Genomic DNA, 67,570 nt, shown 5'->3' on the forward strand with positions numbered 1-67,570 from the left:
AAGGGGGAGTTTCGTCCCACCCCCTGATGAGTTACGATCTTTATGTTATATCATAATCGAGTTCTATTGAAACAGTTCTAGTATAGTATAGTAACAAAAGTGTCAGAGTGTTGTTACTCCAGTCATAACTATGTATTCAACACTTAGTGTAATTGTGATTAATACAATCTTCTGTCCTGGACAAATTGCCCCCAGATGTAGATGTATCTTCATCGAACTGGGTTACCAAATGTTGCTGTGTTATTTGATTTTTTTCTTGTTACTATAGTCTAGAACTTTATATTCAATTGTGGAAACAATTGTCATATATCACTAAATCTGTCCATATTTCATATGTCATCTTCTAACATATCAAGTGTATGTAAAGATGATATTCCTCAATAGTAACTTGGAAGAGTCAAATTTCTTTATGGTCTTTAACTAGTTCCTAAAGGTATGATGAGAAAAATTGTAACAACACTTTAGTAAACAATATCTTGAAAAGTGAATTGTTGATATCTTTGTTTACTAAAAATTGTTTGAAGTTGATTGTGTGATTATATGTTTGTATATTGATGTGAAGGATTTATGTGATACAAACATAAATGTTATTAATGCTATAAAGTTATCACATTTTGAAGTAAAAATTTTATGTGATACTAATGTGATGTGCTTAAGTATTATTGAGAATATTTTGATTTATGTCAATCACACATTGAATACTGTTAAAAAATTTAATAATTTAATTGTGCTCTTGTAAGAACACCTTATGATGCTAGTATGAGCCTTAAGAAAAATAAATGAGATAGTGTTTCTCAATCTGAATATGCAAAGATTATAAAAAATATTATGTTTTTTTATAATATACACAAGAGTTGTTATTGCATATGTTGTGAGAAGATTGAGTATATATATATATACACATAATTCTGATTGAAATCAGTTTATTGCTCTTCGTCATTTATTAAGATATTTAAGGTTACAATAGATTTTGGTTTGCATTTTAATAAGTTGTCCACCATACTAGAGAGCTAGTGTATGCAAACCGAGTAAGCCTTACTAGTGGATATGTGTTCTTAATGAGAAATGTATCATTGTATGAGAACATTAGTATGAATGATATATAGAAGCCTAATGGGAGATGTACCATTGTGGGGGGCTTTTATACCGGTATATCTTTATTGAGATTCATATGTTGTCATAGGTGTATTGCCAAGAATAGCGTGTTATGGAAAAAGAACAAAGGCATATTCTCCTGAAACATGCAGCTGTGTAATGATAGTTAAATATAATGAAATAATTATCTTCTTGAAGCATGTGAGGTCTGAGATGAATTTTATAGATCATCTCTCCAAAGGCCTAACAAGGAGAGTAATTCTAGGCATTTCAACAAGTATAGGACTGAAGCATTTGATGATCCATAGCTCTTTATTTGGGTGGTCTATTGCGATAGACTTGATGGTTCATAGCCCTTTTCTAGGTCGTCTATTGCGATAGACTTGATGGTCATAGCCCATTTAGGTGGTCTACTGCAGTAGACTTGATGGTCATAGCCCATTTGGGTGGTCTACTGCGGTAGACTTGATGGTCCGTGGCCACGTGTGGATAATCCTTAAATTGATTTGATGGATAAAACTAAAACCTTTGGAATTTCCATAGCCCTTCTTTGGGTGGTCCTAGTATGGACTTAATGGATAAGTGTAAAATCTTCATAGCTCAGTTTTGAGTGGTTTGTCTTTGACAAAGTTGATGAAGTTGGTCTTGGTATGGACCAGATGTGAAGTCTTCATAACTCAGTTTTGAGTGGTCTATTGTGATAGACTTGATGAAGCAATAAACATGATTGTGAAGGTATGGTCGTCTTTATGGAAAAGTTTAAGGATTTTTTTCTATAGCTTTCACGTTGACCTGAGGTTCTATGTGCATGACCTTAAATAGCACAGTTTTGAGTGGTCTACTTTGTAAACTTTATTGCGAGGTCGATGGAAATTTAAGAAGTAAAACGTGTTGTGGGGGTCTCAATCTTAGCTATTGAAAGTTCAAAAGGCAACTTACTTTCTTTAACTAGATTGTTGCCCCACACTACAAGAAAATTGCTATTTAGTGACAAATTTTTAGTGACGTAACAAATTTTTGTCAGTAAAAGTCATTTATAGCGACACAAAAAAAATATGTCACAAAATATTATTATTAGCGACATATTTTAAATTTGCTTCACTAAAAGAATTAGCAACACAATAATAATGTCACTAAAAGTGTGATACATTTAGCAACAAAAATAAATGTTGCTAAAAGTCTAAAAAATTTCCCCCCTTCATCTCCCTCCTCTTTTTTTCATTAAACAATTTTAATTAAAAAAACCCTTCCCCCACCCATTCTCAACCCGAAAAGCTCCATCTCCACTCCTCTTCTCCACAATCGAACTAGAGATCTGCACGAACTAAGCGGCCGGCGACGAATCTACACGACAACGGCCGACCGACGACGACGATGCTTCTACAGCCACGCCACGACCACGAATCTGCACCAGAACGCGACGGCCAGAACGAACCAACGATGAACGTGACGAACGCGACGACCACGACGAATGAACCAGGCTGAACGAACGGTCGACGATGTAGCTGAACCAGGCCGAACGAACCACGGTACCGAATTTGCACGAACCACCCGACAGCCAGCTGCACGAATCACTCCGACGACCAGATTCCAGTAAGATTCTTCACTTTTAAAATTTCTAGGGCAGTATATTTGGATTTTGATTTGTTGAATATTTATTCTCTTAATTAGTTTTAATATTGAGTTTTATCCTTGTAGTGTTTGCATAGTCTTGATTAATGTTTAGACTTAAGTAATGTCATGTTGAATATATTTGATTTGTTAATTAGATTTAAGTAATGTCTCGTTGAATATTTGTTTTGTTATTGTGTTTTCACTTCTAGGAATGAAGTTGTGAGTTTAGATTGTTGTTGCTATTAATTTTTATTGACTTGATACGAAGATCTTGATTTTAGGTTTTGGGAGTTGTTTTGATTGCTCTTTCTCTTTGTAAGTGTAATTATTGTTCTTTCGAATGTGTGATTGTATACTTTATTATGAAGCAATTTACATATGACTCTAATTCTAACACATGGATTTCTAACTTAGGTACTTTAAGTGTTGTACTTATTATGGATCGAAGTTGGATAAATTTAAAAGATCGAGCTTCTAGTGAATATTTTGATGGTGTTGCAAACTTAATCAAAATTGCAACTAATCATTTAGACGAAGAGGAAAGAACAAGATGTCCTTGTTCAAATTGTTTGAATGTCAATTGGAATAGATTAGACGTTAGAGAACGTCATTTGTATAAATATGGTATGTCCCCGACTTATAAGCGATGGATATTTCACGGAGATACTGTTGATCTTTCTCCATTTTTAAGGTATAATTCGAGGTTTCTAGGTGCAACGTTTTCCGATGTAAGTGAATGTGGAGAAGAGAATGCAAATCTTAGAGAAAACATTGGAGTTAGAGATACTATGGATGATGAGATGGTGGAGATGATTCATGATCTACATGGGCCAATGTTTGAAGAATGTAGAAGAGAATCAAACGAGCAAGATGAGTCCGATAAAATAAGTGGAATGTTTCCTGAAATAAAAGAGGAGTTATATCCGGGATGTCTAAAGTTCACTTCATTTAATTTTTTAGTGAAACTTATGCACATTAAGGTACTTAATCGTTGGAGTGACAAATCCTTTGATATGTTGCTTGAACTATTAAATGAAGCCTTTCTGAATGGTGTGAAGCTACATGTCTCCTACTATGAAGCTAAGAAGAGACTACGTGACCTAGGGATGGGATATGAATCAATTCATGTGTGCAAATTTGATTGTGCTTTATTTTGGAAAGATTATACATCACTTGACAAATGTCCGCATTGTGGAGAGTCTAGATATAGGTTGAATGATAGAAAGGGGAAACAAATTCCACATAAGGTGCTAAGATATTTTCCACTAAAGGCAAGGTTGCAAAGATTATTTCTTTCAAAACATACCGCAAAGGATATGAGGTGGCACAAAGATAAGAGGTGTGAAACTGAAGGTATACTTCGATATCCTGCTGATGCTGAGGGTTGAAAACATTTTGATGAACAATATCCTTGTTTTGCTTCAGACGCTCGAAATGTCAGATTAGCACTTTCTTCAGATGGGTTTAATCCATTTGGAAACATGAGCACATCATACAGCATGTGGCCAGTAATACTCATTCCATACAACTTGCCTCCTTGGAAGTGTATGAAAGCACCATTCACTTTTCTATCTTTACTCATCCCTGGTCCAAGATCTTCTGGCAAAGAAATTGATATTTACTTACAACTATTGATAGATGAGTTAAATGAGTTGTGGGTGGATGGTATTCAAACATACGATAGTTTCAGTGCTTCTTTCTTCCAACTCCGAGCTGCACTGTTGTGGACAATAAATGATTTTCCAGCTTATGGTGATTTATCTGGTTGGAGGACAAAAGGTTATAAAGCATGCCCGGTTTGCAATGTTGATACAAGCTTAATGAGACTAAAGAGCAAAATTTGTTATATGGGACATCGTAGATATCTACCTCTAACACATGCATGGCGTAAAAGTAGGCAACATGATGGAAAACAAGAATTACGAGCAAGTCCAAATATTTTATCTGGACAAGATATTATAAATCAATTGAATTCTATAAGTTTTCCACTGTTGAGCAAGAATCCTACAAGACGTGACATCAAACGAAAAAGGACAAATTGTGAGCACAATTGGACTAAAAAAAGCATTTTTTTCAATCTTCCTTATTGGCAAAACCATAAACTACGTCATAAACTAGATGTGATGCATATTGAGAAAAATATTTGTGATAACTTGGTAGGTACAATATTGAACATTGATGGAAAGACTAAAGACACCATTAAAGCTCGTGAGGATCTAGCTAACTTGAAAATAAGAAAGGAGCTTCACATACAAGAGATTGGAAATAAACGTGTAAAGCCTCATGCTTCCTACACGTTAACTGCTGCTGAAAAAGTTGACTTTTGTACGTTCTTGAAGTCTGTGAAGTTTCCAGATGGTTTTGCATCCAACTTATCTCGTTGTGTTAATTTGAAGGAAGGCAAAATATATGGTTTAAAGAGCCATGATTGTCATGTTTTATTACAAAGACTTCTCCCAATCGACATTCGACCATATCTACGTAAGGACATTTCTACTACTATATCAGAGTTGTCAAATTTCTTCCATGCTCTATGTAAAAAAACTTTGAGCATCTCAGAACTAGAAAAAATGCAAGATGATATAGTACTCATCTTATGTAAGTTGGAAAAGATCTTCCCACCAGCTTTTTTTGACGTGATGGTCCATTTAGCTGTCCATTTGCCGTAGGAAGCAAGAATTGTTGGACCTGTTGGATATAGTTGGATGTATCCAATCGAAAGGTATGTGAATTCTTTATTGCTATTACTTTTATGATGTAGGATACCGACATATGTAAAATCTTTCGTGTTGTCTTAGGAGTTTGCGTTATTTGAAGCAATATGTTAGAAACAAAGCTCGACCTGAGGGTTCAATTGCAGAAGCTTATGTCATAAATGAATCATTGAACTTTTGTTCTATGTATTTACGTGGCATTGAAATAAGGTTTAATAGAGGGGATCAAAATAATGATGACATTGATGATGAGGAGATCAACAATTGTGGTCTATCAATTTTCTCTCAACACATAAGGTGGTTAGGTGGTGCCGTATTTCGACAACTAACCCCTAATGAGTTAGAGAAATCACATTGGTATATTCTAAACAACTGTGATGAAGTGGAACCTTATCTCCAGTACGTATCACTTTGCTTAAATTCATTTTTAATATTTTAAATATGACTAAAAGGTTACTCGAACTTGCAAAACATAGGGAGCATATGAGGGATCCTTGAGTCGAGTAATGGAAATGGTGATTTGTATAAGAGACAACAATTAGAATTCCCTACTTGGTTCAAAGTAAAGGTATGTCTTTTTTTGTGGTTGTACATTGCGTTATACAATTTTTTGTTACATTAAGCAATGCATTTTTTATTAGGCCCAAAGGTTGCATTGTGATAAATTCATATCTGATGATTTGTATCTTATAATTTTTTGTTATGCACATACTTTTGGTCCAAGTAGGAATTTTTTGTTGTGCACAATACTTTTGGTTTGTAAGTGTAACTTCTTGGTTATAGCTTGGAACTAACTAGATGTAACTTAGTGCTTATAACTTATGTTAACATTACTTAGAACTATTTATGAAGATATTGAAGTTTTTTTATACATATTTCTTGTGATGAAGTTGGTGTTATTGCATGTTGCTTAGTGATAAGTTTTTAAAATTATTATGTTTGACATCTTATAACAGGTTTATATAATTAATCAATCAGATATTATTTTTTTATGTAATAAAATTCTTTTACTGGCGCTTTCAATAACGTCGCAAAAGCATTGATTTTTATATTAAAAGAAATTGTACGACTTTTTAGTGGCACACTTCAATACGTCGCAAAAGCTATTTGTAACGGTCCCAAAGTAACCTTCAGCAATAATATAATTTGTCACTAAAACATCGACTTTAGTGACATGTTCAAAACGTCACTATAGAAAATAAATAGTGACACAAATTATGTTACTAAAAGTAAGCCTTTAGTAACGCACAAACGTTACTAAAAGTTCATCTTTTGCGGCGCGAACGCTTGCGTCGCTAAAACTTTAACCGACACAGAATCTGCGACAGTCTTAGTGACGAAGGCCTTTTCGTCGCTAAAACTATTAGCGATGCGTTTTCAATCTTCAGTGACGCTTTCTGTGCGCTATAGAAAATGGAATTTCTTGTAGTGCCACCTCATTACGCATCAATTCAAATAGAAAGATATTGATATTTAAGTTTATACTGCTTCTTTCTTTGCTTAGAGAAAATGCTTTATTACTATTTTAACTAGAATGCAATGGTAGTCATTCGTAGGGAATTTTTGGGAATGACCATCATTGTATCGATTTATGATTAAAGTTTCAATTGGAAATTTATTATTGTTATTATTATTATTATTATTTTGTTGCTTATAATGATATATTTAATGCATTTGTTTAAAACCATTATTCTATATGTATATATTTTAAAGAAACAATTTGGGTAAGATAGAGTTTTTTTACGGTAGAGTTCTTCTTCTTTGAAAAGAGAAAAAAAACCTAGTTTTTCTTTCTCTGAGCTTTTCCTTTCATTCCAATCCTAACTCCCGCGAGTGCACACTTAAATTGGGAAGTTGTGTTAACCTCAGGGAGCAATCGGCAAATGCGATTTAGCACCGAGGTCGCACCGAATTTTGCTTTCAAGGTAGTGGTTGGACACGGCACAACAAGATTCGACGTTTGATTCAACAAGGGAATATCCACCTGGTAGAGATGTCCCGATGCACCTACCGATCCAACTGTATCTTTTATTAAAAAGAAAAAATATAACAATAAATTATCCATTCTAAACTTCCAAATAATAAGATAATAAGAATGACAATAAATCGAATTCAAGAGAAGAGAGAATGTCACTCATCAACTTATATTGGTTCACCCTTGTGGACTACGTCTAGTTCCCCGCTGTTAATGCAGGTTCCAACTAAAAAGTATAAAAGTTTACAACTCTCTAACATATATTATATATCTAACTTTTCTCACATAAAAATACACGGAAAAAAAACAAAGAAAGAAAGAAAGCTTTCCCACAGTGTTTCCATATTGCAAAAGTTTCACGACCCTCATCTTCTTCCTTCAGCGGCAAATCTTCCCCAAGTTCTCTTGTTTGATAAACCAGAACTAGAACAGACCTATTATCATCAGAAGAAAAAGAAAAAACGGACTAGAAGTTTCATCTGCACATTAATAAAATAAATGAAATGAATTCCAATTTTCTTAACAGCATATTCGTCGTTCCTTGACAAAAATAATAATAAACTTCAACCCTATGTAAATGAAGTATATCTATAATCTACTTTTGTAAGCTATAATTAATTTCCAATATTATTAATTTTAAATTTACTGACTAATAATAATTAGTTCTAATACTTTTAAAAGCTATTTTATCCGACATTTTTACTTAATACTATGTGATCGATGTACTCCATTCTCTAAAAAAATGAAATTCTTTTAGTGCCATCAAATTTCACTTAGCTTTTTTTTTTTTTTTTTTTTTTCATTTCCACAATAAAGATAGCTAGATTTGGATGGTTCTAAAAAAAATAACTCACTTCAAGATAGTTGGATGTTATATATTGTGATATGTAACAAATTACTAACCATGACAGGGTTACAATTTGAAACCTTCAAACACCATTGATTTCATTATATCATCCATATAAAAATCATTGGTAGTTGTGAGAGTTTTACATCAACAAGTATTGGTGGACTCATATTAACTTCCGTGGTTTCACACCCTAGCACAATAAATATAGTAAATTAGAAAATTGGAGAGAGAGGGAGAGGGGGAGAGAAAGACTCAAGAGAGATCCAACACACTGCATAAGAGAGGAGAGCTGAGCCAAAGAAGAAGAAGAAAAAAGTAAACCACGTGGCATCTCCTCCCCTAGAAAATAAAACAAATGATCATTTTAGCTAAGTTTAGTGATCTGCCAAGTGCCAAGCAGGCGCACCCGTCATGGCAAAAGGTACACGACTCCAACCCAAGGTCGATTACATTGTGTACATGACTCCAACCCCATAGGTCATATATCTATTGAAAGAAAGGCCTTAAAAACATTCTAACATTTATTATTATTCTCAACTATTCTCAAATGTGTTGAATCAACAACATTTTTGACCTTTGATTCCCCATCTAGCTAGCTAGTCAAATTCATAGACAAAGATCACCAATCATCTTATACGTAAGATTAACTTGAGAAGTATTTCCTTTTCCAATAGTTACACGATCGTTTAGATTTTGGATTTTTTTTTCAAAATTTGGTACATAATCATTTAGATTTGGTTAACCGATTATACACGATCTTTTAGATTTTGTTACCCTAATCTAAACAATGTAAAAAAAGAGCAGGAAAAGAAGAAAGACGATGCACACAGTGAACGAAAAAAAAAAGACGATAAAAAGAAATCAGATTGGGTTACCCAAATCTAAACGACGTAAAAAATGAGAGGAGAAGAAGAAAGACGATGTACTACAGCGAAAAAAAATAAGAAAGACAATAGAAAGAAATCATATTTGGTTACTCAAATTTAAACGACTTAAAAAAGGAAGAAGAAAAGAAATCGCAACGAAAAAAAGGAGTAAAGGAAGAAAGACAAAAAAAAATTATTGGAGAAAAAAGATGGAAATACAAACTTGAAATATTTAAAAAAATGCTAACTCGACTTTGTTACCCTGATATTTTTGTTGTTTGTTATATTTATGAAAATTTTCTAATAATTTATATTATATATAAAAAGTAAAAAAAAATAAACTTTCTCACATATATTATATCATCAAATTAATTATCAAAGTTTATGGACTTTAATTAGATTTGATCGTTTACAGAGAGGAAGGTTTACCTTGCATGCAACAAGTTACCTTCCAATATGTGATTTGAGGAAGGAACACTCAACTTTGGTATTATTCATTTATTTTAGTTCATTTTTATTTCGGGCTTTAGAGGTTTTATAGAAAAAAAACAACATATATAAAATTTAGGTACTTTTATTTCTTTTCATGAAGTAAGTAAACATTAATTTAGCCACATTTTGACCTTTCAAATTAAGTATTTTCTTTACTATTAAATAAATGGTAATTTTGTCATTTACCACTTAATAATAAATTATTTGTTTTCTCTTGTTAATTTGAAAAGATTTCTTCCATGAACTTAACATTAATAAGACTATAAAATCATGGATGAATTTGTATTCTAGATGGGAAGGCCTCCAAAATCTATCCTCAAAGTAGAAATGGGAAAATTAATCAAACCTTACCTATGTCATTAAATCGAACAAATACAATTGATATTAATGCATTGAGATAGTACAAATGGACGTAGTTACACATTCAACATTTTTTTTTCACAGGGACGAAAAGTGTCTATATATATAATTTAAAATTGTTAGTGTAACGTCCCGAATTTTCGAGGTAAATTTTATCTTTTTGTGGGGATACGAAAATTTTTTTTGAATTTAATGTTTTGTAAATTGCTATAATAGTAATATGATATTAATTATATTATTAATATTATTTATCATTATTATTATAATTTATTATTGTCATTATTACTATTATTTAATATTATTATTATATTATTATTAATTAATATTATTATTAATTATATTATTATTATTATTATTATTATTATTAAATATTATTATTATAATTATTATTTAATTTAATATATATATATATATATTAAATAATTTTTTTTTAAAAAAACCCTAAGCGCGCGCGGCACACCCCCCCCCTCGTCCGTTTCGTTTTCTCTCCCTCGCGCCGCCGCAACCTATTACCCTTTCCTTCTCGTTTCAGCGCCGCTGCCCGCCATCTCTTCCGCACACGTCGTCGCCTCCGTCCCCATCTCCTCGTCACGTTCCGTCTCCATTTCCGCCTCCAGCGTCGGCAACGTCGTCAGCTTCATCGTGTTCGTCCGCCGCGGCTTCCTACCATTTCGGGTCTCCTCTCGGTTTCAAACACTCGGACGCCGCCGTGCGTCCTTCGTTCGACCGTGTCCGCCGTCAAACCGTCGCCCTCCGCCGCGTGGAAGCAGGGCCAGCCGTCGGACTCCACCCAGCCGCGACGCATCTCCGTCGTCGAACGCCCAAAGGTTGTTGTTCGTGGTCGCCCCGGTTCCAAGCTGACCCGACCCGAGACCCATTTCCAGCCGAGCCGCGAGCCACAAGCAGATCCAGCCGAGCCGAGCCGAGCTGAGGACCGAGCCGAGCCGAGCCGAGCCAAGCCGTAAACTGATCCAAGCCGAGCCGAGCCGCGAGCTGGCCAACCCAAGCCCCGAGCCAAGCCGAGCCGAGCCGAACACCTCCAAGCCAAGCCGAGCTCCCTGTTTACCGAGCCACCTAAGCCTTCCTCCACTCCGGGTCACGGTGAGTTTTCGGTAAGGATTGTTTTGATGATTTCCCTAATGTTGCTATATCCGATTTGAGTTGAATATTGGAATAAGATTTGGTCCTACCTTTCATTCCTTGAAGGTATTAAGGAGTTGACGTATAAGTTCTTGGGTTCCGCGGCAGGCTTGTTTGAAGATAGCTTTCCTTTCCTTGGGTAAGTCAACGGATGTTCCTTAGGACCATTTAATATGACTTCTACTAGTATCATCGATTAAAACCTTCGTGTTTTCGTTTAGGTGGATCCGTTGAGCGTGGACTCGATCGAGGGGCATAACCAAGTTTCAGGTAAGGGTTTTCCTACTACTGGACCTCGGATCGAGGCTGGAAACGTAGTAATCCACAGGGGATTACACGTTAGTAACTGTACCGAATAAATGTATGTGTGTTTGACTTTTAAGTATTGTTGCTATACTCTTGTCTGATGTAAAGGTAACGCGACCGCTAGTTGTAGCTTGTGTGCTATCGGGTGTAAGGAGTTGCTTGCGGATAGACCCCGATGCTGGATGTTCGGTATAGTGTGGTTATGTTAATAGGCTACATTGTAAATTGGAATTGTATGTCGATGGACCTTGAAGTTTACGGTTAGGTACGTGGTAGTCATTGGTCTGGACGTTGATCATGGAGTTGGTCGGGGAAGGACGGTGAGTCCGATTTTGATTGATTAGTTGATTGGGTCTAGGGGTTACCATAATGGTGTGCGAATTGGAAACGCGTATAGCAACTGAGGGTGTAGTTGTTTAAACCTATACTATCTGACCGGCAAAGCCTATGGCGAAATTGTAATATGAGTGTTGATGGGGTATGACTGTGGTAGACGGTTTAGTATGGACTAAGAGGTAACGGTTAGCTTCATCTATGGGGTAGTGTACCTTACGGATATGTGCATCCTGCGGGAGCACTAGACTGATATGTGCATCCTTCGGGAGCACTAGACTGATATGTGCATCCTTCGGGAGCACTAGACTGATATGTGCATCCTTCGGGAGCACTAGACTGATATGTGCGTTCTACGGAACCACTAGACTGTTATGTAGGGTACCCCTGAATAGGAAGTTAACTGTTGTTCCCTAACGGGCCCAGTAGTAGGTCCCTTACTGGGTATGTTTATACTCACCCTTTTCTCTTCTTAAACTTTTCAGGTAAGGGCACGGCGAGGGGCAGACCGACGAGAGGCAGGAAGGACGCGTGAAGGCCATATGGACGCGTCTGGTTTTCTTATTGCTTCCGCTATGTATTTTGTCAGAATATTTGGTTTGTGATTTTGAACTGATGACTTGAGTTTTTATTTGAAACTTTTGTGACTGTGATTTAAAATAGGGCCCGACACTGTTTTCTTTTTTGTAATATTTCTAACGTTTTAAGAAATCGTAACCGGTCCGTTATAAATTTTATGTTGTGTGGTCGAGTGTTGGTATTGAGTAGTGACCTCAGCTTAGTCCGGAAAGTTGGGTCGTTACAGTTAGTTTTCATAAATGTAATAAAATATCAAACTATTTACAACCAGTATAACAAAGCCTATGAAACAAGCCATTTTTTAAATATTTCAGGTTTGCTCTTCCATCTTTCTGCGCTGTAATTTCTTTCCATCGTTTTTCTTCTTTTCCTATTCTTTTTTTACGTCATTTAGTCTTTTCATTGTCTTTCTTCTTCTCTTTTTTTTGTTGCGATTTCTTTCCATCGTCTTTCTTCTTTTCTTTTTCTTTTTTTACGTTGTTTAAATTTGGGTAACCAAATCTAAATGACCGTATATAAAAAATAGCAAAATCTAAAAGATCGTGTATAAAGAATCTTGAAAAAAATCATATAGATTGAAGTAGCCAAATGTAAACGATGGTGTAAAAAAAGTAAACGATTGTGTAAAAAAAAATAAATCATCGTGTAGACAAATCTAAACGAATGTATACCAAAAGAATTACCAAAATTCTTTAACCAAATCTAAACGATCCTGTACTAAAGAATCTTGCAAAATAAACAATCGTGTAAAGAAATCTAAACAATCGTGTAAAAAAAATAAACGATCGTGTACCAAAAGAATTTTGAAAATCGTTTGGCCAAATCTAAACGTATCAAATTTTGAAAAAAAAAAAAAGTTTAGATTTGGGTCCAAATCTAAACATCAAAGCTAAACGATCATGTAACTAAATTTAAACGTAACCAAATTAAACGATCACGTAACAAAATTAAACGATATAATTAAAAAAAATAAATTATAACTAAATCTAAACGACCAAATCTAAAGGATCGTGTACCAAACAATAGCCAAATATATATAAACGATCGTGTACCAAATATATTACGCGCGCGTTATTGTTGGTGTGGTTAACAGGGCATTTTTGGTATTTTCCAGGTGGGCCTATGGACTTTTTCCGTTTTCGAAATTGTTCAATAGTGTAAATATTTTATCGTTTTGTTATATTTTTTTATAAGACCCCTTTTAAAATAATGTATTTATTTACGATTTTAAAATTTGATTTCATATCATCAAAATTAGAAATAAGAAAAAAAACTTAGAAGAATAAACTGGAAATTGAAAAATTAATAGAAGATATGAGTTTAAAAATGCTAATAAAAAATTAAAGAGAAAAAATATATTGAAAATAAAAATAAATAATAAAATATTGAAGACCAAAGCAAACGTTGAACTTAGAATCTTTAAAAAAGATTTTAGAGATCATAAAATATCTAAATGGGTGAGAGAAAAATTATTATATGTATTGAAGACTGATTCAAATTATGTGATTATTTAAATTAATGTTTTTTTAATTTATTTTCTGTTAAAAGGTTAAATTTGTGGTAAGTGTGAACAACGTATTTTTTTATTTTAGTAAGTATCAGTTTTTTGTAAGCCTTTAATAAGGCATTATTCACATATGAAAAAGAACGTAGTTTTCTGGCTTGGCCTGTTGAATTTTTGCAGAAGGTGTCTTAAATTTCTCCAACAATTTTGGTATCAGAGCAAGGTTCGAGAGAGTGAGTTAAGTGTAAAACAGAGTGAGAAAATATGGGAAGCAATGGCAATGCTATGGGTATAGCACAACCACTCATCCCAATCTTCAAAGGAGAAGGCTACGAGTTTTGAAGTATTTGTATGAAGACTCTTCTCGGATCTCAAGACTTATGGGACTTAGTAGAACAAGGCTATGTGGATCCTGACGACGAAGGCAAGTTGCGGGAGAACAGGAAGAAAAACTCGAAGGCATTGCTGATTATTCAACAAGCATGACAGTGTTTTTTCGCGGATTGCTGCAGCAACAATGTCAAAACAAGTGTGGTTGATATTTTGCAAAAGGCATTTCAAGGAGATTCAAGATTACTTGTGGTTAAATTGCAATCACTTAGACGAGACTTTGAGACCTTGATAATGAAAAATAGAAAATCAATTGTTGATTTTTTGTCACGGACAACGACAATTATTAGTCAGATGCAAACAACATGAGACAATTAAGGATTAGACTATAGTGGAGAAAGTATTAGAAGTTTGATTCCAAAGTTTGATCATGTTGTGGCTGCAATAGAAGAATCAAAGGATCTATCCACTTTCACATTTATTGAATTAATGGGATCACTTCAAGCACATGAGTCGAGAATCAATAGATCGGGGAAAAGAAACAAAGAGAAAGCATTTCAGGTAAAGGATGTAGTTCCAAAGTATAATAATAGTGATCATGTGATGATTCCAGGCCGACGAAGAGGAGGATATCGTGGTCGAGGTCATGGTACCGGAAAAGGATGTAACCGAAATGAAGAACAAAGGCAGTTCGGAGTGCAATCAAGCAACAAAGCTAATATTCAATGCTACCATTGCAAGAAGTTTGGTCATGTAAAGGCAGACTATTGGTACTAAAATCAGAGACTCAATTTTGCAACAGAGAATGAAGCATCGAAGAATAATGGAAAGGGTGAAAATAAGTTTTTTAGGACAAACATACCCAGTGATCAAAAGACAACGGAGGTGTGGTTCATTGATAGCAGTTGTTTGAATCACATGACAGGTTTGAAGCATGTATTCAAGGAGCTTAACGAAGGAGAAAAGTTGAAGGTGGAGCTCGGAAACGACAAGGAGCTACAAGTAGAAGGCAAAGGAACGGTGGGAATTGAAACTCGCCATGGAAATAGAATTCTAACAAATGTTCAGTATGTGCCCGATATTGGATATAATTTACTGAAAGGGAGAGTGGGCATTCTATCTTGTTTGATGATGGTGCATGCTTGATAAAAAATAAGCAAACAAGATGACCCAAAGCAAAATGTTTCCGCTGGAAGTTTCAAATGTGGAAAATTTTGCTCTTACAGCTACTGCAACTAACACAACAAAGAACAACTCGGAGTTATGACATTTAAGGTATGAACATCTTAATATTAAAGGGCTTTCTTTGCTAAATCAAAGAGATATGGTTATTGGGTTAGTGAAAATCACTGCTATTAATATTTGGATGTGTGTATGGAAAAAAAACTCAAAAATCTTTTCCTATTGGGAAAGCTTGGAGAGGCTTGAAGTGTCTCGAGCTAATTCATGTTGATTTGTGCTGGCCAATGCAAACAAAGTCTTGAGAGCTTTTATTTCTTGATTTTTATAAATGATTATAGCCGTATGAGTTGGATATATTTTCTAGAAAGCAAACCAGAAACATTTGAGAAGTTCAAGCATTTCAAGCAAAGGTAGAAAAGCAAAGTGGCATGTTCATCAAATCTCTTCCCAGTGATAGAGGTGGAGAATTTTTGTCGAACAACTTCAACCATTTTTACGAGAAACATGGCATCCATAGGGTTTAGGAAGAATTGAACTGTGGTGGAGATGGCAAGAAGCATGTTGCAAATGAAAGGCCTTTCAAATCATTTTTGGGTTGAAGTAGTCTCAACTTCCATCTACCTCCTGAACATCTCACCAACAAAGGCTAACATGAATAAAACTCCATTTGAAGCTTGGTATGGAAAAAAAGCCCAATGTAAGTCATTTAAGAGTTTTTGGTTATATTTCTTATGCTTTGGTACCCTCTCAAGTTCGTCAAAAACTTATATAAAATCTGAAAAATACATTTTTGTTGGTTATTATACTCAATCCAAAGCATATAGATTGTATAACCCTCTTAATGGCAAAATTTTCACAAGAAGAGATGTAGTGTTTGATGAGAGTGCTAGTTGGGATTGGCAAAATGACGAAGAATATATTTCTTTGGTGGATGGTGAATTGACAAATGATGGAGAACAAACTGCGGTTGAATCCTCAATGGAAACACCTACCTCAACACCTCCGTCAAGTGCCCTATCAACACCACAAAGTTACCAATCTCCATCAAGTAATGATGAAACATCAGATGAACTGCCATCTCAGAGGTTTCGGTCCATGGAAGATATCTATAATTCTTCTCAATTTGCTCTTATGGTTTCTAACCTAGTGTGTTATGATGAGGCAGCAAGCAAAGAAGAATGGCAACAAGCAATGAAGGAAGAAATGACAGCTATTGAGAAGAATGAAACATGGAAAATGGTAGACTTATCGGAAGAAAAAAACGCAATTGGCTTGAAGTGGGTGTATAAGACGAAATTTTCTGCAAATGGGAGTTTAGAGCACAAAGTTCGTCTTGTGGAAAAAGGATATGCACATCAACATGGTATTGATTTCGAGGAAACTTTCTCTTCTATAGCTCGTTTCAAAACCGTAAGGATTGTTCTAGAACTGCCAGCACAACAACAATGGTCGGTCTATCAATTTGATGTCAAGTCAGCCTTTCTTAATGGAGAATTGCAAGAAGAAGTCTATGTTGAACAACCAGAAGGTTTTGTTAAAAAGGACAGCGGAGAAAAGGTGTATAAGTTTACAAAGGCGTTGTATGGGTTGAAACAAGCTCCTTGGGCGTGTTATAACAAAATCGATGGATATTTTCAGCAAAATGGATTCAAAAGGAGCAATTGAGCCTACCTTGTATGTGAAAAAGGGAGGTAAAAATGATTTCATCATTGTTTGTCATTATGTTGATGATATCATTTATACTAATTCATCTAAATCTCTTGTTATTGAGTTCAAATCACATATGAAGAATAAATTTGAGATGACAGATTTAGTCTGTTACATTTCTTTCTTGGTTTAGAAATTTGTCAAACTGATGGTGGGATATTTATCTCACAAAAGAAGTATGCCAAGGATCTTCTAAAAAATTTGTTATGATCAATTGCAAGCCAGCAACTACACAAATGAATTTGAATGAGAAGCTGCAACAAAATGATGGTGCAAAGATGACCGATGCGGAGCGATTTAGAAGCCTTGTTGGAGGCTTGATTTATCTAACTCATACCCGTCCCGATATTTCGTATTTTATTGGTGTGATTTCCAAATTTATGCAATGTCCTTCAAGGGATCATTTCGGAGCAACAAAGCGGGTTATGCAATACATTGCTGGAACTATAGAATATGGCATTTAGTACTCTAAAGTTTCTGATTTCAAATTATGTGAGTTCACAGACAGTGATTGGGCGAGCTCCTTGGATGATAGGCGAAGTGTTTCAGCTAATGTTTTAACGAATGTTTTCACTTTAGGGTCAGGAGTTATTACTTGGAGCTCGAAGAAACAAACAATTGTTGCTTTATCATCTTCGGAAGCAAAATATGTTGCAGCAACTTCAGCAGCATGTCAGCCAATTTTGTTGCGAAGAATGCTAATAGAACTCCAACATGTGCAAGAGGGAGGCACTGTGATATTCTGCGACAACAAAGCAACGATCTTAATGATGAAAAATCCGAAATTTCATAGCCGGACAAAGCATATTGATATTCGCTTTCATTTTATTCGTGATTTGGTTGCAAAGGAAGAAGTTTCTTTGTCATATTGCAGCACACATGAGCAGTGGGCTGATATTCTCACGAAAGCTTTGTCAAATGAGAAGTTCTGTTAGTTTAGAGCTATAATGGGTATTAGCAAATTTGAATAGAGAGTATTGAATACTGATTCAAATTACGTGATTATTTAACTTAATGTTTTTTAATTTATTTTGTGTTAACATGTTAAGTTTGTGGAAAGTGGTGTAACAACGTATTTTTTATTTTTAGTAAGTATTTTTGTAAGTTTTGAATAACGCATTTTAATTTATTATTCACATATGAAAAAAAAAGAGTAGTTTTCTGGTCTGGCCTATTGAATATTTGCTTCTTTATTCATAAGGTGTCTAAAATTTTTCCAACAATATGTGGGTAATTTTCATAACAGAGAAAACTAGAAAATACAAGTAAGATAAAAACAAAAGTATAAAACAAATAAAATCAATTATTTTCACATGTACTATGTTTTTCTCACGACAAAATTCTATATTTATTACACTTTGGTTGTATACTTGAAAGTTTGAAAATTCAAGATGAAGTGAGAGCATAAATAATTCAATTTATATTAATTTTGTTTTCGGTTTAATTATTCTAATAATTTAGTCTTTGAAAATAAAATATTTGTTATAGATAAAAAAAAATGAAACTATCTAAAGTGAGAATTGAAATTTCACGAAAGTATTACTAATTATATATATATATATATATATATATATATCATATAATTAAGAAAGAGAACAATTGATGCGATTGTAATTTAGGAAGAAACAGAAAAATATAATGTATTTAAAAGAAAGGGGAAAAGTAATATTAATAATATTTATTATTATTATTTATAAATTGGCCTTGAATTTCAGGTACAAAAAGAAAAGAAACAGTCGCGCCCAGGCGATCGTCCAATGAAGTCCAGCCGGCTCGAGAAGCTTTTCCTCTTCTGCACCAGTGGTTGTCTTCTCTCTCGCAAGCCGAGCACTCTGTCTAAGCCATGGCATCCATGAGTGGAGCCCCTACACGAAAGAGGGGCATACGTCTAGCTCCACTTAGACCATGCCGCCCAGCCGTATCCTTCCGCATGAGCCGATCTCCTTTGTCTCTGGCTTTAGCCACGTGTGTCTTCAACCCGAGCCATAAGCCGCAACGTTCCTCCGAGCCGTGAGTGCCGGCTTCAGTTACTTGTAGTTTCAAAGTTACACAAAAATAACCAATACACAAGGTCACCAATTGTCCAAAATCCACTTTAATCATAAGCAGCCCTTCTAAATTTCAACATTCAATATCCAACTCCCTTCTTCAATAATCAGCAAAGATCCCTTTTTGAGGCCTCACATATAAAACCAAAAAGAAAGAATCCCAACCAAAATCAATTCAATTCTCTAATTAAGTGATTAGAAGGAAGCACCTCAGTTTTAAACAAAAAGAGAAAGGTGCAAAAATCTCAATAACCCAGAAAAATAAGGCAACAAAAGTAGAAAATTGGAAGCCATTTTTGTATCTCAAAATAGGTAAGTTTGGAAAAGAATGAAAAAAAATCAAATAAAAAGATAAAAATTCAAATGAAATAATCGGCAAATGTTTATTGAAATAATGAAATCTTTCAAATGTAATAGAAAGAGATGAAAACAGATTTAGAAAGGGGATTTGGGAGAAGAAATCATCCAAAAAAATCTGAAAAAATAGATAATAAAGGAAGATGAAATGGGTATTCGGGTATTATTCGAATAACCGGTAAGAAAAATCAAACACCAATTCCCTTGCGCAGGGTATTCAGGTATTATTCCGATAATCGTGAAGAAAAATGAAATCTAAAAAACCAAACACCAATTCTCTCGCTCATCTCTCCTTTTTTTTTTTTAATTTTTCAAAATCTCCCCTAAAAAGATCATAATTTGGGGTAAGGAAAGAGAAAATTTAAGACCATGGACTAAATGTCTCGGTTCATGACCCTCCCAATAAATGACCCTCTCAATTTTTTTTAAATAATTGTCTAAGATTTAGGTCAGTCCGGTTTAGTATATGTGTTTCAAATTTAATAAGCTTCCCATCTTTTTTAAAACAATGTGTCTAAATTTAGGCCAGGCCGGTTTAGTGTATTTCAAATTTATTAGACTTAGGTCAATTGAGTTTACTATGCTCTTACTTTATGATTTAGAGTTTAGTTTGATAAATTTTTGTTTATTTAATTATGTTTCATGTTTGATATTAATTGATTATAAGAGTTTGTTATATTTGATATTTATTTTACAATCTATTTATTTTAGTCTGTATTTATTTCACACATATTATTTTATCAAGTATATTATTGTATTATTCACCTATATTATCACAATCTGTATTATTTCACAATATGTATTTTTTTATTGTATTATTTCATTATTTCACAACATGTATTTCTCATGTTTCATAATGTTTTGTTATTATTATTATTTATTTTTCAATTTTCATTATTACAAAATGTATGGAAAAATTCATTTGTTTTTATTTATTTTTTCTTTTTTTGCCAATTTTACATTAACATCAAAATTTGAGACGATAAAAAGTAATGTTTATTTATGGGTTTTATGATTTAAATTTCATAAATATATGAAATTTCTAATTTTAAAAATTAATTAATAAATTATCTTTAAAAAAATATAACTAACTCTCTATTTTAAAATGAGATTGACTAGTGTTTTATATGAATTCATTAATTCTCGTATACATGAAATTTCTAATTAAACATCTCTGATGGAGATCAAAATATTAAAGTTTGATATTTTAATATTCTTGATCCGAATAAAAAATCATCTTTTGAAACAAAAAAATAAATTCCATTTTTCTAATTGCCCTTATACCACACATAATTATCAACTCATGTTTAGCATTTTTTTTTCTTAGATCTTAATTGAGAACCATGGGACATTTAAAAAAAACTAAATATTAAAGAATTTTGTAAATCTCTATAATTTAGTTTAAAAGATAAATTTTGGTAACCATTCTTATGGGTGTTTTAGGGTGCAACACCTTCAACTGACTCCAGAACTTAACTCTGAATTTAGATAGACCAATGTTTTTTTGGTGACCAATCACACCTTAATATGGTTGGTGGCAACTCCAAACCTATTTTATTTATTAAGATTAAATAATCGAGGGCGTCGACCGTTCCACATCACGACAATATTTTTAAAAAATATTGACAAAACTAGGTATGCATGAGCAAAGCCGTGTATCATGTACACAACTTCACTAAATTTTGGACTGGCTACATGCCTACGGGTCAAAATCTGGCTGGAGTTATGTACTCGGTACACGACTCCATCACATGTATCTGTTCTAGCAGTCAAAGCTACAATTGACTACCACAATATGTTTGGATGCAGCAAATTGTGTACCTGGTACATGACTTCGCTCACATACATCTGCAACACTTGTCCTTCGTATAGGGTACACGACTTCACTTCTTTAAAACCCTAGCTACCAAGCCGCCTTTCATTCTTACTTATTTTCTTTGTGAATCTGCCTTCCATCCTTCATAAAAATCTATACACACTTCCATCATTCACCAAAAATTAGCCACCCCTTCCATTCTTCAGGCCAAAAGTCACCCATCCATTCTATTTTTCATGAAAAATCAACCACCAAGAGGCTCCCTTCACCCACCTGTTCCATTTTTCACAAAAAAAATCAGCCACCAAGAGGCTCTTTTGCAATTGGTTTTCACCAAAAAAAAGTCTTCCTCCCCTCCATTTTTCCTTCCTCATTATAAAGTATATGTTTATTTAACTAAATCGTAGACCGGGTACTGTTATAAAAATAATTTAATTTAGGTTTTTTATTAGATTTTATTATTTTATTGTAAAAATTATTTGAATTTAGTTATATTTTTTAATTTAGATATATTATTGGGGTCTTTTCAAAAATATAACAGAGCGGCAAAATAGTTACACTATATAAAACAATTCCAAAAACGGAAAAAACCCACACGCCCACAATGGAAAATACAAAGAATGTCCCGTCAACAATGCTTAATATATTAGGTATACGATCGTATATTTTTACACAATCGTTTAGATTTGGCTATTGTTTGGTACAGGATCATCTTGATTTGGTCGTTTAAATTTTGGTCGTTTAGATTTGGACAGCTAAATCTAAACGATTTATTTTTTTTCAATTCTATCATTTAATTTGGTTACATGATCGTTTAAATTCGATTACAGGATCGTTTAAATTTGGTTACAAGATCGTTTAGATTTGTTTGTTTAGTTTTGGCTACCCCAAATCTAAACGGTTTTTTTTTTCAAAGTTTGGTAACGATCGTTTAGATTTGTTTACATGATCATTTATTTTTTCAAGATTCTTTGGTATACCATCGTTTAGATTTGACTAAACGATTTTTTTAATTCTTTTTATACACGATCGTTTATTTTTTTTTACACGATCGTTCAGATTTGGCTATTTCAATTTAAATGGTTTTTTTTCAAGATTTTTACACACGATCTTTTAGATTTTTTTACCCTAATCTAAATGACGTAAAAAAAGACGAGGAAAAAAAGAAGGATTATGGAAAGAAATCACAGCGAAAAAAAAAAGAAGAAAATAAGAAAATAGAAAGAAATCAGATTAGGTTACCCAACTCCAAAGTACGAAAAAAAAGACGAAAGACAATGGAAAGAAATCGCAACAAAAGAAAGAAAGAAAGATGATAAAAAAATTGTAGCAAAGAAAGAAGAAAGACGAAAGGGCAAACCTGAAATATTTAAAAAATGGCTAATTTTATGGGTTTTGTTCCAAGTGTCGTAAATATTTTAGTAGTTTGTTATATTTATGAAAATTTACCTATATTAATTGTATTTAGGTTTGTTATTTGATTTAGTTATATTATTTGATTTTAGATATATTATTTGATTCTGATTTTAGGAAAATTATTTAATTGTAGGCAAATTATTTGATTGTATAAAAATTATTTAACTTTAGGAAAATTATTTGATTTTAGAGACATTATTAATTATTAATTATGTTATTTGTTTTAATATGATTTGTTTTATAAATTTAATACAAGCATGTAAGTTACTTAATTATATCATTTGTAATTGTTCAGAATAATTTTGCTCAAGACGTAGATGCTTACTCCATGAAAAACAATTTACAAGATTTGAGCTCAATGTATGATCAAACCGTGGAAAAAATAGTGGAAAATATAGAGCAAATTATTCAGCAGACCAAACAACACAACATAGACGACAACTACAAGACGATGATGTCAGAGAGGGAGATCAAGAAAATGCTTAGTTTGTAAGTCAAATTTTTAATTTTTATAAATTTCAATTTTAAAGATAGAATTATATGAAAATGTATTTTTATTTGCACCAAAACTATGGTCATATTATAAACTTAAAGCAATCCTTGAAAGTTTAATAAATTTAAATATAAGTCTATTATCCTATATATATATATATATATATATATATATATATATATATATATATATGTATATTAAATGTGTTAGGAACGTATTAGACATAAAATTAAAAGTTGAATAATATATGTCATATAATTTTTAAATTAAACTTCAAAAAACTTATAGAATACGAGCGTCTGTGTACCTATGTGTGTATATAATGAAATTAAATAGATACTTGAATGAAAGGTTAGTATGTGAGAAATCTATAATAAAATTACAAAAAACAAATAATTAATTAATTAAAAACGATAGAGAAAGAGTTGTAATTTGGAAAAAGAAAAAAAAAAACTATTTGGAACCTAGATTTGAAATGATGTTTAGAATCTAGATTTGAAATGATTTCAAATCAATTGCGATTTTAAATGAATTTTTATGTTTGGATGCAAAACAAAATCAATAAATTTAAAATCATTTATGATTTCAAAGGTTGTAATTTTAATTAAAAAATTCCACAGGATTTATAGGGATTTCAAGCATTTAAATTTTTGTTTTTAATTTTAGCTCTGTCTCTATCGATTCATCCTATCTTATCAAATTCAAACATAATTAATCTAAATAAAAAATTTATAAATCAAAACATTTCAATCGGAAGAGAAATTAAACCATAATAATTATAATAAAGATTGGATTGATTAATTAATTAAATGTCTAAGTTATTTTAAAAATAGAGTTTTTTTCTAAGAAATTAAAACATAATAACTATTCTAAGAAATTAAAACATAATAATCATAATAAAAAATTAAATATTAAGTTTTTTTTAATTAAATATTTGATCAATTACATATTTAAGAAATAAAACAATAAATTTACTTTTATTGCATGAAAGTTATGTATTCGAGACGTGATTTTTTATTTTATTTGGATTAATAGAAGTCGTGTGTCAGTTGTACACTACTCCCTTGTTTTTAGAAGACTACCTTTATTTTTGTTATTATTTTCGAAAAAACACTACAACTTTTAAAATATTCCTCAACCTCCCAATGTTCAACTAAATTTTCTGGCAGAAAAGTATTGTTACTTTTTTTGTCCTTTTTTTCTGCTCTATATTTTGTTACTTATAACTCAAATCAATAAACATATCAATTTATATGTAAAATGCAATTTTATAAATGTTAAGATTTTAAATTAGAAACGTTTTAAAAAATAACAAAATATTTAAATTATTTACAAAATATAATGAAAATTTAAATATTTAAAAATAGTTTTTTTCTTTTTTTCTTTTTCTATCAATACAATTCTCCTCTAAATTATTATATTTTTCAAATTTCAATTTAAATAGATACAACCTCAAAGTTCAATATTTTAATTGATAGAATTATTAGTTTACGGTATACATTGATACAACTACTAGAGTATAATTTGATGTTTATCAACATTTGTCCTTTCTTATTTTTTTTCCCTATTTTACCCTTCCTTTGTAACCATTTTGATAATTAATTTGATGGATGATCTTGTCTTTGCAATTCTTTTTTAGTTTCTTCTTTCTTTTATCATTTGCCTTTTATTTGAGTTTTATTGATTAAAATGATTTCTAATTATTAATTATATTTAATGATAATTATAATTTCATTAGTTTCAAAACTTTTGAAATTTTAGTAGTTTTGCAATACCGTTTTTGTTACTATAAAAGGGGCCTTCTTCACTCTACATTTTCTAAAACTTGTATTCTCTTGGTTTCTTTTGCACACAACTCAATTTCTTTCAAAATTCATTTTTTGATTTAAAAAATGATAAATAAGGACTTCTTTTGTTCCTTCATCTCTAGCAAAGTCTATTTTGTATCATTGATGGACAAAGGCAAAAATTATTAAGGATTTATGTTGCATTCCAAGAGTTTTTAATAATTTATGTAGTTCTTCCAACTCATGCTAGCAAATGTTTGTGGAATGAATTTGGCTAGAAGATCATTCTTAGGTTTTTGAGACTGTTAATATGAATGCTTTCTTTGTTATGATATTTTCATTATTAACTTGATTCTTTTTTTGTACTAAAAAAAACAAGCACACTATGCTATAGACTTAATCACTTAGTATAGTTGCAAATATATATTTTTTTTTTGTTTTCCATTTTCTTTTAATTGATATACTTTTCTTTTTGCTACAATAATAATAAATAATGTGATGTAGTCTTTTATTTTATGATATATTTTGAAATCAAATTAACCTACTTTTAAAGAAAAATATTTGTTATAATTTTGGAAATTTTGCATTAATTACAACATCTCTTTTCTTGAATATTATGTTTTGCCTAACTCATTAAATTTGAATATCTTAACTTTCAAAAGTACAAAAATCTTAACATTCTCACGTTTTCCCTTTTTCTTTTTTCCTTTTAGTTTTTATTTTTTTTATTTCAATATTTATTGATTGGTAGTAAAAAAATTTAGTTTGTAATACGAAGTGTTTGAAAATTAATTAATATTCTCACTCCTACAATTAATATATATATATATGTATATATGTATGTATATATGTGTGTATGTATATATGTGTGTATGTGACAATTATGTTTTGTTTATTTTTCTTCATTTTAAAATTTATATTTATTTTTTTCCTCTTTATATTTTTTCTTCTATATTCAATGATATATAAATAAATCTTTAATAATTAATATACCATTCGCATACTCATTCTATTATTTTAGCAAATTTTTTTATTTCTTCAATTATTTTTTTGCCTAAATTTTCAAAGAGAATCTAAAAAGAAAGGAAAATAATTCAATGATGAAAGTGATGGATCATGTTAAATAAAAAGTTTGAAATATCACGACATCGCACGTGTTAAATACTAGTTAACACAAAACGTATAATAAACATTGAAAATAACTTTAACTACTAAACAATGCGATGCACGTGAAAATCACATACGAAAAAATTATAGTTTTAACTTTAACTTTATAAAATTAGAATAGTCATTTCAATATTTTCATATTAATATCATTTTTATATTCTCATCCACTACTACAAGTTTGGCTTTTCTTAATGCACACAAATTTTGATTTCTTGATGGTCATGACAAAAGACCATAAAAAAAATATTTTTCTTGATGCAATGGTTATCTTGACGGTCCTAACTGACAAGAAAAAAAATCTTATTTTATGGACACATGCAAAAATGGTAAAATACGTGAGTTTTTTTGTTGGGATTTTGTTGATGGTAAAAAACCATCAAGAAAAGCATTGTTTGATGGACAGTAACTATCAAAAATATCATATTATCTTACGGGATTGCCCATCAAGAAATCATGAAAAAATAATTTGGTTTGCCTTGATGGGCCTACCTTTCAAAAACGCTTCCTTCAGGGGCAGTAACCATCAAGAAAAACCTTGCTTGATAGACATGAACCATCAAGAACATATGCAATTTATTTTTCAAATTATTTCTTTTATGGGAAACGACCGTCAAGAAAAATATAAAATTAATATTTATATTTATATTAGATTGTTTCACTCTCTTTTTTCCATATATATATTTGTTATTTCATTAATGTCATTTTTGTTTAAAGTTTTTCTTCGTGGAAATTTCATTTTCTTGATGGGGTTGAAAATTTTTGACTCAGTTTATTTTTTCAATTCTTTTGTGAAAGAAAAATTATAACATGAACTAATCTCACGCATGTGAATATTCAATGTAATAAATAAATAATACTAATAATTAAAAAACATTAAAATAATTTGAAAATAATTTGAAAAATAAATTGTTATTTTACTTGATGGGTCTTGGGCCTAATTTTTTAAATCGGTTTCGTTGTTGAGCTTTGCTATCAAGAAAAATTTTGCATTGCCTATCAAGAAACATTCAATTAGGTTCGTGCTTTTAATTTGCCTAAATTTATCTGCAGTTCAAAACTCCGTCGCTCAACCAAATCAAAGCATAATTGACAGCTTGTTCAATTCCCTTCTTCACGAGCAAAGAAGAGTTTCGTTCTTTCCACACACCTTCACTTCTTTTGATCTCAACAAAGACAACGTTCTCTCCCGATCCAAGCTCAGCAAGGCCTTTGAGACCCTCCGCCTAATCGAGACTCACTTCCGTGTCAATGTCACTACTACGCCCGAAGAACTCACTTAACTCTATGATTCCATCTTCGTGTAGTTTGATTGTGATGAAAGCGGTACGGAGATGAAGAACATCTTGCTTGCTATCGCTGATAGATTAGGCTCCTCTTCGATTCAGATGTCGAACCTTAGGATTTATTCATCGTACGAAGATGATAAAATCATTTATGTATAATTCATTAATAAAAAAATTTCATTTGTTTTTAGTTATTAAATTATTATATTCCCATGGTTGAGTCATTGATTATACTTCTTTTAGATCTTGTACAAGTACGGATTTTCTCAATTTGCTACCAAAACCCTATGATTTTGTCAATTGGAGTTATTCTTTTGCTTGTTTGCTTATTTGACCGACTAGTTATTTTTTCTCTCATTTTGAATTTTTTGCAGTGGAGGCAGGGAGGTGAATTAATAGTTTTCGGCAGATATGGTTTCCTTCTAAATGAATTAACAGGTGTACGTTTTATCATTTATGCATATAACAATTTCTTTTGGTTTAGGGTTTTTCTCTGTTATCAAAGGATGGCCAATCTTTGGCATGATATTGGAAGCATGTCACACCTCATTCTAGGTTTTTCACTCTAACTTAGATCATAGCGTGATTCTACTCTTTAAAAACATTCCCTTAGAATAAGCAATATATCTACAATGAGCACAATGACAATTTTGTTTTTAGCTTGAAATACTTTGTTCATTAAGTCTATAAAGGTAGTCGGTGCATTAGTCAAACTAACAACATTCCATGAACTAATAATGTCTATCTCTCATTCTAAACATCATCTTTGATACACTTGCTCCTTACTCTTTAATTAATGATATCCTGCTCTCAATTATTTTAAAAGACACTAAGACATTCTTTAGCTAATCAAACAAATCATCAATACATGGCAACATGTACTTATGATAGATTGTTACCTTGTCCAGCTATCACAAATCAATACTTAGCCTTAGGATGTCATCATCTTCCTAGTGCTCCCAAGAGAACCAGTACTAGCTAGGCCAAATAGAACTCTTACTCACAAGTTTCTATAGTGAGCCTTTAGCTCCCTCAACTTCGTTGGAGTCATTTTGTATGGTGCGGAGGGATTGGTGCTATACCAATACTGAATCCATAAAGAAGTTGATCTCTCTATAAATAATATTCCTTTTATCTCATCGGGAAATACATTCTGAATACCTTGGTACCATAGGGATGTTCTAAGTTTTAGCTCTTGACTTGGGTATTTATTACATAAGCTAGGTAGGCAATACATACTTTCTTTAGTAACTACTTAATTATTTTAACTGTGGAGATCACACATACGGGAAAAATTTGTTTGTTACCTTTCAAACTCGATTTACCATCCCCTAGTCGTTCAAGCACTATCTCTTTACGATGGTACTCAAAAGAGACATGATGTGAAATCCATTTTAGAAATGACATCAAACTCATGCATCAAACCTTCTACTTGATCTATCATACGATCATTCGAAAGATTAGCTACTCAAGAACTCCTTACTGACTTCTCACTTAGCCTTCCTTTCCAATAAGGACATTCTCAACTCACTTAGTAGTATCAACAAGTTTAGAAAAATAAGTTCATTCAGCACTAGTAGTATCATGAGTACAGCTCTCCCCACTTAAACTATCCTTAAATCTAGTGCAATTGACTATCTCGTCTTGGGGCACTAAGATGGCATACTTGGATAATCATTTGTAATATTTTTCATATTCTACCCAAACATAACTTCTCATTCAAGCTTCAGAGATTCATTCTATTTCACATCTCACGATGACCTCAGATAAAGTTATCAGGAATAATTCTTCCATGTTCTTTCCAACAAACTAGTCTACCATTAAGGCATAACTTAGTAAACACCATTAACACTTTGTCCCTTTTCTAAAACAAGAGAATGGCAAATCCCACTCGCCTATGTTATACCGAAAGTTTTTGTTCCTAGAGCCTTTAAAAACTTAATTCCTAAGTTTTTCTTAGGATTGTCTCACATAATTCCCATACCAACAACAATATATAGAGCCAAACAAGACATCCTCAGCTCACCAAAATACTTTCTAGCAAAAGGTGGCCAATGTCGTTTTAACTTCCTCAACCCCACGTCTAAACTATCAGGAACGTCACAAGTTCCCTTAGTAAGTTGACTAGGTTGTATGCCATAACGAGGTATGTTTTAATGCTACTTACTCATGCAATTCTAACTCTTGTCGAGTCTCACTATAAGAACATGGAGCGTTCCCGACGCAGAAAAGGACGTCGGCATAAAGAACGTCGGGAATAAAGGCTTTCCCGACGCCGTCAACAACGCGTCGGGAAAACACTCTTTCCCGACGCATCACGAAGGCGTCGGCAAGTATACGTCGGGAAAAGGGTAAATTAATTTTAAAAAAAGAACTATTCCCGACGTCGTGAACAGTGCGTCGGAAGCGGCATCGGGAATAGGTGTTTTTCCCGACGCAGCATCAAACGTCGGGCAAAATGTTTAATGAGCATCGGGAATTCCCCTTTTCCCGACGCTTTTTGGGGGATTTCCCGATGCCACGTCACTGCGTCGGAAAATCCCCTTTAAATCGTTTCAATTCTGTAATTTACAGAACCGAAATCGAGAGGGGGAAAAGAGAAGAGAAGCCGAGAGCGTCGTCGCCATTTTCGTCGCCCTTCCACCGTCGTCCGTCGTCGTTGTCCCTTGCCGCCGTCTGCCACTTTAGGTAAGTGGAAAATGGAAATTTATTTAGTTTACATTTATGTTTTAGGGTTTTTTTTATGAAAATTATTTTAGGATTTTCTTTTGGAATAGATTTTTGTTTGTTAAATGTATTTTTGTATAGAGTGTGTGTAATTTGTGGTTGAGTTGAAATTTGAATGGTTTAGGGTTATTTAGAAAATTGAATTGAGGGGGGATTTTATAGTTAAATGAAAATTGAATGGGGGTTGAATTGGGGAGGGGGTTTATTGTTAAATTGAAAATTGAATTGGGAGGGGTGTTTATATTTGAATTGAAAATTGAAATTGGAGGGGAGGAGGGTTAATAGTTAAATTGAATTGGGGGAAGGGGGGGAGATGTATAGTTAAATATAAAATTGAATTGGGGGGAGGGGGTTTAAGTTAAATTGAAAATTGAAATGGGGGGATGGGGGATTTATAGTTGAATTGAAAATTGAAATTGGAGGGGAGGGGAAGGGGGGTTAATAGTTAAATTGAATTGGGAATGTAATATGTGTGTTAAGATTTGTTTTAGCTATCCTGCAGTTATGGTAGCCTGTTTGTGTTGAATATTTTTATTGTTGATTTGAGATGGCTATCCTGCAGTTATGGTAGCTTTTTTGTTTTGAATTTGTTTATGTTTGTGATGGCTATCCTGCAGTTATGGTAGCCTTTTTTGTTTTGAATTTACTGGTTTCAAAGGGTGGTAGTAGGATAGCTTGAAGTATTTTGTTGTTAATAATTAGGTTGTGTTGGTTATCCTGCAGTTATGGTAGCCTCTGTAGTTTGGAGGGGTTTGTAGGATGCAATGATATTTTGAAGTATTTTGTTGTTAATAATTAGGTTGTATTGGCTATCCTGCAGTTATGGTAGCCTCTATAGTTTGAAGTTAGTTATTGAAAAATAGTGAAAATTCAGGGGAGTAGAGAGTGAGAGACATATGTTTCTAATCAAAACTATTTATGTTTTCGGGACTTAAACAATGGATAAGGGTTGGATGAAACTTAGAAATAAGTTATCCCTTGAGTATAGACATGAAGTGACCCAATTTTTAGAATTTGCCAAATTTCACGTTGATGCTTACGGACGATTAAGGTGTCCATGCAAGAGATGTTTGAATTTAAATTGGAGCTCATTAGAGGGTGTGGAACGACATTTGCTGACTATTGGAATATCCCCCTACTACACAGAATGGGTGTATCATGGAGAGTCATTAAGCTATAGAGGTACAGAAAACTTTGAGGAAGGAACTAGTAGTAATCCTTTTAATGAAGGAACTAGTAGTACACAATTTAATGAAGAAGGTGATATCTTTGGTATGCTAAATGATTTACAAGCCCTTATTGAACATGAAGAGGAAATAGAGGAATTTCATTTGGAAGATGAAATGCCGATGAATGTTGGGGTAAATATAGATGAAGATACAACAAATAATATATTTCAGGACTTATTGAATCAAGCACGTAATGCGTTGTACCCCGGCTGTTCTGAATTTTTGTCGTTGAATTTTTTGGTTAAGTTGATGCATGTGAAAGTTCTAAATGGTTGGAGTACCAAGTCGTTCGACATGTTGTTAGAACTCTTAAGAGCACCGTTTCCAATGTGTAATAGTACTTTTCCTAGTTCATTTTATGAAGCAAAATGAAAACTTCGTGACTTGGGCTTGGGATACGAGACTATTCACGCGTGCAAGTATGACTGTGTATTGTATTGGAAAGAGTTTACTGATTTGCAACATTGTCCTACATGTGGCAAGGCTAGGTACAAGGTTAATCATAATAGAGGGAAAAAAATTCTGCATAAGGTATTGCGCCACTTTCCTTTGGTACCTAGATTACAGAACTTGTTTGTATCGCAGGAAGGGTCTGCTGACATGAGATGGCATAGGGACAAACGTGTTGAAACAGATGATGTCTTGAGACATCCAGCTGATGCAGAGGGGTGGAAGCACTTTGATTCTGAATTTCCTGATTTTGCTTCTGATCCACGAAACGTGCGTTTGGGCTTGACTTCAGATGGGTTTAACTCATTTGGTCAAATGAGTACCTCGTACAGTATGTGGCCTGTTGTGTTACTTCCTTACAATTTGCCACCATGGAAATGCATGAAAGAGACAAATTTCTTTATGTCACTGCTCATACCCGGTCCTAAATCTCCTGGTAGGGAAATTGATGTATATCTCCAACCATTGATTGAGGAATTGAAAGAGTTATAGACTTTTGGGGTGCGTACGTATGACTCTCTTACAGGTCAGTTCTTTCAGCTATACGCAACCTTGTTGTGGACGATTAATGACTTCCCGGCATATGGTGACCTATCAGGGTGGAGTACGAAGGGGTATCAGGCATGTCCTATATGCATGGGTGATAGATCGTCTTCGAAATACGAGGTAGAATATCTTTCATGGGACATAGACGTTATCTTCCACAGAATCACGTTTGACGTAGAAGTAGGCTACACAATGGAAAGGTAGAGCGTAAGGCTCCTCCTGTGGTGATGAATGAGCATGAAATATTAGAACAACTAGATTAGTTGGAGTTTCCAGTTATGAGTAAACATCCTTCAATACAGGATAAGAAAAGAAAGAGAGCTCTGAATTGGACGAAGAAAAGTATTTTTTTCAATCTTCCTTACTGGTCGAGACTTTTGTTACGTCACAAACTTGATGTAATGCACATTGAGAAAAATGTTTGTGACAATTTGGTTGGTACGTTATTGAACATCGAAGGGAAAACGAAGGATACCACGAATGCTCGGTTGGACCTACAAGATCTGAAGATAAGAAAGGATTTACATCTTGTAGAAGTGGGTAACTGATTGGTGAAGCCACATGCTAGCTACACGTTGACTACCAGTGAACGAGTAGAGTTTTGTAAGTTTCTGAAATCAGTTAAGTTTCCCGATGGATTTGTTTCCAATATATCGAGATGTGTGCATGAAAGAGAGGGTAAAATATCAAGACTAAAAACGCATGATTGTCATGTTTTATTACATCGACTGCTACCAATTGGTATTCGAGCATTCTTACCGAAGAACGTATACACTGCTATAACCGAATTATGTAATTTTTTCGTGACTTGTGCGCCCGAACGATAAGAGTAAGTGATCTAGACAGATTGCAAGCAGATATCATAATCATACTTTGTAAGTTGGAAAGAATATTTCCACCTGGCTTTTTTAGCATTATGGTACACCTTGCCGTTCACTTACCATATGAAACGAAGATTACTGGTCCGATTTCTTATAGTTGGATGTATCCGATTGAAAGAAGTCTACGCACGTTAAAGCAGTATGTTAGAAACAAAGCACGTCCTGAGGGGTCAATTGCAGAAGCCTATGTCATGAATGAATCTAGCATCTTTTGTTCACGTTACCTACGTGCTATAGAGACTCGATTCACAAGAGATGAGCGAAATAATGATACCATTGTAGAGAACAAGGTAATTGGTGACTTTGAAATTTTCAAGCAGAAAGTACGACCCTTAGGTGCATCAAGTGTTCGTGCTATATCAGAGGAAGAGAAACGACTCTTCCATTGGTACATACTGAATAATGCTGACGAAATATCAGGGTATTGTAAGTAAGCATATTCCTCATCTTTGTAATTTTTAAATATTTGTTATATATTGTTCTTACAGAAATTAAACTCATCCCTATTAGGAAACATTTGAAGCTCCAACGTCGACATGCTCAAAATTCTATGGATTTGTATAAAATACATGAATGGGCATTCCCTTAATGGTTTCGAGCACAGGTGTTAGAACTGCGTCAGTCTGCAAACCTATCTGATGATTTCTTCTCACTAGCGATGGGACTATCCTTTGACGTTCGTTGTTACAATGGATGCATCGTAGGTGGTGTAAGATTTCACACTATTGAACTTGATTCTCGACGTACTACTCAAAATAGTGGAATAATGGTCATTGGTGAAAGGGATGCAAGTGGAACTAGCGACAATAATTTCTACGGTGTTTTGGACGAAGTGTTGCACGTACAATATCCGTTGGGAAGAAATGTATGGCTATTTAAGTGTCGGTGGTATGACACGGACGTAAACAAAAGTCAAAGAACACACATTGAAGTAGGGTACAAATCTCTCAACACATCCCGTTTTTGGTACGCGGAGGAACCTGTAATTCTTGCAACTCAAGCACATCAAGTTTTTTACGTAGATGATCCAAAAAATGGTAGCAATTGAAAAGTTGTGCAAGTCATCCAAAATAAGCGTATTTGGGACGTGCCAGAAGTGAAGGATGTTCAGAATGACCATATTAATATACTAGAAGCTGTTGTAAGCCACCAAGTGGATGACCACATCGAGAATGACACTCTATGCAGAAATGACGTTGATCCCACAATCGTTGAAAGACCGGTTGTGCGTCATGTCACTGACGACTTCATCGATGATTTGGATGAACACTTGTCACATGCAAGCAATGAGGAATTATAGTGACAAATTAAACCACGTACGCACATATTTATATCTAGTTTATATATTTTGATTCTAGCTATGTGTTTGTATTTGGTTATTGAATGTTTGTTTTCTATGTCCATAGTCATTATGTCATATCGACGATCAAGTTTTATGGAGACGGACGATATGTTCCTCCAGTTTGAGGATGATTTAGATAACATTGCGGGAGGGTCATCATCTGTGGGCGACAATACGGTGAGTCTAAGAATTTTCTTCATTTTAACTTACAAATATTTCATGTAGGGATTTCTAACTTTATATGTTATTGTCTATTTATTGAGCAGGGTCTTCTTCTCAACAAACGACTCCGACTCTTAGGAGACGTGCACAGTCTCGACTCTTGGAGTTAGAGCGCCACGTTACAATAAATGGGCGCATTCCGATGACGATTGCCCCTGGAGCGGAGAAGCCTATTTCTCCACACGCTGTTCGCTTCAGCCAGGCGATAGGCGTGTGCGTGCGAAAGACATTTTCCGTCTGTTGTCTTAAGTGGGCGGACGGTGGGAGAGGATACATTGAGGTCGTCAAGGGCGACCTCCAGGTAATTAAATGCATTACACATTTATATATGATTTCATTTGAAACATATCTAACTTTAACCAATCTAATGTGTTATGTTTGTAATGTGTAGCGATTGTTTGTGCTTGATTTCAATGATCAAGCAATGAACAGGTTTGTTGAGCATCAGATGCTCACGACCTTTAAAGAGTTCCGGGCCGACTGTCATAGATATTTCAAAAAGTACAGCGACCCGGAGGAGGCTCGTTCCAACTCACCAAACGCATTGGTTGGACGTGATGAGGATTGGCACTTCCTCTGCGACCATTATATCAGCCGTGCATTCCAGGTATTTGTCATGATTAATTATGATAACAAGTTTTAATATGTATAAGAAATAAACAATATAATTGTTTTAATGCAGGAGCAATCACGGACGAACAAGGCTACTAGATAGAAGCAGCCTTACAATCATAGTAGCGGGTCCAAGTTGTTTCTACAACGACAGTATGAGCTCGCTGAAAGAAGAGGACAGCCGATCGATCGTGTGGAATTGTTCCGGGAAACACACGTTCGAGCTGGGACATTCGTGTCGCAGGCCACCAAGGATGCGCATGTAAGTTATGTCCTTATTAATTATCCACTTTCATTAAATATTTTTGCGCGTTACCTAACATAGTTTTTAAATTTGTTGCCGAATCAAATGCTGGAACTCCAATCCCAGCCTATCCCAGAGGGTAGTCAGCCACTCTCTGAAGATGAGATATGCGATCAGGTGTTGGGTAGACGACCAGGCTACTCAAAAGGCCTTGGTTGGGGACCCAAGCCGAAGGCTCGCAGAACGGCGAGTGCAAGCAGTTCGTCAATATCTTGTTCGCAGTCCACAGAAAAAGAGATTGAATTACAAGCTAAACTTCATGAAGCTTTGGAACGGATTGAAGTACAAGATAGAAATCACCAAGCATTAGCTTCACAAGTGGAAAGTATGAAAAAGATGATAGAAGAACTAACTCGTGCACAACAGGGACCACCACATGATCCCTAGCTCTGCAATACGTATATGTCTCTATTATTCTTAAGTTTTTGCAATATATGATTATGTACTAAACTTAGTTATTTTTATACCATTTTTAGGACTGAAGGTGTAGAATAACGCGCGTACGCACCTCGTTGGGAGACTTTTTCTTAATGTTTATGTTTTTTCTATTTTGAGAACTATATTTTGTTGTAGTGAACTTATTTGTATTATTTATTTTAATTCTATTTTTTTAATTTGTGTTTGTATATTTCTTAATTTGTTTTAATTTAATCCAAAACGTCGGGAAAATATTTTGAGATATCCGAACATTATTGTGAATGTTTGAGCAAAATATTATAAGGAAAAAAGTATAAATAAAATATTTAAAATATATATAAAAAGGAATTCCCAACGAAAAGAAACGTCGGGAAAAAACGTCGAAAAAGAGCTTTTCCTGACGCCTAACATGCGTCGGCATAGGCTGCGTCGGGAATACCTCATTCCCGACGCATTTCTCCCGACGTTTTTCCCGACGCCGTTTGGTACGTCGGGATATCCTTTCCCGACGTACTTTTCATTTTTACCGACGTTTTTTGGCGTCGGAAGTACCTCCTTCTCTTGTAGTGTCTCTAGTGCATAAGCTCTTGATTTTCCAAACTCATGCTCATAACCCTTAGGTTTCCTAAAATCATGCTCTGATACCAAATTATCACACCCCGTTCTGGGTTTTCCACTCTAAACTAGAACATGGCATGATTATACTCTTTAAAAACATTCCCTTCCCGATGTAAGATTAGAAAAATACTTTTCTTTAAATTCTATAAAAAATTTAACATAATCTCCCCTGAAAAATGGATTAACCGCACCTGCAAAATAGAAGAAATTCTTACTTCTATAATTTTACAGAAATAGTAATTAAAACGTTAAAATCATATATTACCATAAACCGTAAGTAAGACCAACAAACCTGTCCCCAATCCAACTAGGGCAAGACGTCTAAATATACGTCCAAAGATAGCTTGCACATGACCAAGGAATCATGCGGCCAAAACTAGCTCACGCATATTTAGTACCTACCACGATACCAACCTCCATCCAATCTAACCATGATAACATACTAAATACACGACCCGGAATAGCTCACACATGATCCATATCCACAAGGAAACACACAGCCAAACAGAGCTCATGCATATACTTAGCACCTATCAGAATAACAACCTGCATCCAATCCAACCATGATATCATATTAAATAACAACCTGCATCCAATCCAACCATGATATCATACTAAATACACGGCCTAGAATAGCTCACACATGATCCATTTTCAAGGAAACGTGGTCAACTGGAGCTCATAGATATTTAGCACCTACCACAGTAACAACCTCTATATCCGCTCCTATGTGCACATAGAGCCACCCACCATGGGTTAAACAAGGCCCAAAGCTAAAATCACATCCTCCATCCATGTCCTCACCTAGGCTTAGGTTCCCAGATCTCCGATCACGACCTCTTTCAGCCCCAGAATCCCCTGACAACTATACATGGAGCTACAGAAACACATTCACGGCCTTTAGGGTAATCACCATCATCCATAAAAACCACATATTTTAGGTTTAAAACCAAACATGGTTAGAAACACATTTCAAATCATTTTTTATCCTTAGTCATCAATACATACTTTTAAAACTCCTTCAAGTCTAGTTATAAATCAATGAATGTCTTAGAAACCAGTTATCATCTAAAACTTGCTCAGTAAGTTTGGAAAACCACATTTCAAACCATTTTACGTTTCAAAGACTCCAATTTCTCTCTTACGTTCCAAATATAGGAAAACATTCTTTTCCATAACCCCATTTATAAAATAGGAATAACAATTTCGAATTCCTTCTTTTTATACACGATTTGTACTAATAGTAAACTAAAAAATTATTGGGCAGTGAATAAGAGAGATGGATTCTAGCTATATCTACCTAACTGGTAGTTTCATTGCATAATTATATTTATTACTATTAGTTCTTTTAGAAAAAAAAAAGAGAATGTTAAAGCTATTTTATATTTTGATGAGGATATATGTGTAATTTGATGAGTGATGTTGGAAATGACTCTTAATATATATGTAGAAATGAAAACTGGAGATTAAAATTACTGAAGGCCGGGGTGAAATAAAAGGATAGATGGAATGGAATAGTAGAATAAGTTGGGAGTTGGAGTTTGAAGCATGAGTAGTTAAAAGAAATGATGTGAGAAATTGAGTTTTGCTTTGGCCCTCGCATCTGAAATTTGAAGTTTACTTTAGTTTGAAGTTTGTTTAATTCTAGTTGATGTAGTTTTTATTGTTTAATTTTAATTTCTATACTTCTAATAAATCGTAAATCTATTGTAACACTAGAAGAAATATGCCCTTTAATGTCGGTTGGAAAAAATGAAAATGGAGCTTTAATGTCGCTTTTTGAAATGCGGATGTTTAATGTCGGTTTAAAACCGACATTAAAGAGAGAGCTTTAATGTCGGTTTAAAACCGACATTAAAGGTATAGTTAATTTTTTTTTTATTTTTAAAAAACTTAAATACCTTCTCTCTTACTTTACTCTTTTATTTCTCACGATCCCTCGCCACACGATTTCTTCCCTCTCCTTATCAATTTCTTCCATCTCTTCTCAATCTCATTTTCAACCTCTTCTCCGACGAATAGTCACCGCGCACACAATCGTCGTCCCTTGTGTCCAGCCATCGCCGCGTCTGTTACTATTGTGCTCGTTCGTTGTCTGTTCACAGTCCTCATTCCTCACGTTTGCGCGTTCGTGCCCAGCCCTCGCTACCACCGTTCCTAGCCCTTTCGTCGACCACTAGCTGCTAAAAAGCTTTTCCCACTCTTTCACGACTTCATCGATGTTCTTTCTTCTCGTTCTTGCTGTGAAATCTCATTTTCAATACTTCAATCCTTTTTTTTCTTCCGTACAAAATTGGAGAACATAGTTTCATCCGAGGTTAGGGATTTTCTTTTATGTTAAAGCACTTGAGTGTGGTTTTATCCTTTTAGGTTTAATATATACATATGTTCCCTTAACTCTGGAAATTGCTGAGCTTTCTTTTAGGTTTATTCTTTTATGGAACTGAACGCAACTGCTGAGCTTTCCTATTGGAGACGTTCGTATGGATTGTTTTACGAACGTTTTTCCAACGTTTTACGATTGTTTTTCCAACTTTCCTATTGGAAAAAGCATCATCGGCGCATGAATTGTTTTACATGAGGAACAGAATGTTGAAGGAAGGAGATAGGAGACGTTCGTACCTTCCATACCGGCAAGACCTCGTCGGATTCTGGGCAAATCTCAACACCGTGAGCAAAGCATTACCTCCATTCTAAGCCGCTCAATAGGTTCTACTACTAAATTCAATATTTAGATTAATTATTTTTTATTAATTTTCATAATCATAATTCTCCGAACATATCCATGAGTTTTTGATCATCTTCAAACACAAAAACGGTTGGATTATTTGACTGTATATATATGAATAGTTGTTTGATCTATGAACTCCATGATTTCTTAGGTGTTTAGCTTAAGAAATGTAGTCGATATAGATAGGAGTTCTAAACTATACTCTTTGATTTACGACTAAATTTGTTTTCTAAAATTTTACTTCATTCCTTTGTAAGTGTTTGAATAATTTTCATTGATCGAATTCAGTTCTTTTTTTTTTTCACCAAGTGGGTATCTCTTGACTTTCTTTCTTCTAAAGTGTAAGAAAATATTATATGTGGTATGTACAAAAGACACTAGAAAACTAGAAAACAATTGAATGATGGATGAGTTGACAAAAAAAATAATGATTTGTTACTTAAATTAAACAGTTCTAGAACTTCAAATTTTTTTTATTAGATTCCAATTGTTGGTTGGGGGGTACAGTAAGAAATAAGTAGGATTCTTGATGGATAGTTTTGATGGTTATGGTTAAACGATAAACCAAAAGAAAACTCCCATATTATAATTCTCTTATCAACCCTAATTACTAAACAACACTCCTAAACATTTTCTATCATTTCAATACATCTTTTTTTTTTAAAGAAACTAAAAGACTAATTTACCACTAGATTACCTAAAGACAATGATCCATATGTGTTAGCTGTCTATACAAAGAACATAGAGTTTAGGGACTCAAGATCCATGAATTTTTTCTAAATTCATCGATAATTACGGTTCATTGACTTCTTTTGAACCATTTGGATGTAAGACATGAAAATAGAATAAATTGAAATGTTATATATAACAGTTCAACATGGATTTCTTATTTCATTTCTTATTTCATTTCTTAATACTCTAACTAAACAAGTGGATAGTTGCTTGTGAACATAGAACTTTGAGTATGCTTTTTATGACTTTGGGACACGTTTGACTAGGGTCATTTTCTTTTGTATTTTGTTTTTGAAAATTGAATATGTTTGTTTGCATCGATGATCTGATTCGGAATTTTGTTTATTGTTGCTAGTGGAATTTAGATTTCACCTTGCGCTATGTGAAAAGATGAGGAAGATGCATTCTTGAGTTATTAGTTTATGCTCATAAGATGTTTGATGAAATGTCTCGTAAAAGTCTCTTTTTCTTATGCATTGAGTGAGCATTTTGTTTGGTTTTTTAGTATTATTTTTGTGAATGTAGGTTGTTCAAAAGATGCAAACTCCTAAGGAATGTTGGTTTTAACATAGGAAACATATTGTATCATTGTATTATTTATTTCTTTTGTCATTAAACTAAAAGGTTTTGGTTAATATTTATATTCTTCATCTAAGACTTGCTACTATTCTGGTATATAGGTGATTAAGGGGGTTTCCCATGTACAAAGTAGAAGAATGGGCAGTAAACTGAAGTTTGAACTTGAGAGATTTCTCAGTTTTGATTTGTGTTCTTCTCCCTATACTCAAACAAATAAACACAAAGAAGGACGCTGAGCTAGAAACAGAGGCCATGGTAAAAGATAGTATTAGATTCATCAACTTTTGGTGTTATATTATTAATTCTGATTTAAATCTAAATTTGTTATTTGTTTGCAATTGGTATATGTTGCTAAAAAAATCAACATCTTTTAGTCCTTTTTGCTTACTTCTCTTACGCTGTTTGGTACTATCCTGCTTGGACAATATCACAGGGATACTTGCTGTAGCTTACTATAGAATGAGTCATTTTATATGTAGCAGTTGAACATAAAGTTCCTTTACAGTAAACATTGCTTACTCCTCTTGGACTTATATGTGCATTGTTTCCTGCTGCAAGAAGTTGAATCCGTTTCGTTATTTTGTGTGTGTTTTTTTTTTGTTGGTTTGTTCTATCTTTCTTGTTTTCAATGCTTAGAGAAGTAGGTTTTAGCTCATCTGGTTAGAGGAGAGGTTAGTTTAATATGTTGGTTATTCATAAGAGGAAAATTTTCCATTATTGCAACTCACCTTGTGAACTTGTGAACTTGGCAGTGGTAGTGGAAATGGTAGTCTTGCTGGCGAAACAGCAGGTGGTGGGATTATTGGTAAGTTGTGATTCTTCCTCTCTTTCTCTGGTTTTGTTTATTATTTATTATTTTAGTTAATTTTTAATGATGTTTATGTTTACTTGGAATGAAATTCCATTGGTGACGTAAGAGACATTTTTTCTTTGCGCTACTTATGCTTACGTTGGACTACAATAAGCTTTACTTTTCAGCTTATTGTGTTGATGTTGCTTATTTCTTTATAGATTGATATTGGTTTTCATAATAATGTTATGTAAAAAAATGTTGATTATTCATTTGGTGGGCAATATTAAGAACTTTTCATCCTTTTCTGCAATTTCAGTACTTCAAACAACTTTGTTATTCATATAAATGGTTTATTTGGATATTGTTTGTAGATAATTGAAGTGATATCGGGTTGAAAGCTAAGCGATTGTGTAGAAATGGTCAAGCGACCGTTGAAAATTGAAGACTGAGAAGGCATTTAGGATTTTTAATTATTTAATTCTTGTATTAGAATTTTTTTTCATGTACTATTGTAGAATGTATATATAAACATAATATTAATATTTTATTTTGTGTATTCAAATGTAAAAGACAAATGTTATAGTTCCTAACATAATATGAATTTCATTGATTTGTTGGCGTGTGAAAAACATATTTATCTACATTGACCCAATGTCGGTCTATAGGACAATAATGTAACAATTAAATAAAAATAAATTTGTAAAAATGAAAAACTAGGCTTTAATGTCGGTTTTAAACCGACATATCAGAGTTCAACCGACATTAAAGAGCTTCAATAACACTATCAAAGATGTCGGTTGAAAACTGACAAACCGATATTAAAGAGGGCTTTAATGTCGTTTTTAAACCGACATTAAAGCCCAACCGACATTAAAGGGCTTCAATAACACCATCAAAGATGTCGGTTGAAAACTGACATTAAAGGCCTTTAATGTCGTTTTTAAACCGACATTAAATCCCAACCGACATTAAAGACCTTTAATAACGCTCACAAAGATGTCGGTTGCCAAGTGACATTAAAGGCCTTTAATGTCGGTTTTAAACCGACATTAAAGGCCAAAATTCTTGTAGTGTAAGTAGCTAGTTTATTGTGTTGATTTTTTAAATGTTTATATATATAACATTTTTACAATAAATTTTTAAACATATTTACATATTTTATTTTATTATTGACGATATACGTTCAATTTAAATATAATTTATTTTTATTTTGACATATATTTTAAAATATATGTGTATATATATATATATGTATGTATAGTATACTCAACAGCAGGCAGTAGAAAATGTGGATACTATGTTATGAAATTCATGCAAGATATAGTAAGGCAAAAAAGCATCATAATTATAGATGTGGTATGCATTTTCTTGCACCAGTTATTATATTACATTTACTTTGTTTGCGGCCAATGAGACAAGCACCTTATACACAATCTGAATTGGATGCGATGGGAGTTGATTACTATGACTTTCTATGATGCTACATATGATACGTATTTTTATTGCAACGAACCAATAGTTTTATAGGTTTAGGTATATTGTGATCATATGATATCAATTTCTATCGAGTTATGTCTTATATGATCCTATTAGTTAGATACATTTTTTTTAGAAACAATTGGTTTACTGTTGATTAATGAAAAATAATTAGTCTATTTGATAGATGTTTAGTAAGTTTATGAAATATATGTTACTTATGTTTCAATTATATGATCTGATGGTATAAATTTTATAATTGTTATTATTGATATTTTGCATGAGTTGTTTGAAGTTAAAGTTAGAAGTTTCAAGTTGTTGGAGTTCCAGAGTTATGTGAGTTATGTAGTTTTGAAGTCGTGGCAAAATTGTGCAGGTGTTATGTAGTTGAAATTTTTTTGGAGGAGTTGTTTGAAGTTATGAAGTTAGAAGTTTCAAGGTTCTGGAGTTATGTGAGCTCTGTAGTTTGGAGTTGTTGTGGAGTTGTGCAAATTATGTAATTGAAAAGAATTTGCAAGAGTTGTTCGTAGTTGTATGTAATGGATTTTGCATAATTTGACGTTTTGGTATTTTTAGATATTTTTAGCTTGTTTGAAGTTGATTACAGGTCATATGTATCAGAGGGTCGTAATGACCGATATTTTTTTATTTTTCTAAAGTTGTTATAGTTGATGACCGAAAAACGTCAAGAATAGATTTTTGTTGACGGGCAAAACCCGTCAATAGAAAGGCTATCTTGATGCACAAAATATATACATCAACGAAAAAGGGTGTCTTGATGGGCTTATCCAATTTCGTGATGGATAAAAGACGTCAAAATCACCTTTCTTGATGACCAATACCATCAAAAAAGGTTTTTTTATGACATGTTTTGACCTCAAGAAAACGAGTTTTCTTGATGAGTTTTTTAGTTTACTTAATGGACAAAAAACATCAAAGTCGCGTTTCTTAATGGCCAATACCATCAAGAAAGAGTTTTTAACGACATGTTTTGATCATCAAGAAAAGTAGTTCTATTTATGGTTGGGCTTTCTTGATGTTTGCCTACTTGATGGGCAAAGACCATCAAAGTAGACATTTTTTTACGTGTTTTGCATATTAAAGAAGACCAAATTTGTAGAAGTAATCGTAATGAGTGGAAAATGCATAAATAATAAATTTAGAAATATCATAATATACTATCTCAAAATATATAATAGCTTAAATAAAAAAATTAAATGCAAAAAAAACATGACCAACATTCTCATGGTTACATTAAAAAAGATTCTCAATATTACATAATTTAAACATAAAGAGCATATATATATTTACATGTCAACCACGAAATTGGTGGTTCAAGTTTCTCCAACTTGTATTGTGTACTAAAAAGAAACCTATAAACAAAGAAATATACACAAGCATACTTCTATATAGAAAATAGATAAAATAAAAAAACTAGAAGATAATAAAAAAAAAAAAAAAAAAAAGCTAGCATAATTTGATTTGCTTTTCTCTTATTCACCCCTAGCATTTTGTTGTGGCTTGTGAACATGAGTGGAAATAAAACAAAGAATGAGATATTTATATCCAAAGGTTTGAAAATGAAGAATTTGAAAGGTTGAAAGAGATGCAAAAGAGTTAATATGAGATAAGGGAATATGAATAGTTGGGAGATAGAAGATTAAATGATAGAGAGGAATGGATTTGGATAAATTTAAATGATATAATTAATTGGAGAGAAAATTTTATAATTTTGAAAAAAATTATAATAAGGAGATTAAAAGTTAAAAGAAAATGTAACCTCTTGAATATGAAAATGGCCATGAATGACAAACTTGACATTAAAACAAGACAAAAAGAAAGTTATAATGAGAGGATAAAATAAGACGACAATATTTCTCCACTGCTATACTTCTATATGTAACAGAAAGAAACCCAATCGCCAATTGTTCACTCTCTTTTTCTGTCATCGCCATTGATAACTCCTCTTCGCGTCCACCAGTTTGTCTAATCCCACAAATTTCTGCGATCATTGCTATCCAATTTTAAATCGAACTTCATATCCATACCAAGAATGGCTTGAAAAAACTTCAACGCACTAGAAGAATTTTGGCCTTTAATGTCGGTTTAAAACCGACATTAAAGGCCTTTAATGTCACTTGGCAACCGACATCTTTGTGAGCGTTATTAAAGGCCTTTAATGTCGGTTGGGCTTTAATGTCGGTTTAAAAACGACATTAAAGGCCTCTTTAATGTCGGTTTAAAAACGACATTAAAGGCCTTTAATGTCAGTTTTCAACCGACATCTTTGATGGTGTTATTGAAGCCCTTTAATGTCGGTTGGGCTTTAATGTCGGTTTAAAAACGACATTAAAGCCCTCTTTAATGTCGGTTTGTCAGTTTTCAACCGACATCTTTGATAGTGTTATTGAAGCCCTTTAATGTCAGTTGAACTCTGATATGTCGGTTTAAAACCGACATTAAAGCCTAGTTTTTTTATTCATTTTTACAAATTTATTTTTATTTAATTGTTACATTATTGTCCTATAGACCGACATTGGGTCAATGTAGATAAATATGTTTTTCACACGCCAACAAATCAATGAAATTCATATTATGTTAGAAACTATAACATTTGTCTTTTACATTTGAATACACAAAATAAAATATTAATATTATGTTTATATATACATTCTACAATAGTACATGAAAAAAGATTCTAATACAAGAATTAAATAATTAAAAATCCTAAATGCCTTCTCAGTCTTCAATTTTCAACGGTCGCTTGACCATTTCTACACAATCGCTTAGCTTTCAACCCGATATCACTTCAATTATCTACAAACAATATCCAAATAAACCATTTATATGAATAACAAAGCTGTTTGAAGTACTAAAATTGCAGAAAAGGATGAAAAGTTCTTAATATTGCCCACCAAATGAATAATCAACATTTTTTTACATAACATTATTATGAAAACCAATATCAATCTATAAAGAAATAAGCAACATCAACACAATAAGCTGAAAAGTAAAGCTCAGTTATAGTAACTTCATTATCTGCTGATACTTGGAGATGAATAAAAATGAAAACAAAAACCTTATGATTCAAGAGAAAGAAAAGCTACTTTACGTGAAAGGATTAAAAAAATTAAAATAGAAGAAAAAGACTAAGAAAAAGAAAGTCACCAGTCCCTGCCTTTCAAAGTATTTTGCCCCCTCATATGCCAAACCAATTGTCTGACCTAATGTGGCAGGCATTTGCTTCCATATGTGGAAACACAGTATGATTACGATATGAAAAGTAAAACCATCATACCCTATCAGCATTGCTACTCCCTTAGGAGGTTACGATAAGTAAACACATTTGCCCTCACATTTTACATTTCACCAATTAGCAAAGGCAGGAATTTTTTGCGAGCTTTAGAACCTTAGGATCATTCTATATCTCTGTTGTTTAACACTAAAAACTGATTTTGTCATTTTAACGTTTCATGAGAAAAATGAAGAAAAGATATGGTAACAACAACTGTTTTCTATCTAATCATATTGAGACCTTGCTTCTCCTATTCTGTCTTCAAAAAACAACTACTCTTTTACTCAACCTCAATGTCATCACCAATCTACACATGATAATATTCCCTTTTCCACATTTCTTTCCTAGTCCATGCATGGGTAATATACTTCCTTCCAGAATGAGATTTCTTTCTTTACCCCATTTGAAATAATTTTGCATGCCTCCACCATTCCACTTTTACTCATGACCTTCTCCATTCACAACACAGTCTCACAACTTTAATTGTTGATAAAGGAAATTATTCACAAGTTTATATTACCCTTTCCTAACCAGCTTGCAAGTATGAGTTAAATGAATAAAGAGGAGAGCATCTTTCCACCTTTATCAACCATACTTCACTTCTAACAATAGGAATCCAAAAAGCTTTGCGTTTGATTGAAAGGACAACACCCCATAATTCTAAGCGGTTCTTTCTTCCACAATTCTTTGAAAGAAAGATAAGCTTTTAGCCAACATGGGTAGGTGATGGGTCCATCTTCTAGTCACAATAACAAGGTAATTGCTAAATGAATAATGGAATGAAAAGCAAGTAGAATAGCTGATTATTATAGGAACCACATACCAGAACTAAAATACGAACAGCATCACAAGAATTTCCAGCTTCTCCATCTTCAACTTTATCCCGACTCTCAATTATCTATTTCATTATTAAGTAAGATAGAGGGGGGAAATAAAAACAATAGCTGAATGACTTGCAGAATTGGAAGGATGTTGAGTTTACCATGCGGAAAATAGTGTGGGATCTACTACTGTACAAATTCATATTTGTCTCTCCAATATGACGATGAGCTGAATGTATAAACAAGTTGTTAAAATTACTTTCAATCACTAATATATTTAAGAAGAGGCAGACAAAGTCCTAACAAACCAGAGGTATTGGCTTCTAAGAGATCAAAATAGAAATGAAAATGAAATCATTTCAAGAGGTAAAAAATTCAAAACGCTCCCTATTCAACTCTTCAGTCTCAAAATCAGAAGTTTAGAATTATTAACCCAAAGGCTGAGAAATATAAAATAAATTTGGAAACAAAATAGAATTCCATTAAGCTCTTTAAGGAGGAAGCAAAGGACTGTATTCTTTGGAAATTTAAATTACATTCTCCAAATTCCATAAGATCGAGAACTTGCTCAGAAGAAGCAACAATCTCTTCTCGCAAACCAGCAACATAGATTCCCTGCTGCAAATATGGAGAAAAAAAACTATCAACAAAAGTAGATAGAATTTTGGACATGGAACAATAAGTTGCACCAAGTTGAAAATTAAGCACCACCTCTAAACTTTCATGAATCTGCAGTTAAAAACATTGGACAAAATAATGTATGGCTGGACAACAGATTTTTTGACATGAATCCCAAGGACACCATTGGACAGTTCTTTCTCTTCAGAGTAGAACTTCCTGTATACTTGAACACCTGAAACAAGTTTTATCCTCATAGACCAATACAATATTCAGATGGTAGCTAGATTATTTCACATGCACAAGAGAGATAACACAAGGAGAAATATTTTAAATGACAAAACTTCTAAAAATATCTAAAAGTATAGTAAAAATCATAATTTACCTATGATACATAACAATAGACCAAAATAGACTACTGTTTATGTCCATCATGATTCAGATAGACACAAAAAGTAGTCTGTTCCATCATAGATAGATTTTAATATTTTGCTATATTAATCTGAACAACCCATAAAGTTTCCATTTATTTGAACACAATCCAACCAGAAGGTTGTCATGCTGCCACATTTTACTAGGAATAGTGTCATGATATTCAATATATTTATCATGGCTTCAGAATGTTTGTTATCGAGTTTCTTTATATTTAACTTATTGATTATCTTTATCTTGCTTTATGGCTCTTAAGACCTCAAATAATGTTTCAAAGTCATAAAGTACACTAAGCAAATAATCTTTTAGAACTACTACTTTATAAAGTAAAAATAAATAGGCAAGAAGGACATGTCAAAATTCTATAGAACAAAAGAACAAGTAGAAAGTTCATATTAAAGAATTATCATGAACAAGATAATTAAATATTAAGGAAACGAAAATTATAGACATAGGTATTTTATCTTACCATCTGTTAATGTTTTTACTCCAGGAAGAACGTTATCAAGACTCTCCGCTTTCAACATCGCATAAAATGAAGGGTATTGACGTACATCCTACAGCAATCCAGAAGTTTGTATGGAAATAATGAATAGTGTAGAAATGTCAATGTTTTGAATTTTTGTGGAATTAATACCTGAACCTCAAACAACAAACATTTATTGAAAAGTATCAACGCTCCAGACTGAATTCTGTACCAAAGAAGATGGTTAAAAATTATTGGGAAATAAAATTGCTTGCAACTCTGACATTTGTGTTGGTTTGTCTAGTTCAAGACTATCTCCCCAAACTATAAATTAACGAGCCAATAACAACAAAGAATCTATGTAATGTTTCACAGCTATAGCAACTCAAATGTCTCCAACACTGTAACTAAGAAAGCAATTTTATAATGGGAAAGTTCTTTACAATACCGATTGTAATTACCAGCAGCACATCTTCCTTCCACTCTCTTTAGGCCATCTAGAACCAATTATATATTGCACAAGAGAAATCAGTGTCAAAAATCACAACACTAAACCAACAGATAAACAAGTAAAGATTCCCAAGAAAACTACTACTAAAGTGAACCCAAAAGCTTAAGCTGATATCTTTTATTATATTACTAACACTCTCACCTTCATGGGAGTGAACTCAAATTTTAATTTGATTACAAAACCTGACATGTAAACTATTAATATTCATAAGGAATTTGAATTCAAGACTCCTAAAAAAGGATACTATCTTGTCTATACATTGTGTCTAAATTGCCAATAGACATGCCATTTGTTACTGATTCAAGTCACTAGATGCTCAGTTAGGTATTCAGATGTTAAGCCTCTCTTAAACAATGGAAGCTATTGTGGTTATTTGTAGTTGAAGGACACTAGTTGACTTTACACGGTAAAAAATTCAACTGTCAAGAGTAAGAATAGCCTTTACTTAAAAGAAAGATGAGTAAGAGGTAGAGGTATCCTAGTGCAGAGTTCAGTATAAAAGCAAAGCCCATTTGGTAGTGACATGATTTTATTCTTGTAGCAAATACTTTGATAACAGAGTTGGTGTCACGGGGTATTCCCATTTTTTGTGCGCCATTGCTTGGTTATTGAGTTTTTTGTATGATGTGTGCTGTGTACTTGGAGCTCTTGAGTGAGAGAGAGGCTTGATTTTTGCACGATCTTGTTTACATATTTAGTACTTTTAATACCATCTAGCACAAGCTTAAGAATGTTAAAAAAAATCTAATAGAATTACCTTTTAGCTGAGTAAAGAAAGGCTCCTGAACATGAAGCTCAAAGTTTACCGTCTTTAGAACCTGCAATGTACAAGCAAAACCTAGATTAGACATAGGAGATGGGTGTTGGAAATCGTCACGATTATAAACTCGATCAATCAATGATATGAGTAAAAGCACTTGCATTTACTAATTCAGCTCGTCCTTCAGCAATCTCATTACATTCTTCTTTGTCCTCCAAGTCATCTAGTGACCCACACGATGCTTCAGAAACTGACTTCAAAAGAGCAGATACTAGGTCCTTATACAATCTGGAAACATCTGATAGAGAATTTGACATATCGAGTGTGAAGATAAGTATTTCTCAACCCCTTGTTTTTCATATTATATAAATCAAAAACAGGAAAGTTTGTTTAACCTTATGCTTGCTGAAGTAAAGAGAACAAGTACGATTGGATAATATAAAGCCAAAATAAAATAAAACAAAAATCAAAAGAATAATAGTATTTCGACAGTCATATAATTGAAAAACACATAACATATCATCTCGTTTGCTTTGTTCAGAAACGAACAAGCATTAAAATTGCCCATGAAATAGCACAGAGGAATCCAAATACAGTGATCTCAAAGAAATAGGAGGAACACATTACAGAGAATAGCTTAGCACTTCAATAAATCATAAACTACAATCACTTATCTATTTAGTTCTTTTTTATTAAAAATCAAACAAACAACACCATAAAGTTCCAGAATCTAATTAGAACTAGAACATTTCTCCTTTACCACTGAATCCGCTACCAAAGTCAACGACTCCAGACAAGTAAATTTCAAAATAAACAGAGAAAAACGCGAGTTTTAGAACAACAGGGTTTCTTGATTTTCTTTGCAATTTGTGTGATTGAATTGGAGGCTAAAACAAGAATGACCATACTAACTTTGAAATTGAAAAGTCGATAGTGAGCAAATTTCATGGAAATGAGCAAATGGGAGAGCCGTGTCCGGCAATGAAATGGTTTGATGGGGAAATTATGAAATATCAAAGCCTTTGAACAAATGAAATAATCCAACGTTAGAGCAAAAATATCTTTGATGCTATTTTATAGTTTTGCACCCAAATTAAAGCCTCTGCTTTCTCCTATGTCCTCATGAGTAGACATTTTCTCCCCCAGTTAATTCCAATTTTCAAAATTAATTGAAAAATTATGAATTCCAACTACCCAAATTAAATCAATTGCCCTAAAATCTCAAAGAACCCAAAAAAAATTGAATAAAAATGGACAAGAAAAATAAGGATATCATCAATGAAAAGAATAGAAATATCGACATACCCAAATCTGCCTTTCGTTTCAACTCGCCAAAATCAAACTCAATTTACAGTACTTATCCAAAAATCACCCGAAACAACTTTTACCCTTGCTGGACAGCTCGTAGAAAACCTCCAAATTCCAAATCTAACAACATAGAGAGGCAGAGATGGAAAATGGCTCACCGTAACATGGGACGGAGGTGCAAGCTGTGGTTGGGCGACAGATATGGAGAATGCTGGGAGAGGAGAGACTTTTTTCTTGATGCAAAGTGAAAGAATGAAGATATTTTAAATGATACAAGAAATACGACGACGAACGAGCACGAGCTACGTATGAGAGATGACTATGATGGTGGGGACGGCGACTGATCAGAGAAGAGATGGGAGAAAGTGATGAGATTGAGAAAGGAAGAAAGGGAAGAAATGTTGAGAGAACACTTCTTTCGTGCGTGGGGTTTGGTAGAGAAGAAAGGAGAAAAGAGTAAAGTAAGAGAGAGAAAAATTCAACTTTTTACAAAATTAAAAAATAAAAAATAAAATAAAAAAGACCTTTAATGTCGGTTCTAAAAAACATGATGTTTAATGTCGGTTTTAAACCGACATTAAAGATAGAGCTTTAATGTCGGTTTAAAACCGACATTAAACATCCGCCTTTTGAAAACCGACATTAAAGCTTATTTTTCATTTTTTCCACCCGACATTAAAGACCAGATTTCTTCTAGTGACGCAAGAATCAAAGAAGAAAATAAGCAAGTCCATGTTCATATCTTATGTGGTTGACGCCGCTCTCAATTGTTCGCCGCCACCGGTGATCGGAACGAAGTAACAGAAAAAAGTGTGAAATGAAAATTTTGAGAATTATGGAATTTTGGAAATGGAGTATGAATTTTGGAAAATTACAAAAGTAGACCCATTTTTAGGGTTATAGGTTTTCGGTGATTTTACACATTTTTCGAGCACATATAGAAGGGTGTGAGCATTCTGATCGATTTTTAGTGAAATTTTGATGGAAGAGACAAATTAAATCTAGGTCGTTGTCTTATCCTGGGGAAAACGTAAACGTACGTGACATTATTTTGACTTTGTTTTACAAGTTTTGTAAGTTATTTTCGAATTTCACCGGCTAGTCGTACCAAGTACATAATAAGGCACTAAGCTTTCATGCAGGTATAGATTATTAAAAAAAATTTAACAGAAACAAGGGTTAGGTTCCTTGATAAATTAAACCTATTAAGGACCCAAATGTTTTATAAAAACTAGAAAAGAGAAATGATCAACATGAGAAGATCAAGATTCTTTGTGGTTCTAAATTTTAAATTAAGGTACAAAAACAACCTAAATAGTTACTAACTAAAATTAAACCAAAATTATATTACTTACGTTATTCTTGAAAGTTTGAGAGATATAATATAGTTTTTAATCTAAAATTCATAGTTGTTATCATGTAAAAGCCTCTATTTTGATGTGCATGTTTGGAAGTGATTTTAAAATTGTTCACACTTTTGTCAAGTTCAAAATCACTTCAAAATACATTCAAGAATTAGTTTAATATATGTTTTTACACATTTAATGTAATTTTCACATTATCACGCAAAATTGATTTTAAATGTTCAAAATAGATTTTTGAGTAATTTTCCAAAGGACAAAAGTGATTTTAAACATTTCATAAATCACTTCTAAACATGTCTTAAGTAATCTTGGCCCAAATAAGCTTCACTTGACAAATATACAGGGTAATTAGAATGGATAGCAATTGTTAGAATAATTATTAACTATGTAGCAACATTTTAAAAAAATTGCAAATATAGCAAAATCTATCAGTGATAGACTTCTATTGTTGATAGACTCCTATGGTTTATCAGTGATAGACCAACATTTGCTACATGGTTTATCGATGATAGACTTCTATCATAGATAGATTTTGACAAATTTTGCTATATTTGCAATTTTTTTAAAATGTTGCTATATATTTAATTTTTTGAATATAATTGCTACAATTGCAACTATTCCAAATATATGTGCATGATCACAACCAAAGTTTAAAATATTAATGTCGATGGAAATAATGAAGTTTTCATTTTATCAAAATTTCGATGAAGCTTTCGATAAAATATAGTGATTCCAAGGGATATTTCTAAAAAAATTATAAAAACAAAAAATTCAAAAAAACAAAATAAAATTAGTAAATAAACATCTTATAATTTTCAAATTATTGAACATGTCAATTGTTTAGATTGTATATTTTTTGTGTTCCTTGGATTTTTATACATTATAATGGAAATATTGATTTACTTGTAGATTGACATGGAAACATTTGGAAATGTTGATGGAAAAATAAATATGGATTTGACAATAGTCGATGCCAACAATCCAAAACTATATTTTTAGTATAGAAGAAAAAAATTGTCATGTGTTGAACAATATATGGTTGGATATAACTAAGCAAATGATAAGAATTAGATTAATACAACTCGAAATTGCACCATAATACTTTTCATAAAATAAATCTCTACTTCAATTAAACCATGAAAGTTTAACAAACAAAAACAAACATAGCATCGTTTATTCAAAAAAAAATAGAAAAAGAAAGGAAAAGGATCAAAAACAAAGGTTGAATTGAAAGTTAATTAAGCGCCATATAAAGCACGAATGCCTTCAATGTCGTCAATAGTCAAGTGAGTCTTATATACACCAGGGTCCATAAAAGCATACATCACGGCCGATGGCTCTCTGCTATGGCCGAGCCCAAGCGTATGTCCTAACTCATGCAATGCCACAGACTCGAGGTCAACCCGATCCTCAATAGGACCGCTTTCCCACGGCTCATCTGCATCAAAGTGCACTCTCCCATCGACCGCTCCCAATGAGTGTGCCAATATTCCCCCTTCTCCATCAAACGCTTGATAATCTCCATGGTCTCCTCTCTCAAAACTTACCAATATGTCTGCTGTTTGTACTCTCGGGGCTAGGAAGAACGAAAATTTCGTATTATCTTCCCATGTCTCGAAAGCTCGAACCAATGGATCGACGAATTGTGGTGGGTAATTATGGATAAATCCGTACGACAAGTGCTTCTTCTCAGCTGGCCATGTTACGTTGTTGAAGTAGAACGTGTAATGTGAACCACCAATTTCAATATTAGTATTCTTATTCTCATGTTCTTGTTGTGCTACTGATACGAAAGTGTCTCTCACCCCACATCGAGGCTTCGACATTTGTTGTAGGGTCTCCTTGTCTAAGACTCCGCTTACCTTAAGCTTGGAGAATTTTTGGTATGATTTAATGGCGGATTCCAAGTCGTCGTCGAATGCATCTGTACTCAAAGTGTTTGCATTTTCATTGCTGAAGTAACCGTAATGTTGAAGGTAAGCCTTGACTTTATGAATTCCTTCAACTATGTTATCGTTTTTACTACTTCCTATGAGATGCTCGGGAAATAGAAGCGAAGGTTTGTGGTTGTGAAGATGACGAGCAGAGGTTAAATGAGGCGTAATGAAGGCCAGAAGTAGGAAGAGTTGCAGACATAACTTAGAAGCCATTGTCAAGCCTACAAATATGAAAAGGCAAATTATTAGTATTTGAAGTGTACTGAAGATGAGTTTAGACTTTGGGGACCTTTTTAAAGACAAAATTGTATGAAAAACAAAGCCAAGAAGTGAAACTATATTTGCTTTTGCTTGACCATATTTTCAATATTTGGAAAATCCAGCCTTTTCCTTTAATCATAATTCAGTATTAATTATTCAATAATTGGAAAATTTCAGTTTTTTATTAGAGAATATTTCGTAATTAAATGATAATCTTGAGCTGATTACAAATAAAATTAAGTGAAATAAATATAAATCTCTTATAAATAATTTTAATGTATTAAACAGTCTTGAATTATTTTTGTAAATATTTAACCAATTAATTATTTTGATTATTTGTACGTTTATATTTAATTTCCTGATTTACACCAAATGTAAAAATATGGTAAGAATTTGTATTAAGTAGAGAGCCATGAGAAGATTTTCTCTAATCAGATTTTCTCTAATCATTCTCTAATAAATGAGAAGAAAATAATTATTTTGTTTTGGAAAAGAAAATAATTAAAGTTGGGTAACTTTTCTATTTTATTTCCTGTTTTTACACCAAATCTAAATATGCTAAAAATTTGTTTGTATTTAGTAGAAAGCTATGAGAATATTTTCTCTAATCATTCTGTAAATGGGAGAAAATAATTATTTGTTTTGGAATAGAAAATAATTAAATTTAGTAACGTTTTCTTTTTGCATTAAAAAACTTAGATGTTGTTAACCTCTAATATTAACTAAGTTGATAGAGATTTTTCTGAGAGTAATATATATATCTTATGTCCCGCACATAAATACATATTTTTATTTTTAAATTAACTTAATTTTCGTAAGAGTGCATATTTATTGCAGATTTAACTTCATGGCTTAACGCTAAGTATTGATAAAATGTTATTAAATATTGTTGAGAAAATTACCTATATCTTATAGTCTTACATATTTGTTTAATTTCGAAATATGAGAAAATCCTATCACTACAAGAATTATGGACTCTCCCAATATAGAACAACATCAGAATATATAACAAATAGCATCGAAAAAGGCTCGCCCAACATAGAAGGTATTGTCGGGAAGCTAGTTGGCAGTAGTGCATTGAGGAGGCAATACCGATGTGGAAACAGGACGGCGTGGGGAATGACCTTCTCCCAACGTGTTCAATGCCAACTGACATAGCACGTCGGCAAAGAGGGACTTCCAACGTCCCATCCATTCGTCGACAATAGGATAATTTCGACGTCACCTTCCAACGTCGGCAATACATGGATTTCGACGCCGTGTCGAGGGATGAATGACCGACGCGGCGTTGGAAAAGGGACTCATTCCCAACACATTTTGTGCATCTAGAAAAATATGATATAATATTTTTATAATTATTATATTTAATTGTATTTTGTAAGGTACTCTTTTGGATTTCAATTCAATTTAAATTCAATTAAATTATGAAAAAACAACTATTGCAAAACTAATAAAAAATTATTAAAATAACAAATTGTATTTATATTAAAATTAAATCTAAATATTCACAAATTACGAATTTGTATAGGTTTAGAAATTAAATAAAAAGAAAAAAAATGTTATTGTCTCCCTACCTACATGAAAGTAAATTTAGATATATATATTACCGATAACAAATTAAACAACTGAAATGTTAGAAAAATACGTACCGCAAGTCTTCAAGGTCCTCTCTATACCCGACTCATTTCCTCAATCATCTTCCTCATTTCTTCCATTTGTTGGGCATGCAACTCTAACGTTATTCCATGTTATTTAATTAATTATTGAGCGTCGTCAAGGCAAGTTTTTAGTTCGCTAACTTTCTTGGGCATGCATCTTTTGCTCATATGATGAAGACGAAAAGCGCTGCCAGCAGTCTTTTAGGACATGGGCTTGGGGCCCCAACCAAGACTTTTTGAATAGCTCAATTGTCTACCAAAAATGGACTCGCATATCTTGTCCCCAGAGAGTGGTTGAGAACCTTCTGAGGTGGGTTGGGACCGGGAGTTCTAGCATTTGATTCTGCACCAAAAGTTATAAGTTATGAACTAACAATTAAAAGTAGAAAATAGTACAATAAAATGATTTCATAAACTTAATTACATGCATACAATCGCCTGTGAAACGAATTGGCCGATCCTGTTGGTGTGTTTGTTAACTTTTCCCCGACGTGGTCAAGGTAAATGTAGGAAATAGTAACAAAATTGCCGATATATGTATGCAAGACATCTGGAAAAATGAAACAGTTAAATAATAATTTCCCTTTTTTTCGACGCCACAGACATCCACGTTGAGGACAGTCACCTCATTCCCAATGTAGGTTTGAATGGCATTGGGAAAAAGAAAATTATTATTTAATTCTTACTTTTTCCCGACGTGCACGTGCATGGTGTCAGGGAAGGTGTACGTAGTCCCGACGTTAAGAATACAATATCGAAAAAGATGACATCTGCCAACACAGATGTCACTACAAGAAATTGAAGTTCTCCTGACGCAGAGAAAGACGTCGGGAGAAAAATCGTCGAAAATGAAAGAATCTTCCGACGCCCAGTGTAAAACATCGGGAGAAAACGTTATTCTCGACGTCATAAATTATACGTCGGGAACAACGTCTAGCATTATATGTTTTTCCCACGCCATGCACCATGCGTCGGGGTAGGCATCGGAAATTACATGTTATCCCAACGCGTCGTGTATGAGTCGGGAAAGATCCGTCGGAAATTAGGCCACATTAATTATGGCAGACATATATTCCCAACGCCATGCATCATGCTTCGAAGACAACGTTGGGAATAAGGAGCATTCCCGATGCAGCTGTTGTGCGTTGGAAACGGTGTCGAGAATAAGGAGTGTTCTCGACACCGTTAGTGGGATCTCTCGACGTTTATAGAATGCGTTGGGAGATTCCCTATAAATTTCATTTAAGTTCTATGAAACACAAAACCGAAACGGAAAAGGAAAAAAAAAAGAGAGAAGCGAAATGAAGAAAGATTCACCGTCGTGCCCCTCGCCCGCCATTGCCCTCATCGTCGTCGTTTGTTGCCACCGTATGTCGCCGTACATTGAGGTATGTTTAAAATCGTTAGTTTTTAGGCTTATTTAGATAGTTTATGGTTTTTCTAAAAAACAAAAATCTGTTTTAGATTTTTTTTTTTTTAGAATAGATTTTTAGTTGTGAAATGTATTGTTGTATTGAATGTGTGTTGAATTGAAACGTTGAATGTTGTTGAATTGAAATTTGAAGTGGGTTGAATAAAAATTTTAGGGGGGGTTTTAATGGAAAATTTGAAGTGGGAAGGAGAGGGGAGGTAAATTTAAATTTTGAAGAGGGTGGAAGGATGAATTGAAAATTTAAAATGGGGGAGGGTTGAATAGAAATTTTGAAGGGGGTGGGGGGTTTGAATTGAAAATTTGAGAGGGGCAATCCAATTTGTTTGCGTTAAAAATTTTGTAATATGTGTTAAGATTTGTTTTGGCTATCCTACAGTTATGGTAGCCTATTTGTAATGAATAACTTTGTTGTTGATTTCGGATGGCTATCCTGAAGTTTTGGTAGCCTATTTGTAATGAATAACTTTGTTGTTGATTTCGGATGGCTATCCTGAAGTTTTGGTAGCCTTTTTTGTTTTGAATTTGTTTCTATTCGGGATGGTTTCAAGGATGGTAGTAGGATAACTTGTAAGGTAGCGTTGTTGGAAGGGGTGGGTAGGATGCGAAGATTGAAGTATTTTGTTGTTAATAATTAGGTTGTGTTGGCTATCCTGTAGTTCTAGTAGCCTATGTAGTTTGAAGTTAGTTTTAGTAAAAAATTTTAGAAATGGTATATTAGTGAAAAACCACGTATCGACATATTTATGTAGTTTATATATTTTGATTCTAGCTATGTGTTCGTATTTACTTATTGAATGTTTGTTTTCTATGTCCACAGGCATTATGTTGTCATACACACGAAATAATTTTCTCGAGACGGACGATATGTTCCTTGAGTTTGAGAACGATTTAGATAACCTTGCAGGACGGTTGTCGTCAGTGGGCGACAATGCTCAGCACCTTTAAAGAGTTCCGTGCCAATTATCACAGAAACTTCAAAAAGTACAGCAACCCCAAGGAGACTCGTGCCAACCCACCCAACATATCGGTGGAACGTGATGAGGATTGACACTTCCTCTACGACCACTACATGAGTCGTGCATTCCAGGTGAACAATTGAATCATTTGTAATGATTAATTATGATTTCAACTTTTAATATGTATAAGAACTAAACAATTTAATTGTTTTTATGCAGGAGCAATCACGGACGAACAAGACTGCTAGACAGAAGCAGCCTTACATCATAGCAGTGGGTCAAAGTCGTTTTTACAACGACAGCACGAGCTCGTTGAGAAAAAAGGGGGAGTCGGTCGACTGTATGGAGTTGTTTCGAGAAACACACGTTTGAGCCAGGACGTTCGTGTTGCAAGCCGCAGAGGATGCACATGTAAGTTATCGAAGCAACACTTATGCCCTTATTAATTATCATCTTTTTGCGTTACCTAACTTAGTTTTTAAATTTGTCGTAGAATCAAATGTTGGAACTCTAGTTCTAGCCTACCCCAAAGGGTAGTCAGCCGCTCTTTAGGGATGAGATATGCGATCAGGGGTTGGGTAGGCGACCAGGCTACTCAAAAGGCCTTGGTTAGGGACCCAAGCCGAAGGTCCGCAAGACGACGAGTGCGAGCAGTTCCACGATATCATGTCCTCAGTCCATAGAAAAAGAGATTGAATTACAAGCTAGACTTAATGAAACTTTGGAACGGGTTGAAGTGCAAGATAGAAATCACCAAGCGTTAGCTTCAGAAGTGGAACAAATGCGAAAACTGATACAAGACTTGACTCGAACACAATAAGGACCATCACATGATCCCTAGCTTTTTGCGGTACGTGTATATGTCTCCATTATTCCTAAGTTTTTGCAACAATAGTATACAGATACGATATTGATAAATGTACTAAACTTAGCTACTTGTGTATCATTGTAGGACCCACAATGTAGAATGGCGCGTACAAGGCTCATTAGGAGACGTATGTCTTTCTTTGCGTTTCTTTGTATTTTGAATACTATATTTTTTGTATTATGAACGTTATTATGTTTTTTGAACTTCTTCGTATTATCAATATTAAATTTTTTTTATTCAATTTATGTTTGTATTTCGTAATTTACTAATTTATTTTGAATTTACTTTAATTTAATCCAAATTAAACGTGATTATTTCAAAAAAAAATAGAAAACTTGTTTGAGAAAAATATTTTAGGAAATAAATAAAAATTTAAATATTAAAAAAATACATATAAAAAGAAATTTCCAATGCAAACAACGTCGGAAATAGGTTTTCCCTATGCATATCAGACGTCGGCTATAAATACGTCGAGAGAAATCATTCTCGACATACAAAATACGTCAGGACAGCCTCATTTTCTTATAGTGAATAGTTTTAATCAATCGGGTATTTTGAATTCTTTTTCTTTTTGTTTATAGTAAGTTTACATATTTTTTTAAAACCCATGAAGAATAATGGTTCAGGTAGAATTTACTCTTCTATATTAATGAAGCCAATATAATTAAATATTTTATTCATTCCATTAAACTTTCAAAATATCGTATCTAATAAATTTCTATAATACTAAATTTAGAATAAAAAAACATAACTCAAGTTAGACACAGTAATTGTATTATCAATTTAACTCTTGCATATATCTTGCATATGTTTTAATACAATAAATTTATGAAAAACAATTATTAAACGTAATCTTCAATTTAAAACTATAATTAAGAAATATTTTTTTCTTTTAGGAAATATAAAATCTTAAATTAAATCAAATGGCTAATTAAGTGAATGGAATTCTTTCATTTTCTTAAACAAAGATAAAAGGAGAGAAAGAAAACTATGATAATATTATGCAAATCATTGTTGCTTTCTCTTACTATACTACTACTTTTTTTCTTACAAGATAATTTGATAATTTACAAAGCTAAAGTAAAACTTTCGAAAAAAATTAAAAATAAAAATTGAGGAGGAAACAAAGAGTTTGGTAGTACGTTCAGAAGTTCCAATAACACTACAAGAAATCAAGGTTTTTTCGACGCACAAAAAGGCGTCGAAAGAAACGATGTCGGGAAATATGCCTTATCCCGATGCCACTTTTTATACGCCGGACAAAAGAATTTTTCCGACGTCGGAGTGAATAGCTTCAGGAATAACACCTTATATCGACGCCCCATGCACACGTCGGGAACTATCAGTCGAAAATTTTCATACATTAATTATGTCAGATAGGTTTTCCCGACGCATCCTGCATGGCGTCGGAGACGTCATCAGGAGTAATCGAAGATCCCGATGCCATTGGTGATTCATCGGGAATGGCGTCAAGAGAAGTTTATAATTTTTTAAAATATATTTAACTTCTCCCGACATCGTTGTGTACGGCATCAGGAGACGTTTATAATTTTTTCAATTTATTTAACTGCTCTCGACGTCATACATAACGGCGTCGGGAGACGTTTGTAATTTTTAAATATATTTAATTTCCCCCGACGTCGTACATACCGACGTCGGAAGAAGTTTATAATTTTTTTAAATATACTTAACTTCTCCCAACGCCATGAGTAACGGCGTCGGGTGTTTCCCTTTAAAACCTATTTTTTAGATCTGTTTGACAGATCTGAAAGGAAGCCAAAAAATGAGAAAGAGAGAGAGGTTTCAAACTTCCAAAAGAGGAAGGAGATTTATGTCGCCATCCACCATCCGATCTTTGCCATCAATCTCCGTCGTTCGATCTTCACATTTGGGGTAAGTGTTTTGGGGTAAATTCAATTCATATTTGAATATAAAATTGGTCAAAGTTTAACTTTTCATAGTCAAAAGTCAACATTTTGACTTTTCACAACTTTGACCATTTCCATCAATTTCAAACTTCCAAATATGAATCGTTATTCATATTTTTAACATTTAAATCACATTTAAACTTAAAGCTCTATAACCGAAAGTTATATCACATATATTCGTCGGTTTCTCTTTCTACCTAATCTGAACAATTCGAATTGTTCCAACATATTGTTCTAAGTTAATTCCACATGAGCTAGCAAGGGAACCTAATGGACCTATAGATCATGGGCTCCAACGATATGAAATTAACTGGTTAAACTCTTTTAGACCGAGCTTATCAACATTCCTTAACTAACGGGTCATTCCACTAAAGTCACGTAGTTGCACTCCTCTCACTATAGATATATTTTTGTGTCCATTTGATATAACTATGATCAGTAAGTTAATCCTTCACAGGTTGTTTGTAACCTTGACTCGGTCAAAATATCGTTTTAACCCGGAGACTACATCATGTTCCTTAAGTTTCACTAATCCACTATTGAACATTAGGTTTAAGGTCCAACCTATAAACCAAATCCCTCTCGAGCCAATGAGAGAGTGGGATCCCTTGTTCAAGACTTTGATTTAGCCTTTAAGGGAACAACCTATCTACTAAGCCTAAAGAGGGTAGGAGTGAGTTCCGTCTTGCACTCTATGTCCCTAGCTATCCACCCGGTCTTACCCTGAAATGGAAGGCTTATTGGGTCAGCGTCGTTGAGCTGCCCTCACCTATGCAGATATAATGATAATACCATTTAAACAGAAGTTCATAGTTAGCTCAGGATTAAGATTAAGTTACCTAGGTTATCATAATCAAAATAGTTAGTTTATATAGTCAACGGTGTTATAACTTAAAAGTGACTACTTCATAGTTCTAGTCTTATGCAAACTCTTTACATAAGATGCCCCCACTCCCATGTACATGAACGATTTAGGATCACATCGTTTGTACTAACTACAGAGCGGGTCGCATCCATAGTGTTTCCGGAATGAAGCGCCTAAAATTATTCATACACTATAGACTATTTTGGCTATAAACTTGAATTTGATCTATGTTTATGTCTCTACATAAATTTCAAGTATACACTAGATAGCCTCGATACCTTAGTTGATTGAATTCAAGATTGTAGTATTCTATTTTCACTAATAAGTCCTCAATCACCACTTTATTGAATAGAATATAGTTTTAACTATAAACTATGATTTTTAAGACATAAATTCCAACAATTCAAAAATTAAGAAATAAAATAAAAGAGTGTGTGTGTGTATATATATAACTGCTTCGAAAACAAAAATGTCCAAGGTTTTTTTCTTCATTCAACCTAAATATCAAATGAAATTTTAAACGAAACCCAATCGAAAGATTTTATGGAGTGTTTGGACCAAGAAATTGGAAGTGTAAACTTGTTGTGTGAACCTCGCTCCTTATTTAGTCAAATAATATTGTGAGTCCTACGACTAAAATTTCTCATCGTAGATCTTAGAGAGTTAAAAATATTTTGAAATTTTACAACTATACCCTTTTTTCCAACAATTTTTAGTGTATATATCTTTTCTTTCATAACATAGCATGATTATACATTGTAGGGTATGATTTTAACTCTATGCCTATTGATAGATAAATATTTTACTAATATCTTATCCAATAAACTATACATATTCGTAAATCGTCAATTGACCTAAAAGCTTTCATTTTCTAGGTAAAGACAAATTTAATATTATATCTAACATTTTAATTTTCTCAATCATGGGTTCGAAATATGATGAAAGACTTAATGAGTAGAAATAAGTATTTATCAAGGAGGAAACATTGCACTACCTCTGGTACCATCTTTTTTTTTAGAAGAAACAAGGATTATTAGAAACCAAAGACTACTCGAGGTAAGCCTAAGGCCGAACATATTGACAAATATTATTAAGATAATAGATAGCTACAGGGGTTAGAGTGAAGATCAAAGTTTTTAGTTACATAGAGCATTGAGGTTCAGGGAAATGGATGCAGGAGAATAATTTTTGAAAACATTGTGGCAACTGCACCAACACCCTATGAGGTTTCAACAATCCTCCCATAGACTTTTTTGGGTTTTAGGATAATGATTGCTAGCAAAAATCGTATTATTTCTTTTAATTCAAAGACTCCACAAAATTGCAACGATGCCATTATATATGATCTTGCGCCTCTTGTTAGAGTCTTTTAGCGAGCTGATGAAGGTAAAAAAGGGAGTTTAGGTCATCTGTCGAAATGAAAACATTGAGCTCTTGTTGTAAAGAATCCCAGAGGAAGAGCGTCGTGTTGCAATTAAGGAAAAAGTGACCTCCGTCTTCACCATTTTTATTACACAAGACACACCAATTTGGGTGAAGATGCAGATCTGGAATTCTGCGATGTAGAACGTCCATCGTGTTTATCCCTTTGTTGACTAGCGACCACATGAAGAATTTGCTCTTCATCGAAGTGTGGATTTTCAAATCTTGGAGAGGATCGTGGAGTTTGGATATGTGGAGACCTGCCCATTATGGATTGAGATAATCTTCTTGGTTGAGGCTATAAAGAACAGCCTATTGTTCTCTCTGGGAGTAGGTAAATTTTTCGTAATTTGATTCCATAAGTTTTTTTCTCTATCATTCATGGATCTTCTTGGCTTTATGTTCCATTTTCTTTCATTTACAACCCAACTCTCTTTGACTGATTGATCTTTGGCTTGTGATAGAGCATACAACCTAGGATATTTGAGGGAAAGAATGCCTTCTTGGCTCCAATTTGAATGTCAAAACGATATTTGATCTCCATTATTGATTTTCAATCCTTGATTGTCTTTGTATCAATTGAGATTCTCGATGATAGAACCCCAAGAAGCTTTTCAGGTACTAAACTTGCCGATTGTTGGAATATCCCCTATGTGAGCCTTTGGTACCATCTTAAATCACCGATTGACCCAAAAACTTAAATTTGTGAGTGAAACAAATTTAACAGTATATTCATTAATTAAGTTGACAAATTTATTAAGTAATTTATCAATTAAATAATAATGAAAGATGAAGTTAAAGTGAGTTTAGTTCATTCTTTTTTAAATGTCGAAAGATCGATATATCTAATCTTTAATCAACTTAATTAATTATGTTTGAATATATATATATATATATATATATATATATACACTTTACTAACTTTGTTTTTGTAGATATACCTCAAAGTTGATTGTAAACGATTAAAAGCATATGAGTTTATTTATAGTAAGTTTAACCGTAACAAACAAAAAGTTTTTTTTTTTTTCAAATTTCCAAAAATAAAAGTCCCAATCGTACCACAACCGACCTTAACAAATCAAAATACTTAAGTTGCTTTGTTAGTCAAAATCATTAGTTAAGTTATACATAATGTAATAAATTTTTATGAATATGTCGATATTTCCATAGATTCAACGTCGATACAAGGATTGAATCAATATTTCTATAATGTCACATAAAAATCCTCAAAACCACAACAAAGAAGCATTAAAATGCCAATAATAATATACATGTTTACTTATTTAAAAATAATAAAAAATTTATTTACTATTTAAATTTATTTTTATAATTTTTTAAAAATATTTATTGAAATCAACATTATATTTTATCAATATTTTTGTCGGAAGTTTCCATAAAATTAAGATTTTCAATATTTTCTTTACCATCGATATTTCAAACCTCCATTATACGGTCAATGCTAACAAAGAAACAAACTAAAATTAGTAAATAAACATCTTCTAATTTTTAAATAATTAGCCCGTATCTATTATTTACATTATATAATTTGTGTGTTTCCTTGAATTTTTATACATTATAATGGAAATATGTCGATATAAAAAATAAGTATGTGGAAACTTATGGAAATATAATGGAAAATTAAATATGGATTTGACAATGGTGAATACTAACGATCCAAAACTATATTTTTAAAATAGAAGAAAAAAATTTGTCAATGTGCTGAACAATATATGGTTGGATATATAACTAAGTAAAAGATAAAAATTAAATTAGGTACAACTCAAATTGCACCATAAAATAAATCTCTACTTCAATTAAACTATGAAAATTTAACAAACAAAAGCAAACGTAACATCGTTTAATTAGAAAGAAAGGAAAAGCATAAAAAAAATGTTGAATTTGAAAGTTAATTAAGCGCCATATAAAGCACGAATGCCTTCAATATCGTCAATAGTCAAGCGAGTCTTATATAAACCAGGCTCCATATAAGCAAACATGACGGCCGAAATCTCGCTGCTATGGCCGAGCCCAAGCGTATGTCCTAACTCATGTAATGCCACAGACTCGAGGTCAACCCGTTCCTCAATAGGAATTCTTTCCCAAGCCTCATCTGCGTCAAAGTGCACTCTCCCATCGATCGCTCCCAACGAGTGTGCCAATATTCCCCCTTCTCCATCAAACGCTTGATAATCTCCATGGGCTCCTCTCTCAAAACTTACCAATATGTCTGCTGTTTGTACTCTCGGGGCTAGGAAGAACGAAAATTTTGTATTATCTTCCCATGTCTGGAAAGCTCGAAGCAATGGATCGACGAACTGCGGTGGGTAATTATGAATAAATCCATACGACAAGTGCTTTCTCTCAGCTGGCCATGATACGTTGTTGAAGAAGAACGTGTAACGTGAACCACCAATTTCAATATTAGTATTCTTATTCTCGTGTTCTTGTTGTGCTATTGATGCGAAAGTGTCTCTCACCCCACATCGAGGCTTTGACATTTGTTGTAGGGTCTCCCTGTCTAAGACTCCGCTTACCTTAAGGTTGGAGAATTTTTGGTATAATTTAATGGCAGATTCCAAGCGGTCGTCAAATGCATCTGTACTCAAATTGTTATCGTTTTCATTGTTGAAGTAACCATAACGTTGAAGGTAAGCCTTGACTTTATGAATTCCTTCAACGATGTTATCGTTTTTACTACTTCCTATGAGATGCTCGGAGAATAGAAGTCGAGAAGGTTTGTGGTTGTGAAGATGGCGAGCAGAGGTTAAATGAGGCGTAATGAAGGCCAGAAGTAGGAAGAGTTGGAGACATAACTTAGAAGCCATTGTCAAGCTTACAAATATGAAAAGCCAAATTATTAGTATGTGAAGTGTACTGAATATGAGTTTAGACTTCGGCGACCTTTTTAAAGACAAAATTGCATGAAAAACAAAGGCAAGAAGTGAAGCTATATTTGCTTTCGCTTCGCCATATTTTCAATATTTCGAAAATCCAGCTTTTTCCTTTAATGATAATTCAGTATTAATTATTCCATAACTGGAAATTCCAGCTTTTTATGAGAGAAATATTTTGTAATTAAATGATAATCTTGAGCTGATTTTTAAATAAATTAAGTGAAATAAATATAAATCTCTGATAAATAATTTAAATGTATTCACTTATAAAATTTTAGAGTTTAAATGGTGTTGAATTTATATTTTTGTAAAAATTTAACCAATTAATTATTTTGATTATTGGTACTTTTATATTTAATTTCCTGATTTACACCAAATGTAAAAATATGGTAAGAATTTGTATTAAGTAGAGAGCCATGAGAAGATTTTCTCTAATCATTCTCTAATAAATGAGAAGAAAATAATTATTTTGTTTTGGAAAAGAAAATAATTAAAGTTGGGTAACTTTTCTATTTTATTTCCTGTTTTTACACCAAATCTAAATATGCTAAAAATTTGTTTGTATTTAGTAGAAAGCTATGAGAATATTTTCTCTAATCATTCTGTAAATGGGAGAAAATAATTATTTGTTTTGGAATAGAAAATAATTAAATTTAGTAACGTTTTCTTTTTGCATTAAAAAACTTAGATGTTGTTAACCT

At 33.1% G+C, this 67,570-nt stretch overlaps 3 protein-coding genes and 2 long non-coding RNA genes across 5 annotated transcripts; 1 reads left to right on the top strand and 4 right to left on the bottom strand.

The window, feature by feature from the left end:
- Nucleotides 1-35,072: 35,072 nt before the first annotated feature.
- LOC127150965 (uncharacterized) lies at nt 35,073-35,646 on the top strand. Its single transcript, XR_007823621.1, has 3 exons — nt 35,073-35,112; nt 35,203-35,418; nt 35,494-35,646. It is a non-coding gene; the product is annotated as an uncharacterized LOC127150965 (long non-coding RNA).
- An 11,557-nt stretch (nt 35,647-47,203) lies between these two features.
- Nucleotides 47,204-47,805, bottom strand: LOC127150920 (uncharacterized). Its single transcript, XR_007823500.1, has 3 exons — nt 47,726-47,805; nt 47,351-47,418; nt 47,204-47,266 (listed from the first exon to the last, which is right to left on the bottom strand). It is a non-coding gene; the product is annotated as an uncharacterized LOC127150920 (long non-coding RNA).
- Nucleotides 47,806-47,902: 97 nt separating this feature from the next.
- Nucleotides 47,903-50,139, bottom strand: LOC127150983 (uncharacterized). The gene is made up of 5 exons (XM_051090061.1): nt 49,974-50,139; nt 49,154-49,202; nt 48,877-48,931; nt 48,709-48,796; nt 47,903-48,042 (listed from the first exon to the last, which is right to left on the bottom strand). Exons 1-5 carry the CDS (start codon nt 50,137-50,139, stop codon nt 47,903-47,905), a joined length of 498 nt encoding a protein of 165 aa, XP_050946018.1.
- A 3,747-nt stretch (nt 50,140-53,886) lies between these two features.
- Nucleotides 53,887-54,798, bottom strand: LOC103498176 (metalloendoproteinase 1-like). Its single transcript, XM_008460691.2, has one exon. It carries the CDS (start codon nt 54,796-54,798, stop codon nt 53,887-53,889), a length of 912 nt encoding a protein of 303 aa, XP_008458913.2.
- An 11,087-nt stretch (nt 54,799-65,885) lies between these two features.
- Nucleotides 65,886-66,800, bottom strand: LOC103498177 (metalloendoproteinase 5-MMP-like). Its single transcript, XM_008460692.2, has one exon. The coding sequence runs from the start codon at nt 66,798-66,800 to the stop codon at nt 65,886-65,888; it is 915 nt and encodes a 304-aa protein (XP_008458914.2).
- Nucleotides 66,801-67,570: the final 770 nt, after the last annotated feature.

The sequence above is a fragment of the Cucumis melo genome, chromosome 9 (assembly GCF_025177605.1).
Source record: "Cucumis melo cultivar AY chromosome 9, USDA_Cmelo_AY_1.0, whole genome shotgun sequence".
NCBI classification, from domain to species: Eukaryota; Viridiplantae; Streptophyta; class Magnoliopsida; order Cucurbitales; family Cucurbitaceae; genus Cucumis; species Cucumis melo.

Bases quoted from the DNA above. Each gene is read 5' to 3' on its own strand.
- LOC103498177 (XM_008460692.2), bottom strand. From the start codon at position 66,800: ATGGCTTCTAAGTTATGTCTCCAACTCTTCCTACTTCTGGCCTTCATT.
- LOC127150983 (XM_051090061.1), bottom strand. From the start codon at position 50,139: ATGCAAGTGCTTTTACTCATATCATTGATTGATCGAGTTTATAATCGT. The intron at 48,932-49,153 runs GTATTGTAAAGA...TCTTTGGTACAG, and splicing joins GCTGCTGGTAATTACAATCG to AATTCAGTCTGGAGCGTTGA. The intron at 48,043-48,708 runs GTAAGATAAAAT...AACTTGTTTCAG, and splicing joins AGTAAAAACATTAACAGATG to GTGTTCAAGTATACAGGAAG.
- LOC103498176 (XM_008460691.2), bottom strand. From the start codon at position 54,798: ATGGCTTCTAAGTTATGTCTGCAACTCTTCCTACTTCTGGCCTTCATT.